General features: G+C 36.9%; 2 protein-coding genes across 2 annotated transcripts; both read left to right on the plus strand.

The window, feature by feature from the left end:
• The first annotated feature begins 15,918 nt into the window (after positions 1-15,918).
• On the plus strand, positions 15,919-29,526 carry ik (IK cytokine). The gene is made up of 20 exons (XM_028466326.1): positions 15,919-16,129; positions 17,974-18,040; positions 19,221-19,313; positions 20,937-20,996; positions 21,076-21,243; positions 21,323-21,437; positions 23,623-23,693; positions 23,774-23,820; positions 23,891-24,054; positions 24,173-24,281; positions 24,348-24,393; positions 25,361-25,496; positions 25,669-25,687; positions 25,803-25,887; positions 25,995-26,078; positions 27,198-27,255; positions 28,251-28,339; positions 29,083-29,191; positions 29,260-29,294; positions 29,376-29,526. The coding sequence occupies exons 1-20, from the start codon at positions 16,120-16,122 to the stop codon at positions 29,401-29,403; spliced, it is 1,593 nt and encodes a 530-aa protein (XP_028322127.1). The 5' UTR covers positions 15,919-16,119; the 3' UTR covers positions 29,404-29,526.
• A 2,472-nt stretch (positions 29,527-31,998) lies between these two features.
• chm (CHM Rab escort protein) lies at positions 31,999-46,858 on the plus strand. The gene is made up of 17 exons (XM_028466325.1): positions 31,999-32,064; positions 35,977-36,043; positions 36,128-36,200; positions 36,268-36,386; positions 36,470-36,540; positions 36,607-36,791; positions 36,882-37,028; positions 37,109-37,225; positions 39,104-39,215; positions 39,286-39,508; positions 39,602-39,679; positions 41,159-41,263; positions 41,381-41,444; positions 41,516-41,612; positions 42,642-42,740; positions 42,828-42,970; positions 46,544-46,858. The coding sequence occupies exons 1-17, from the start codon at positions 32,013-32,015 to the stop codon at positions 46,682-46,684; spliced, it is 1,893 nt and encodes a 630-aa protein (XP_028322126.1). The 5' UTR covers positions 31,999-32,012; the 3' UTR covers positions 46,685-46,858.
• The last annotated feature ends 19,079 nt before the right edge of the window (positions 46,859-65,937 follow it).

The raw sequence follows: 65,937 nt of genomic DNA on the forward strand, positions 1-65,937 counted from the left end.
CTCCCCAGCGGTAGCCGGAGGTTGAGAGGGTGTTCATAGTTCTCCCCAGCTGTAGCCGGAGGTCGAGAGTTGTTGTTGTGTCCATAGTTCTCCCCAGCTTTAGCCGGAGGTCGTTGTTGAGCTTTAGCCGGAGGTTGAGAGATCCCCCCCCCATAGTTCTCCCCAGCTTTAGTTGTTGAGCTTTAGCCGGAGGTTGAGAGTTCTCCCCAGCTTTATCTTTTACAAAGCCGGAGGTCGAGAGTTGTTGAGTTTGTTGAGTTAGACACGGCCGTGCGATTCCTGCCTGATCAGCAGATGAGCAGACTGTCGGTACCACACGGGCAATAATCTAAGTGTAGACTCCGCAAAGGCGGAAGTAAAAAGGAGCGTACCTCTTAGTAATCAGACGATACCAGTAAAAAGCAATTAATTAACACTAAAAGGTTGCCAAGCATGGGGGGGGCAATAAGAGCTCATTGACCCCGAGAGACGAGGTGGACTGGCTATCGCCGCTGGTGGGTTAGATGAGACCTATATTCCACTTAGACACTATGCAGCAAAACCTTGTGAATGCATGGACGTGAAAATTGAGGCATGAACGTGTGCGGTGCATGAGTGACTGAATGATGACACGTTACGTATGCCTGAGAGAACCGCGTTGTGAGTGCGAATGTGCCGTGGACGTGTCATTGAGTGATTGACCGATGAATGGCTGTTTGACTACACATGTTCCTCTGTTTCACCTTCCTTTCCTCCTGGGTTTTGATGCACTAGATCTTCTCCCTGTTTTTGCCAATTGTGTAGTGGGGTGTTCAGAAAACACTGCTGCTTGTTAAAAGAACTATGGTTTTAGGCCTTGGGCCTTCTAAAAAGTTTACCAGGTTTTAAAGGTTTTTTTCTGGGTGTTTAAAAACACCAAACGACGTTTTTATATATGATACCACTTTCAGTGGAATGACAGGCTTTGACCTTGACTGACCTTACTGTTCATGTTCAGTGTCCATGTTTTTTGACGAATCAGATCCAACTAAAGAAAAGAGATATTTTAAATTATCCAGTTAAGTCTTAATGGTTTCCTCTCTTTCTGTTTCTGAGTGTTTCCTAACAGACGAAGCCACCGCCTTCTCGACTCCGATCCTTCCTCTTTGCCGCCATGCCTGGTCACTGCTTCTTATGATGAAGGATGAGAATTAAAGGGAAGTATTGTCCATAACTGTAACTGGGAAGCAAAGGGGAAATAGAAATAGACACGTGACAATATGACATATTGTGGATGTTCTAACATAATATCTATTCCAGAGACTACAGCGACTTCCAATCCAACTGCAAAAGTGGGGACAGATCTTCAAATTTCCAAAAGGAGCGTACAGTTGACCCTGGCTTTGACCTTTATGGCTGAGGAGAAGGAGGTCGAGGAGGTTGGAGGGCACAAAGGCAGGCGGACAGAAGAGAGAGGAAAACGGAGACACATCCAAAATGATCAGATAAGTGATTTTCCAATGATATTTATCATATGGTTTTAAGAATCCAAATGTATTCTTATGTAAAAAAGGGAAGGGAGGGGCCAACGTCCCTCTGATTTTTGATTTATATTTTATCATAGGAAAATATACCTCAAACCCTCCAACCATTTTCTTCTTGTTCCAACAGCACTTAGCGTGCAAGACCATAAAACACCTTCACTGGGTTTAGACACGTTTAAGGGAAAAATTAAGTGTTCTCAACATTGGGTTGGTGGCCCAATCTGGGTCGCCTGAGATTTAAAAAAGGGTCCTCCTGAAATTCTTGATAATTGATTGAAATAAGAGATAGTTTAAAGTTGAGTAACTTCCAAGCATTTAAGGAAGCTCTCCAAACCGTGCTGGGGCTCGTCACCCCTACGAATGGGATAAATACAGAGAGCAAAAGACAATATGATTGTTCGACTCAACTTAACTTTAATTCTGTCTAACCTTAAAGGGCCAATAATCTCGCTAAACTCTGGTTCAGACACAGAATAGGAGACACTTTTGCCACCAATTGACCTTCAAAATTAAGTAAATTACATCTCAAATAATAATTATGAGGGAAAATAATGAAATAAATGAACTGACAAATTCAGCTCTATAAAAGAATTAGGCTATGTAATTAGGTGTGGAGTTTTAACATTATTCAGAATAAATAAAGGATAGAATAAGATTTCTCCTTCACAAATAAGAGATAGCAAAGAAAATAAACAAACAATTTAAATAAATAAATAACATTATTTATTTATTTGGTTAAACTCAGTTAGCTTTCTCACATCTCCATGTCTCCCAATTGTATGTATTCATCTTGAGAAGACATGTAATCACACTCCACACTTCTCCGTCTGACTTGCATGTCCTTCTCCGTCCGACTTGCATGTCCTTGTAAACAGTGGTTCTCAAATTGTTGCTTCTCACCATGTAAGTAGATGTACCACAGATAATCACTGCAACTCCAGCTATGCTTCTTCTTACTCCAGGAAAAGAGAATTGAATTAATACTTCCTGCTTTTCTTTCAGCCTCATATTTTCCCACTCGCGTGCGAATGGGCTACAGAGCTAGCATGGCTAAAAGCTCACTAACCCACACCTAACCATTGTGTGATTGTGCAGCAGCACCTTTTAGGATCTGAAAAGCTCTCAGATCCTGACCTCTGACCTGTCTCTGCCTTCCTGGCCATACTAACTATTCCTTTAGTTAGTTAACTAAACCTAACACCCCTAAACTTTTATTTTATTTTATTTTATTTTATTTTATTTTATTTTATTTTATTTTATTTTATTTTATTTTATTTTATTTTATTTTAATTTTTATTTTATTTTATTCTATTCTATTCTATTTTATTTTATTTTATTTTACTTAGTTTTGTTTTGTTTTGTTCTGTTTTGTTTCCCCCCCCCCCCCCCCTTTTTTCTGTCCAGGTACCAGCTAAAGCCTACCAGGTACCAGGTACCAGCTAAAGCCTACCAGGTACCAGGTACCAGCTAAAGCCTCAGTAGTGGGATCGCGCCTGTGTTCAGGTACCAGCCAATCCCAAGAGTTCTGTTTCGGTGTTTTTCCCCCTCTTCTGTTCAGGTACCTTCCGATCCCAAGAGAGGTTGCCAGGTGTGTGGAGACTACCCTTCCTCAGACAACAACCAATCATCTACAACGCCGACCGGAAACGAACGACCCACACGGCAGTGAAGGTCGCGGAGCAGGCAACATGGATCCAAGATGATTGCCGACACCAGCTGATGCTGAGACGGAGGCTGACCGAACAATGAAGGGGGAACCGACAAGGCCACTGAGACACACACAAGAAAACGCTCTAGAACAAGGGCCTAGCTTTGTTTATAAGCCACACCAAATGCTCATAGCTAGGTTGAGGGAGGACAACGTCACACCTAGCTGCAGGAATACAGTCATAAACCCTTCTGCTACGATTGAGGAAAATACTCAAGGTTCTTCACTCATGATGCTATTGGTTACCCCAGTTACCACTGAACTCAGCCGATGAAGACGAGTGATGTCCTTGATGCAAATGATGATTTTTGCTTATCTAGATGTAATAAAGGATGATTTTTGATGATTCATGCCATTGATAATAATGATGAAGTTTTTTTTAAGGTTTATTTCCACATTTTTCTTGATATATCTATATCCGTGACAGACAGCAAAGGTGGAATATAATAATTTTGTTTCTTGATTTGGTCGTTGAGGCGACCAAAAGTGGGGAATGTTATGGTCATTTTTATATTCATCATCATATCCTCAAATGTATGTTCATGTGTACAATTTGTCATGTTTTAATACATGACGACTCCATTACTCTTACACTTTTGAACAGCTGAATCATGATTAAACAGTACAGGTCGTATTATTCTCAGTGCAGCACAGTCTCTGCTCACATGCAGATATACACTGACGCACACACTTATCAAGGACAGATAAAAGACTGGCACCAAACCTTCTCATAACATCTTCATCATCCTCCAACATTTCCACTGTGGGCATCTGACTCCCTCCCTTTTGTCTCTCACTGTTGGGACCTTTTCTTATCTGTATAAAAAGCTTAAGCTTTGAAACTGTTGGAGCGGGGCGCGGCACTTCCTTCGGACGTCCGCCTGGACGGACGCTAATTTTGTTTCACTTTGTTCCATTTTGTACCTTTTTACTTAGCAATAGAATAAACTTTTTATATAAAATCATCAATGCTTCTCCTGGATTCCATCATTCAACCAGAGCAATGAATCATGTCTTCAAATGAGGTCAACCGTAAATTCTGCCGTAACATAAACAATATGTTTACAGTGCAAAATTAAGCTTAAATAAGAATTGTAATAAAAATATAATTAAAAAAAAAAATAGCCAAAGAATTGAAAATGTACCAAAGGCTAACTGAATGAATACACTATTACAGAGTGCAGAGCCCATGTTATAAATGTTACAGACGATCAGGATTATTTATTCATGGAAACCAAAATCTTGATCACAATTAAAATTTGATTAATTGTGCAGCCCTACTTTGTTTAAAATAAATTAAGTTCCAATTGTGGTAGATTTGGTCTACCACAATTGTGGTCTCTTGCTTTTTAAGTTTATACATGAGATGTTTACTGTATGCAAGGGACCCGTACCAAGATTTATTACCAACAATAAACGTGGGGGGTGAAAGTAACTTTTACTTTGAGTATTTAATCGAGCTACTTTCTACTTGTACGTGGGTATTTTATATATTTTTATTTATTTATTCAGTTTATTTCCGACATGGTTACATTCCCTTTTTTTCTTTTTTTTTAGTACATGCCAAAAAAGGAGACGAGAGAAGCAGTTTGCTTATCTAAGTCCCATCCCCTGTTTTGAACACAGAAAATTTACATCAAAGCTTGTCTCTCTGGTCAAACATTCTTAGGTTGTTCTGAACACAATTTCATTTTTTTTGGCCTTTTTTGTGTATATGACTTACTTGTACTTGAGTACAGTTTAAATCAGGTAACAGTACCTCTACTAGATATATCAGTGCTCTTTACACCTCTATCTAGGGCCAGTCAACCCATGTTTTTTTACAATTATTTTTGACTTTATAGTAGATATGTTTGCATTGATATAGTCCAGGAATGATCTCCAGATTCTATCAAAGATGTTGCTTCTTGAGTGCAGGAGGCCGGAGAGAAAGTCCAGTGGTATATATGATATTATATATATTATATTATGTTCTATTATAGTTTGGTGTCATCCAACAACCGAGGGGGCTTTATTGGAAATCCAGTGAAGCAGAATATTTTTTCCTGCACAAAATGTCAGAACATTGTCCAGTATTTTTCTTTCTTTCTGGTAGACATCAGTCACACGGCCACTAGTAAAACCCAAGAGGACAGAAGAATAATACATTTTATTTTTAAAGCACCTTTAAATTCAGGGAATCTCAGAGTGCTACAGGAAAACACACACATTTAAAAACATCAACAATTAAAAGCCTTTTAAAAAGGTATGTTTTCAGTTTAACTTTAAGAATCCAGTTATTGTGAAACTGGGTCAAGATTAAGCTGCATTTATCACCGTTTTACATTTACGGCAAAACAAAGAGGCAATAGTTTGACTAAAATAACATTTGGTTTAGCATTCCTGCTAAAATACTGGGTTTTAACATGTTCACTTTGTGCTAAAAACAGATCTGCACACTTGGAACAATGCAAGTAAAAAACTTATTAATTTCCAATCTTACGGTCAGGGTAACAAACAGTGTGGTCACAATAAACAGGCTCATGTAATACAGACAATCAGTCACACCTTTGCACCATTCCTGATCACATGGGAGATGTAGTTCAGAAGCAGGAGGAGGAGGAGTTTGTAGTCCTGACTGCACCAGCAATGAATAAAGTAAAGAATAGAACCATAATGAATATCCATCATAATATATACATGAAGACAATAAACTGGAGAGAAGACTAATTATATATGCAAATAAACAGTGCAAATACTTACCATTAAAGGTGCAGTCTGCAACTCTTATAAAAGTGACTTTTTGTCATATTTTCTAAAGCTGTCACTATGTAAGGACAGTTTTACATCAAACTAGTAGTTTGTGAGCAAGGCAAGAGAGCAGGGGAAAGGGAGGGATCTGAGAGTTGCGGACTGCACCTTTAAAGGATGAGGACACTGCACACACATCAGGCTGACTGTCATAAAACGCAGTACCAAAAACCTTTTAAGAAATTAATTACAATTATAACTAGAACTGCAAGCTGTTATGAAAGGGGGCAAAGCCTTCCCGCGCGACTTGGCCCCCAGGTTCCGCGGAGCCCGTGGAAGTACGTCACGAAGGATGACGGGCTGGTGGCGAGCGTCAGGACACAGGCCAACGTGCCATTCGCTGTGAGCAGGTGGATATAAAGTTTTAGAAGATGTGATTTAAAGTGTGAAAATTTCAGGCCAAAATGCGTTTGCATCAATTTTAGCACCACCTAGTGGTGCACTTTTTGGTATGGGTGATCTGTGTGCTCTTCTATGGTTACCCCGTAAATTTCACATCCCTCAACATAATACTTCAGCTGAAATAAAGGTTTGTTTATTTATATGTTAAGCAGTAATAAGCCACACCCACTTTGACCAATCACGAATAAATTTGAGATTGGCCTCAGGAGGCACCCAAGATCATACCCACCAAATTTGGTGAAAATTGGTCTTGCCATTTAAAACATACAAATATTCCATTATTGCAGCGCCCTCTAGTGGTGTAATTTATTAAAATTTTGCTTATACCCTTACAGTTACATGCCAACCAAAGATCTCAGATTTGGTGTTGTTAGCATTTATTTTGACCGAGATATGCAACAGTTATGCATTTTTATAGCTCGCTAGAAAAATTTACTCAGTAAATATTCGCGCATATTTTGAGCCAACAAAATTATTTTATCAACTTTAGAACAAGTCCAACTGAAGACGCTAAGAGCCAAGTTTCACACTGATTGGACAAAACCCCAAAGAGGAATTTGAATAAGCATCTTTTTTATATGTCGTGACTTACAAAGAGCAATGTGCTGTGGGAGTGGGCGTGGCCTATGTCAGATGATGAAACTCTTTGTAAGGAACATGTGGATATGAAGTTTATAAAGATGTGAATTAAATTGTGAAAGTTATAGGCAAAAATGTTTTTGCAATGATAGCGCCACCTAGTGGCGCAATTTTTGGTATGGGTGATCTGTGTGGTCGTCTATATCTACCCTGTAAACTTTACAGCCCTCAACATAATAATTCAGCAGAAATAATTGTTTGTTTATTTATGAGTTATGTCATTAGCCACGCCCACTTTGACCAATCGTGAATTACTTTGAGATATCGCCTCAGGAGGGACCCAACATCATACCCTCCAAATTTGGTAACAATTGGTCGTGCCAATTAAGAGATATGAATATTCGTTATTTGTAGCGCCCCCTAGTGGCCTACATCATTTAAATTTGGCACATACACTCACAGTCACATGCCAACTAAGGATCTCAGATTTGGTGTTGTTAGCATTTATTTTGACCGAGATATGCACCAGTTTGCATTTTTATAGCTAGCTAGAAAACTTTACTCGCTAATAATTTGCGCATAATTTACCCGAACAAACTCATAGGGTTAACTGGAGTTTACGTCTAACTGAAGACTCTACGTGCCAAGTTTCACGCTGATTGGACAAAACCCCAAGGAGGAGTTGGAAAAAGTAGGTTTTCCAGTCTTTGCAATTTTGCTCCGAGAAAAGTTTAGGCGGAAATGGGCGTGGCCTAGCCCAGGTGATTCAGTGCTATTCAAGAAATCTGTGGATATGAAGTTTTTAAATTTGCAACAAACGGTGTGGGAGATATTGGCCAAAACGCATTGACCTTTGTTATAGCGCCACCTGCTGGCGGACATACGTGAATTTTTGCGTCCAAGGTACACGGGGGTGGTCAGGACCCACCCCCAAAAGGCACCGCCCTACCATGCACGGTTTAGCCTGCAGCACCACTTTTACCGGGGGAAACATAATAAATATAATAATAATAATAAAAATCTTTGCAATTACAATAGGGTTCCTAGCACCGCGTATGTAAGCATACTGGCCCCGCGGGCTTGGCCCCCTAATAAATTACAAAATTATAATACAGCACTCGTCATGTCATTTTCCAGGTCAACGCTTTCACTGTTAGGATGTGATGTTGAAGTGATATCCTTATGTATAGGCTGGTGTTTTCTTTCTATGTGTACTTTGATATTGCATTTGTTCATGATAACCTTACATATTGGACATTTCTTTCTAATTATTGGCTTTCCATTCGCACCAAATTCACGTAGAGCGACGGATGCAGCAGTTGTTGTCGTGCTTTGTGGTTCCTGATCAATGGGAGGAGGTGCAGTCTGCTCTGTCGTTGGCATCGTCATGTCTGAAATGGCGGTGGATGTTTCTGATGTAGGGCCGTTGGCCAGCCCGGGAGGGGAAGGTGTTAAATCCAAGGTTGGCAACCCTGCAGTGGGTGAGACACTGACAGGGACGGTGCTGCTGTCTGTTGGAGCCAAAACATTAATGCTGTGCTTTGTCTTGCAAAATACAAGATGCTTAAGAAAGTCATTTCGACTTAAAATTGTGGAATCACAATAAATACAGTGGTAATGTAGCCGTTCACGATGTAGCCAAGGACACATCTGTGTATTGTGTACTCTAAGAAAGAAGAAAAAAGAGAGAAGTATAATTTTAATATATATTTTCACTCTAAACAATGTAGTTCACAATCAGGTCACCAAATATGGCTGTGTTAGAAATGTCACACTCCATACTATACACTACAAACTCAATAAGTATATACTGTCTACTGTATACTATAAGTATGATTAGGACTGGGTTTTTTTGATGAGTGAGTGAAGACAGGCATGGTAACAGGTGGCCAAAAATGGTCCAAAAGTGGCAAAAACGTGGCAAGAAAAGAGTGAAAAGTGACTAAAATGGGCCAAAAGCAGTAAAGAGTGACCAAAAATAAAAGAGGAACCAGATGGTATGTAATGGCAAAGGGTAGATTAAATGAGCAAAAAATGTGGGAAAAAAAGTGGAAAAATGTAGGGAAAAAGGAAACAAGTGAAGTTTATTGGGTAAAACTAAGCTTATAGGGATGAAAAGTGACCAAAAAAAGTTAAGAAAGAACAAAAATTGGATAGAAGTGTCAAAAATAACTTGCAAAAATGGTCCAAAAATAAGAAAAAAAAGAATATTTATTGTCAAACGGTAACTAATGTCTGAAAAAAGTTGTGTAAAGTGGCAAAAATGGGACAAAGGAAGTTGCTAAATGGCCAAAGGAAAAAGGTAAAATGTGGTTAAAGTTTCTCCCTTTTAAGGTTTTCTGGGGGAATAATATTTCAAATGAAGACATAAAGAGCCACATGTTGAGGATCACTGACTTAATAACAGCTTCTACATAGTGTCTCTGATAATGTAATGGGCTGGTCTGGACACAGGGCTTATTTTTGATCAGAATATGTATCTATATTCTTCATACATTATTTTTCTATTGATAGTATATAGCAGGGTTGGGGTCAATTATAATTGTAACTGTGTAATTGATAATTCATTACAGTTATGGCATAGTTGGAATTTTAAAAATCTGTTGCTGTTGTAACCATAATTGAATTGTAATTGAGTTTTGATAATTGACTTTGTAATTGTCCTAAAAACTATAACATATGTTAATTATTTAATGTATTTCAAAACCGTGGAACCATGTTACATTTCCATGACTTACACATATGTAGTTAATAAACAATTATCAAAATATGTTTCAGATCTTTTATTTCAGACAATAATTCTGATTAATTATAATTCAACATTAGTAATTGAGAACGTAATTGCAATTGACTTCCAGGGGATGAAAAATAACCATACTTTAATTGTATTTGGGGAAAAATGCCGATCACTATAAACTTAACTAAATTGTAATTGAACATAGATAATTGAAAAGGTAATTGTAACTGAATAATGTAATTGACCCCAACCCTGATATATAGCCTCTAAGATTGTATTGTCGTATTTTATCTCCTGCTGCTCTACTATTTCAGAGATTTTTGGAGACCCTCCATTGTGCTACTGGCAAAACTTCAGGTTAACTTCAAAATAAGAGCCCAATTTACAAAAGTGTTAAAAAAAAACAAAAAACTAATGGAAGACAAGAAGAGATGCTTTTATTTTGAAAAGGAAATGTATGATTTTTAGCTTGAAGCTGGTTCCAGGACCATTTTACATTCAGCTCGCAATGCATCATGGGACGGTTGAGTATGACTGGTGTGCCCACCGTGTGTACTTAAAACATTTCCCCATATAGCAGACATAGGCAACTGGGGGCCACGTGGGGCACAAAACTATAATTTTACAGGAAAAATACACAAAAGGACAACAAAATACACAAAATGTACTCCAAAAAACGCAAAATGACAGCACAAATACACATTATGACTCCAAAAAACAATAATTTTACAGAAAAAATACACAAAAGTAAGAAATGCACAAAAAAAAGCCTCACAACAAGCAAGACAACAACAAGCATACACAGAATGACAGAAAAACACAAAATTACTGTAAAAACTATTTGTTCTTTCCTGTATTAATGCTCAGATTGTTCATTATTCTAAATGCTGATATAAATGTTGATAATGTGGCCCTACGATCAAACAAACACATTTTTGTGGCCCCGCTGTAATAATAGTTGCCTACCTCTGCCATATATTATACATCCGGGTATTTCTCATCTTTTCATACTATCTAATGTGAACACACTACATACTTATTTTGACGTCAATGAGTAGTACGTTAATATGACATTTACAACACAGCCTCTGTCATTGATTCACAAGCTGATTAAAGCAGAAAAATAACACTATTAAATACTTTAGTTACTACTCATGTAAACCTCATGTACCTTTGTAAACAACAGCCCGGTGGAAATGGCCCTCCAAGTCATGTTTTAATTTGAAGGGCTTTGTGGGCGTGAAATGTTCTGGGCTGCAGAACATGCAGTGATAGTTTTTGCAGCATGTACCGCACCTCTTCATCTCTGGTAAAATATGCCCTTTCTGGACCGCTATGTGCATCTTAAAAAAGAGAAGAAAAAAAGAAAAACTTAGTTTGAGATGAAGATAAAAACAAGTCATATTTAATTATTCATGTTGCTCGTGAAAAACTTATAAAAATAAATCATTACAGTATAAGACACAGAGGCAAGCTACAATGGCCTCATGTAAAGGATTTTTAAAATCAGCGAGTGGTGAAATAACCAAAAGTTTCAGTCCAAAATGGTTTTATATCCCAAGAAAGAGTAACCTTTATACTACAAATTAAAATAGAGATATGATTTTTTCTTACATTCCCACATGCAGTTATGGACCATAGAAAATAGTAAAAAAATCAAATAAAATTCAGATTTCAAGAGACTGTCACCCAAGAACAATCCGTGTACCCTTCGTTCTTTGGTTATTTCATTTTAAAACCAAATCAAAATAACAAATAAACAGTGTTTATGTTGTTTTACTGATTTAAAACCAAAACAGAAATACAGAACAACCAAAAACCAGATTAGCAGCGTTTTTCTGTTTTTTTTAAACTTGTTCTGTTTGGGTGATAGATGGATATTTACGGGAAAATTAGAGCCAGAACTGAAGTTCCCTCCACAGGTCCTAGACGGTGCTCCGCCCACCTGAACACCGTTTCTGAACACTTTAATAAACCTTAACACTTTTCTCTGAAACACATTAGTAACATCACACACCACAGACGTGTTCACATCATTACTAATGTTGTGTTGCTTTATGTGTTTTTTTTTTTTTGTTTTTTTTTGTGCAAACATTAGTTTTCTTTCTAACATTGTAGATATAGATCATTAAGTGAAAGACACTGAGAGGTTGATCTACATTAAAAAATCTACTGACGTCTGTAGTAAAGTTCACTGAATACAAACCTGTGGATAATATAAAGGAGGAGATGAAAATTTAAATAAATCCACTTTTAAGGCACGATTATTATTTTATATTGTTATACAGTTAAATCTGTAGATAACTCATCTTTGAAGGTATTGTGGTGTAATGAGTTGTGACGCTGCTCTTAGAAGCAATGGGTCACGGGTTCACGTCCCGCTTCGGAGATTTATTTATGACATTTTTTAGGACGTTGAGATGACTCTGGCGACAATATTACATTAAAAATCAATATAAATGATGTGATATCAAGCAGCATTTACTGTCTTTATATCCAGTGTAACAGGAGGACTCTCTATGCAGACATATATTCTGCTGACACGTCTCCTCAGACACATTTTATTCATATTATTCACCACTCGTCACGTCACTGAAGCAATAAAGTGATGAAGCGACCAAAAAGTGTGACTAATTACGGGTGATTTAAGCCACTATAGTCACTGAAGACTGAACGCACCTTTATACCAGGCTCATATTCCTCAAACACGCTCATTTCACCCATTACGGTGAATAAATCACTCTATTCCGGGTGGTTGCCATGGCAGCTCGAGTATCTCTGATCCATTGATGATGGCTTTTTGTCGTGCGCGTGCACGTAAATAACCCAAGGTTTACATACTCAGGGTTGATGAACCCACTTCATACCAGCTGTAATGAATCAGATACACAGAGTTTCCCATCGCGGGGTTTGTTGACCCAGAGTTTATGGATAAACTCAGAGTTTGTTAACCCTCCTTTATGGAACACACCTCAGATGAACATTTACATTTCTTATCAAAGTAAATATTATTAATGTTGACCATCTTATTGTAAGCTTTTATTTCACTGTCAGATTCAGGACTAAAATACGATCTGAGGACATTTCATGAACATTATAATTCTCGCTCTTTAAACTCACGTGCTCATCTCCATACATTTTTTTATAATTCACAACCAGGTCGTAAACTTGTGGTCCGAGACCCGTAGCCTGTAGTGAAGAAAACAGGAGGGTCCTAAACCTAAGGTCCGCTGACCCAGCTCTGCAGACCAACATCGACGCTTCTCGTTTTTCTTCTTCTTTGTGGGATTTATTGGTAGTTTGCACTCAGTTATAGGAGCCTTACCGCCTTCCACTGGTTACAAAACTGACCAGGACTCTGATATTTCATTCAGCATCTGTTTTTTTTCCAACCTTAACGTTATTACTATACAGTGTCATCAGGCCAAAAACAACAAACAAAAAACTCTTCTAATGAACTATTACGACAGAACGGAAACAACTGACAAGTGTCAATTCTTTTTCTTTTTCTTCTTCTTTGGTGAATTTTTATGGCAGCTGACAAACAACATTTGGTGCATTACAGCCACCAGCTGATGTGGAGTGTGGATCCTAAATCTACTCAAGCTATACTGAAAACGACTAGACTATATCCTACTCATAACAACTATTTTCCTCAAACACTAAATTAAAATCTTGAACTTTGTCCGTCCTGAGCTTAATCCCAAAATGTCTAAACTAAATTTGGTTTTTATTCTTTTAATTTCCAGCTTCGAACTTCTCACATTCAAACAGTACATGTTCAACTCTCTCCAATTTCCCACAGCTACACCTACTCGTCTCATGCTTCCCTATTATAAATGATGTGTAATATGTTTTTTTTTCTCTTTCTTTTTTGGAAAAAAAAAGACATGTAATGTTATTCCTTCTTCTTTCCTGTTTCTTTCTGCTTTGATCATTTCTCCAACCCGACTTTGTATTCTGTGGTTTCACCTTCCTTCCCTCTCCTCCTCCTATTGCTTTTGCCTCCATTGCTTAATTTTCTGTTTGATGATATCCCATATTTCTGTTTTGCTGACCTCAACTATTAGATGTCACTATACCTTGTGGCCTCTTTTGCTTTTTTTTATCTGCCATCTCATTTTAATTTAATTTAATTTAATTTAATTTAATTTCCTTTTATCCCACTGTGTGCTGGTGCTCATAGAATGATTACTGATGGATTTATCATTTGATTCCTGAAAGTTATTTGCTGTATCTCTAATAGAATGTATTTCATTCATTCTGAAAAACCAGATTGTAAAGTTGTTAATGAGGAACTAGAGTCTGAACCAGGGTTGTCGTCAACTATAATTATTAAAAATTATTAAATCGGGGCTTTCGCCTTTAATTGGCCATGTAATGTTTTTTTTACATTAATGGAATTTGTCCTCTGCATTTAACCCATCCCTGAGGAGCAGTGGGCAGCCATTTTGCATTTTACGTAGTTGATAATTAATTACAATTATGGGGTAATAAAATTTGTAATTTAAAAAATATGTTGCTGTCGTAATTGTAATTAAATAATTATGAGATAGAAAGTCATAATTATGAGAAAGAAAGTCATAATTATGAGAAAGAATAATATAAACATAATTATGACTTTACTAACTCATAATTATGACTTTCTTTCTCATAATTCTGACTTTACTAACTCATAATTATGACTTTCTTTCTCATAATTCTGACTTTACTAACTCATAATTATGACTTTCTTTCTCATAATTATGACTTTACTAACTCATAATTATGACTTTTTTCTCATAATTATGACTTTACTAACTCATAATTATGACTTTCTTTCTCATAATTATGACTTTCTTTCTCATAATTATGACTTTCTAACTCATAATTATGACTTTCCTTGGTGATTTTTTTTTTTTTTTTGTGGCGGAAACGGGCTTCCATAGGCTTTAGATTGGAATGAGCAAAACTATTTTATTTTATATTATATATATTCCGCAGGTTAAAAATGTTTGTAGAGATTTCTGTGTATTCTAGTGGTTCCCAAACTGGGTTACGTGTAGTGTACCCTTAGGACAGGGGTCTGCAACCTGCGGCTCTAGAGCCTCATATGGCTCTTTGAACTCGTTTGCAATGGCTCCCTATAGCTATAAGAAACTATAAAAAGAATGAATTGTTATTTCTTATAGAGGTTATTAATGATAAATGACATCGACACCAAGTAAAATCATGATATAATATGTTTACCTAAAAATAAATCACATTGTGCAACGATAACTCTCATCAACCATAAACTTTCCTTACACCTGTGGTTAACTTTACGTTTTAAATCCCTGGTAAGATAACTAAACCAACAAAAAGACTATTCTGGAAGAAAATAGAGATTTTATTTGTGTGGGGAAATATTTAATTAACTGCTAACGTACCGGATTAATATGAATGGGTGATATGTTGCAAGAAATTAGCAATTAGTATGTGTTGACTGACATGATCATGTGTTATCAAAATCAAGTTATTTTTGTAGCCCTACAAATACATCAACAAAAAAATTATCAATCATTATTAATAAAACTATTCGATAAATTTGTAACTACATACAGAATTGTCTATAATAATGATGAATTCATGTTGGGTGTGGGATACATATGTATGTGTATATACGTATATATGCATATGTGTGTATCCATAAAATGAAGAGTCCGTCCTTAAGACTGCTCTACTGTAAAGTGTCTTGAGATACCATTGGTTATGATTTGGCGCTATACAAATAAAGATTGATTGATTGATTGATTGATTGATTGATTGATTGATTGATTGATATAATACACCAAAAGGTGAATTAGCAAAATATCAGAAATAAATGAATAAAAAGGCTAAAATTCAAGGGTAATAATGGACGAGACACAGAAAGAACGAGTCTGCAGACACTAATAAATAACGTTTAGGAAACACTGTTCTATGTCCAAATGTTTCCATTTTTGAGGATTTTGTTCACGATCCTGTGCGTGACAACCGTTCCTATGGTCACCAAGCCAATGTTTACTGTGTCCAGTACTTCGAAAGATGAAAGGGGAAAGATGAAAGGGGAATGTTATTTAAAGGACTTTCAAACCTCGGGCGTACAGTGATAACAATAAATTCGATATTTTCGCCTTCTCTCAACAACCTCTATTCGAGAATCTAAAGTGGAGTGATTCTATTCAACAGAAGAGGGCAGCATTACGCTTCTTCCAGTGTGTAGCCTGCCGGTGACCATTAAAACAACAAGAAGAAGAAGAAGAAGAGACAAACAAACAATCAACAGAAAAAACAGGAAACAAGGAGACTTTAAAGCCGAGATCGTCTGTAAACTAGTTTACAGCACCCACTGGAGCTTCGGTGTCTGATTCAACGGGTTTAAAGCTCGTTCAACCTCCAAAATGCCTGAGAGTAAGTGTTTGTTAGCTGTTAGCTGTTAGCTTCTTAAGGTTAAAACACGTTGAAAGTGAGACTGATTTACAGGTTATATTTCATAATAACACGAATGTTGTACAGCAAAAAATACATTCAATATATAGATATTGTCAGCAGTGTTTGGATTTGGAAACCCTGAAAACAGAGCCGGTATCTCAGCTCTATCCATCCCGTTGTCCCTTCACCCTAGGTCGGCTTGAAAAGCTACTGTGGGCCGCGGCCTCCAAAGGCCTCAGTGATGCGGCGATGCTAAGAGTTATTATTCACCTATTTACCTGTTTTTAATTAAAACAGTCTTCTGTCACTGTGATTTAACTAAATTATTAAATGATAATATTAATGTAAGATAGTTAACGATTATTATCCCCGTAATACATGTTATTAAGGGGTTATCAAGATCGGCTGTGTTCAATTTGATATTACCACTTCACGTGGATTAATTAATACATTTTTATTTTTTATCTGATTAATCTAATGATCTGTTTTGCGATTGACAAATTCACTTCGTACCCACTGAATTAGATTGGTGCTCATAAACATGCATTTTCTTTTCCCAGAAGCAGTAAAATAAATTATTATTATTATTATTATTATTATTATTATTATTATTATTATTATTATTATTATTATTATTATTATTATAATAATAATAATAATAATTTAAAACAGTCATGTGGAGACAAGGCCATCTATGAGGGGGATTTTTGGGGTCCATCCACATAGTCAGGAAAATGATGGTCCATTATTCTATGAATTTGTGATAATCATATTTATTTATTCATCTGAATAATATCCACTGTTATCCAGGAAGTTTATTATTATTTGCACCATAATATAGTCATCTTAAAGATGTAAATCCTTGTTTTAATCATAAATAAAATGGGTTAAAAGTGACCCAAAATGAAAGATGATGAAATGGGATTTTAAAAACCACAGAAACTGTTTAAAAGTTGCAAATTAGAGTGGCCAAAAATAGACAGAAAAAGTGGTAAAAAGAATTTAACGTGTCAATATTGGCTTATAAATGGCAGAAATTTTGGGGGATATTCTAATTTCAAAAGTAGGAACATTTAGTTTAAACTGGCAAATAATGAGCATGACAAATCACGAATATGGTTAAATTAGCAAAAATAAGCATGGAGTATGTTGAAAAGAGGTTAAAAGTGACAATAATGAGTCAACATATGCAACATTAGGTGGAAAAGTTGTGGAAAGGGTTTATAAGTGCTGAAAGTGGACAAAATGTGCAGAAAAAGCATTGCAATTAGATGGAGAAGTGTCAGAAATGGGAGTATTGTATCAAAAATGCATTAATAGGAGCAACAATATGGCAAAAAAGGAGGATGAAAATGGGTTAAAATATGGCAAGTTTGGTGTAGTTGCAGAAAAAGGGTAAAATTAAGCAAAAATGGGTTCAAATTGTAAAAAAAAAAAAAGAAATTCAGTTTCTTGAAGGCATCCGGTGACCCCCTCCCAGTGTGTTGTGACCCCAAATGAGGTCCTGACACCAAGGTTAAGAACCCACAGTAACATTCATAGCATAAAACAAACAGGTGCTAAATTTCAGTATTTACCAGCAAAAAGTGAATAATTTGAGAATATCTGCCCCATTTCCTTGCGTAGATATTATAACGCCGGCATAGATCAGTCCTTTGAAGAGATGTTCAGGGACATTAGGAAACTGATGGACAGTTAGCAACTACAACCAGCACAATGTTTAAATGATAATGATTCAACTTTGAAATGATTTGATCACATGATTTACAGCTTATCATTCCTCCATCTCACCTTTCTTCTTCTGCTTCTTCTTCTTCTTCCAGCTGAGAGTTACTCCAACCCTTTGGCTCCTGAAGGTCATGAAGTGACTGATCATCGAGCTGCAGCTCAGTGAGTCTCACACACACACACGTTTTGATTTTGAAATGTGTCGCAAAAGCGCAATGGAAACACATGAGAAACTCTGGCGATACGAAACCCCTGTTCCTGATTGATGGCGATTAAATTCTGCACAATGCGATTCAACATGATGCAAAGAAATTATCCCAAAAATTTCAATAGAAAATATAAGCTGCAATTCAGTATGGTACTAGAGACAGAGGATTTATTGTATGCTTTGTAAGCAGCAAATTTAGCAAAAAGTACACATTTTGCTTATAATCTCTACTACTACTATGCATCCACTTTATGTATTTTGGTGGCGGCGGCTGTATGGATATGACCGAGCCCCTCAGTTTGTGTAAGGTTTAACAGCACGGCATTCTTTACAAATACCTGCTTCTGGTCAAATTTACCATCTTTCTACGCCTGATTTGAATTTTTTTATGTGCGTTATAAATCTTATCTATAGCTGCTGCTCTCACTGACTTCAGTGTTGTGGTAGAAATGTGCTTCCTGTTGTCATGTTATGAGTGCGCATTGTACTGAGATTGTATATGCGCATATATGCGGAAAAAACAAAATGCGAAGCAGTGATGGTGTATTTACTGTGCCTCAGAAACACAGGATAGAACAAAATAAAATGTGAAAAAATCACCCTGCGACCCTGGAAACAGGAACAAGCGGGTCAGAAAATGGATGGATGAAAAAATCGATGCAACGATGGGTCATATCGATGCAGGCACGCAGTGACCGATTCATCTCGATTTCACCCGTAATTTGTACCGATGCAAACTGAATGAATCGATACACTCGCATTGCACACGTTTGTATCTAAATACCTATTCATATCGATTAATATCCACATGATTAGTGTGAAGAGGAGGCCGGGAGCATTATATTTACAAATTATTTGTGCTATATTAGACGTGAAACAACAAAGGAATACAGAGAGTTATAAGGAGGTTCTAAGCGTCCGTCTTCCAGCAGAGAAGTCTCGTGGGATGAGATTTCACAGGAGTTACCAGGCTCCAAAACAAGATGGAAACACGTTCAAAGAACAATTATACTTTGTCGAAACTTTAGAAATATCACTTTTATTTTGTGAAAAACAGCAATGGTACCCAGCTAGTGACTGTGTGAACGCATGAATGTTCGTTACACGCAAACACACTGTTTTCTGCTTTCTCAGATCAAAACTGACCAATGATGACTTCAGGAAGTTGCTGATGACTCCTCGGGCGACGCCCACCACAGCCCCGCCCTCAAAATCCAGGCACCATGAGTAAGTGGTCAGCATATCTGACACATGCTTCATACTACATATATGTCCTACAAATGAACTTCTACCTACAAATAATATATAAATGATAAAATATGTGTGTATCAGTCCCTGCAGGATCTTCACTTAAATTACCCTGATTTTGGGAATTTGGGGGAAATTTTGTGAAATAATTTAAGGAAAATCTGCCAGATTTTGTAAAAGAATTGAGTTATTTCAACAATTTGAGATTAAAAATGACTGCCATCATGTGATATAAGAAGTGGAAAATTGAGCTCTGCAAATATTGTGGATTTTAATTTATTTTTTGTATTTTGAGGTACTGAGATATTTACAACTGAATGAATTAGTGATTTGCCAAATGTTTCATGTTTTTTCTATCATTTTTAGTTTCTCGAGCGATCCGAATTTGATGCTCTAAAGCAGTGTTTCTCAAATGGGGGTACGTGCACCCCTAGGTGTACGTGATGGCACTACAGGGGGTACTTGAGAGAGTGTGTGTGGAAATTTAACAAATAAAGTGTCAGTCTTGGTCCCACCCCAGGCGTGAAATGACCAAAAATTATAAAAACTATAGAAATAAATCTATTCAGGAGCCACAAAATCAGAGTTTTTCAACCTTGCGGTCGGGACCCCATTTAGGGTCGCCTGAAATTTCAGAAAAATTAATAGTTTTTTTGAATTCTTCTTCTCTTTTTTTTTTAAACAACACACAATCTTAAACAACTGTATTTTTATACTTGCACTTTGTAAATCTAGTTCAACTAAAATGCAATAAACTATATTTGAGCTCAAACATGATCAAAAACTAATTGTAAAAAATGTCTTTGAGGTCGCATGAAATTTTTGATGTTAAGATCCAAAAAAGGTTGAGAACCACTGCAGTAATAATTGTTTATTTCACTTATTTACAAAATGAGATTCTTTAAAATGTGTGTTATCACTCGTTCATTCTACCATTATGATCTATAGTTGTTTTTAAATAACCCTAACCTGGACAAGGGGGGCACTTGGATTCAGAAATAAAAGAAAAGGGGGACTTGAGCCAAATAAGTTTGAGAACTGATAGTTTGATATGAAACATATTTTAGTAATTGTTAACTACTTAGGTGTAGGCTATAGAATTGTAACATGGTTTACTAGTTTTGAGTTTTAAATACATTTAATTTTTAATAAAATTTTTATGACAATCACAAAGTCAATTATCTGAACTCAATTACTATTCAATTACATACAGTAATCTGCGCACACACACAGACACACACAAACACTGCGTGCGCACACACAAAGCTCTGCAGGTGAAGCAAACGGCTCTGCGTTATGGTCAGTGACATAAATCCCTCAACATAATGAATTGATAATGAAATTCATTGCCAACACTTTTGATCGTCGTTTTTTATCGATTTTATTAATTTGTTGTTGCAGCCTTACATGAAACCTCGTCAAAGTCCAACCAATCATGATCCTTGTTTCAAATGTCAAACTTGGAGTCCCTACAGGACAAAGATCCCACACATATGCCAATGTCATAAAGAAATGGTTCAAGAATGATGTCAGCGCTTTATAATGGCTAAGTCAGCGTGAGGAACTTTGAGGTTCTCCTTTAACTCTGCTGTGTTTTCCCAGAATGCCGAGGGACTACAATGAAGATGAGGATCCAGCAGCTAGACGGAGAAAGAAGAAGAGGTGAAGTGGTGGAGTCTCAGGCCGACCTTTAATCCCTATGTGTCTTGTGGTCTTTTAATGTGTTTTTTTCTTCTCACAGTTACTACGCAAAGTTGCGTCAACAGGAAATGGAGCGTGAGCGGGAGCTGGCCGAGAAGTACCGGGATCGAGCACGGGAACGTCGAGACGGAGTAAACAAAGACTATGAGGAGACGGAGCTGATCAGCACCACGGCCAACTACAGGGCCGTTGGTCCCACTGCTGAGGCGTGAGTGGTTTTGTTACTGCAGAGACACAGTAGGACACACTGTTTCCATGGTAACACACGCCTCTCTGTCTGTCTTCAGGGACAAATCGGCTGCTGAGAAACGACGACAGCTCATCCAGGAGTCCAAGTTCTTGGGTGGAGACATGGAGCACACGCATTTAGTGAAAGGGCTGGACTTTGCTTTGCTGCAAAAGGTCAGAGGTCACACATCACACGCTCACCCAGGGGTGGGCGATATGGGAAAAATTCATATCACAATGTTTCCTAACTATTTTATCATTTCATTGAGTTCATTTAGACTTTTCAAGTTATTTACCAGTAAAACAAACCAATTCACCTACTTAAAATCATCGCCCTAAATGGGGAAAAAAGGGATAAAATGCATTAGCATTAGCAACACTTGCTACATAACAAGGCACCATATCAGTCTAGTGATTTCCATTTGTTTTTGAGCTAACACTCATATTAATTAAATCCTACTTTAAGCAATGTTTTCAAAGCCTCATTTCACACAGTTTTAACAATCATATCCTTTACAAGATAAAACATTACTGCTTTGGTTACATAAGGCCTGGGTGACCAGTATTCATATTTATATATTTCCTCTAAATGGCGATATAAACTAATTTTTTTACAATACATTCTTTTACAAGAAAAACAATAATGGGTCATGGAGAAAAATGTCACTAAATGTGATTAATTTATAGCAGATCTTACTTCTTCTCTGAATATTTATTGTATCTGTAGTGCTAATGTGAGCCTGACGAGCAAATGGTGTGATTTGCAGTGAAAAAAAACCTTTGGATGTGCTGTGTCTGAGCGCACAGACAAGACACCGCAAGGGATAAAATGTGTACTACAGACTAATGCTTTGCCATATAACGATATATATTGTAGTGCCATATAAAAACATCTACCGTACGATTTGACACTCTATGGTTTAGATCGCTAATTTAATGTGTGGTTTTGGTCCCACTCTGTGAAACGCTGCTTTTTTCGCCCAGATTGACTGGAATCATCAATTAGTCTGGTTACAAATTGTGTCACGACAGCCAATATTGACTTTTCCAAGCACAATAGAAATGGCGGCAAACGTGTCTTGCAAATGGAAGTGTTAATTTATTTTGTGCTGCTCTCGAAGGACTTTTAAAGAATAGGACTCAAACATGCCTCTACTATTATATATGATATTTGATAGAGTAGAATTCACAACAGGTAAAAGATAACAGTGGCCATTATAGTTGGTTTTTGCGCCCCCTGGTGGCACGTCCACATACACATTTACAAATCAGAACATGTGACAACAGTATGTGAATGTAGCAGTCGCAGAGTCATGAATATTCCTTCATTGAGAATTTTTGTTTTTTAAATGTATTTATTTATTTGATTGGGACAACACACATCAATGAACAATCATATACAAGTTGTACACAAATTGTAAATGTTCCAGATTATAGCAAAACTGCTTATTTACATCTGTAATCCCAAGGCATGTCACACAAGTAATACAACGTACAGTATAAAGTAATACAAAACACAATATAAAAACTACTAATTACAATTTAGTTCAAATGAGTGCAGGACTGATTTACCCTAAGATGTTGTTTAAGTTTTTTAAGAGCTATAATTCGGACATTTTATTATTTAAGAAGATTCTTAAAGGAGAAGAACCATTTATTTTGAGACTTTTTTTAAGTTTATCTTTATATATAATACAATATATGAGGAATAGCAATTTTCCGTTCATTTTATGTAATTTTAAGGCAGAAATACTATATTGAGGTATATATGTCGTTATTGGGATACAAATCTACCTATATCGCGATATAATATTTTCTCCATATCGCACAACATTACTATTACTAATAATAATAATGCATTATATCGCGCTTTATCATAGACACTCAAAGCGCTTTTATTATTATGCTTTTAGCATTATTCTTTCACTCCACACTTAGTGATGGGAAGCTACTATTGTAGCCACAGCTGCCGTGGGGCAGACTGATAGAAGCAAGTCTGCCATAGTGCGCCATCGGTCCCTCCGACCACCACCAACACTCACTCACACTACATTCATACTAGGCAATGTGGGTGAAGTGCCTTGCCCAAGGACACAAGGACAGATACCAGATACCGACTGTCCCCCACTGTGGCACCTGGAATTCTCAGTGGTCTCCCATCCACCTACTAACCTGCTTAGCTTCAGAGATCTAACGAGATGGGGCAATGACAGGCTGGTATGGCCACTATAGACAGTACTACGATCAACGTGATTTGGCAGATCATCGTCATATTTCAATCCTTCATGATTGAATATTGTCAGATCACACACCCCTACGCTCACCCAATCACACACTAACCTGTCGTTCTGTCCATCAGGTGAGAGCCGAGATCACCAGTAAGGAGAAGGAGGAGGAGGACTTGATGGAAAAAGTGCAGAAGGAGACAAAGTATGGACACAAATGGATGATGGACAAACAGAATCACAGCAATGCTAACAGTGTGTGTCTGTCTGTGTGTGTGTTTATAGGAAGGACGTAGAGCCAGAAGAAAAAATCGAGTTTAAGACTCGTCTCGGTAAGTTGGAGACACTCACACCTTTTACCGTTAGCCCCTCCCACTCATTCACCTTTGGCCCCACCCTCAGGCAGGTCCATTTACCGCACGGCTTTCCGCTCCGGGATCATGGAACGGAACGAGCTCTTCCTTCCTGGTCGCATGGCATACGTGGTGGACCTGGACGATGAGTTCACTGACACTGACATTCCCACCACACTGATACGCAGCAAGGCCGACTGTCCCAGTATGGAGGTGAGTCCCCGCCCACCTGAGGTCACATGGCCCTCAGGGACTAGTTAGTGTTGGTCAGCAACCAGAAACTGGGCTAAAGTTGTGTCTGTTTTTTTCTGACTCTGTTTTGTCCTCTCAGGCACAGACGACTCTGACCACCAACGACATTGTGATCTCTAAGTTGACTCAGATCCTGTCTTACCTGAGACAGGGAACGCGTCATAAGAAGATGAAGAAGAAGGACAGAGGTAAGACATAGCTGTGCTTCCAGCATGCACTTGTGCTCAGCCATGACTGATTGCTCTGTGTTTCAGGTAAACTGGAGGAAAAGAGAGTGCCTGGTCCTGAGGCCGACCTGAGGTCAGTGCTGAGTGTGTTTCAGACTGTTTGTCTTTCTGTTGTAAATGTACTACTCATACTAAGTCTGACGTTCACATTAGATAGTATGAAAAGATTGAGTACGTTAGAAATAGCCGGATGTATACTTTATTGGGACATGTATCAAACTTGTGGCCCGGGGCCCAAATCTGGCCCCTTGGATCATGCAATTCGGCCCGCAGGAGAAAATAAAAATAACAGAAAACATTAATCATTGTGTAAATGAAACATTGAAATATTTGCACCGGCTCAGAATTTTCCTGACGCTTATATCGCATGATTGCAGTCATTTTTAATGTTAAACTGTTGAAAAAACTCAAAATTCTTACAAAATCCTCTCATGGTCCTGTTGGGACTGATATCTGTCACTTATTGCGTTAGTATTGTCAGTTTCTTACATAATTTGTATTTTATGTATACAAGTGTAAACTAGTGCACAATAATGGTGAAATTACTTCTTTTCCCACATAAAATCTGTGGCCCACTTGAGATTAAACTGCTCCAGAATTTGGCCCCTGAATTAAAATTAGTTTGACACCCCTGCTATATGGGGACATTTTAAGAATGCACAGTGGGTATACTAGTACTCAACATACTCAACCGTCCCATGATGCATTGCGAGCGGAATTTAAAATGGTACTGGGACCAGCTTCAAGCTAAAAATCAGACATTCCCTTTTCAAAATAAAAGCATATCTTGTTGTCTTTCATTAGTTTTTTAACACTAATAGTTTTCCAGATGCATCTTGGGAAACTTGGAAGTATACTTCAGTTGAAACGCTCATCATCCTAATCATACTGATAGTAGACAGTTATTACAGTACTTATTGAGTTTGTAGTGTATAGTACATTAGTTTGACATTTACAACACAGCCTGTATTTCTGTCAGTGTCTCTGTCTTCTTCTTTGTTGGTCCCACTGTCTCAAAGACCCTCTGTCCTGTGTTCCAGTATTTTTGAGGACATTGGAGACTATGTTCCATCAATATCCAAACCTTCCAAAGACAAGGACCGACACAGAGACAAAGACGAGGACGGAAAGAGTCGAAAGCAAGCATACTTTGAGAAGCCTCGAGTGGACGAACAGGTGAGAGTCACAGGAAGTGACCAAACAGCAGCGCTCCCCAACCTTTAGTGGTCCATGGACTGGTCCCAGTCCACAGATAGGGGGTTGGAGAGCCATGCTTTAGTGGAGCTGAGTGTGTGTGTGTTGTTGTTGTGTGTTAGTGTAACTGAAGCTGATGTGTGTTTGTTTACAGATAAAGGAGGTGGAAACAGGTAAGACTTTTTTTAGCGTCGGCCGTCCTCAAGGGGCCCAGTCCTGCTGCTCACGTGTCCCTGACACCAACAACTGTGAGGAAGCCTTAAAGAGTGTGTGTGTGTGTGTGTGTAGGTCCAGGTTCAGTCAGAGAGCAGATTAAGATGATCAATGAGAAGTTTGCAGGATCAGCCAACAGCCAATGGCAGGGCCAGGAGCCATATCCTTTATCACTATTGGTCACCAGATAAAAGGGCGTGGCTTCAGTGCAGCTTGTTGTTGTTGTTGTTATGAACGTTTTCCTCGTTGGTCCTTAACTGTGTTTACTGGTCAGAGGAGGGAGTCCAGCAAAGAGCAACTGGGAGACTTCTTTGGAGGCTCAAACTCTTACGCAGAGTGTTACCCTGCAACGTAAGTAACACAACTGCTACACAACTCTTACGTACGTTCACACTCGGGATGCAACAACACAGTCAGCCCACGTTGAATACGTACCTCGGTTTTTTGGTCACGGTTTGGTTTGGTTCTGATGGCGCGGCCCGTTAAAGTGTTTCCAGTGTTTAATGTTTTCAGTAAACTTTGAAGAACAGCAAGGGATTAAGAGAAAGTTTTATTTCACAGCAAAAAGAAAAAACATACACATTATTGTGTATTGTATGATATAATATAAACTAAACTTAATAAAATACATGTAAAATAAAATAAGACTTCTAAAGGACACAGCCCATATACAAACTAGCGAAATATTAATTCAAAAATAAAATACTTTTTTTTTTACTTTCAATAAATTGACCTGTAGTTCATTAAACTTAAACTGTCCATTTATTTTGTAACATTAACATCTCCAACCACCAAAAACGGCTGCAGATCACTTTTTTTTGTGTTTCTCTGAACAAATGAAGTACTGTATGTGTGATGAAGGCACTGGGAGGGAATGTTGCTTTTTGGTTGACGGTGTTACCTGGTGGTTATTTAGAGACAATGATGTCCCTGGGCGATGGTGCCACAGATGTGAAGTCATAGTTGGAAGTGTTTCCATTTAAATAGGTGATACAATGTTTACAGACACTCTATTTTATTCACAGTTTTCTCTTCCTTCTCATTAGACTCGACAATAAAAGTGAGATGTTTCCACAGCGCTGACTTTAAAAATGTTGCTGTAAAGCAGAGTGTTTCGCTTCAAATGTTTTCATGGAAGGAGTCGCTTTATTTTGACCTAATGAGGGAATGTAAATTCAATGAAAACTCAGATCTTTATTCCACAGCTAAAGCTGCTTCATGGTGACGTGTAGGAGATACAATGGGAATCACATCAGCCAGTGCTCATAGCCACAGTGCTCAGTTTTTACTCATCCATTATGCTAGCACATTTTTTAATGATGCTCGACTACTTCATGAAGACAAATGATTAGTTTTCTGCCTGTCGTAACAAAAAGTGTCTTGTTTTATGTTAAATATTTAGGGCTGGGATTTTCTTTTTGTATTTATTTTTAATTTGAGCTTAAATGTCATTTGTATGTGTGTGTTTAGGATGGATGACCTGGCAGTGGACAGTGATGAGGAAGCAGACTACAGCAAGATGGATCAGGTAATTTCATTGGTTTTGTTGTTTTTCAAACTCTTCAAGTTGTCTTTTAGGCCAAGAATAAATTATTCACAATCAAAAAATCACGCACATCCCTTTGAAAGCAGTGTGTTGGATCAAAAAGTCCAAAGATGCAATGAAAAAAGTCTGCACAGCTGCTTGATTAGCTCCCAATTTTAATTAATTTACACCAAAAAACACCCTTCATCAGACATGAGTGCAGCATTAGGCACAACTGTTTTTATAGTGTGCTTGATTGAACAAGGCAGTCACATGTCGGCGTTAATAAATGAACATTTATATTACATGTATTTACAGTCGTCATTTATACTAACTATACACTATATATATATATATAAATGTACACTATTTACAAATATAACAATAATAAATTATTACCTGAAAACATTCAAAAGCTCTTTATTGAGAGGGAAGGGGGTTTATACACATTGAGAAATAAAATAAATTTTAGGTCTGTGAGTGTGCGTACAACAAGGAAAAGCTTTTATATAACAGTATGTGGAATAAGGTTGTGGAACAGTTTATTATTGGAAATGAAAGCGTGTTCAGATATCAAGAAATTTGAAAGAAAATGTCTTTACGTTGTATGACAATTTTGAAAGTGTGTAATATAGTTGTTTTTGTGTATTTACTGTAATCAAAATCGTATAAAGATATGACAAAACAAATTTTTAAACAGCAGCAATGGCTGGAAAACAGGATGCTGAACATTGATTAGTTGTTACTGTGATGTAGGAAAAGGGGCGGGACTATGTAATTGTTTTGTTTTGGTTTTTTCTGGAGGGAAGCCATCTGCATCAAATTTTTTGTTAATTGTAATATTGTTTTTTGTAATATTGCATTTGTTTGAAATAAAACAGTATATCATATCATCAACTACACTTCCCAGCATGCACAGCTTCTCATCCTACAAATCTCATTCTGTGCCGCTGACTGACACTCTCTACCTCCCTGTGCGCGTGTGTGTGTGTTCGTAGGGTAATAAGAAGGGTCCTTTAGGCCGCTGGGACTTTGACACTCAGGAGGAGTACTCTGATTACATGAACAACAAGGAGGCTCTACCCAAGTAAGTGTGTGTGTGTGAGTGTGTGTGTGTGTGTGTGTGTGTGTGTGTGTGTGTGCGTGCATGCGTGTGTGTGTGTTGTAATATTTCCTGAGCATCTGTAACATAAGTAATTTTCCTCTTGGATAAATAAAGTATTTCTGATTCTGAATTAAATAGTACTCAAAGTAAAAGTTACTAGTTACTTTCACCCCCAATGTTTAGCGTTGGTTATAAATCTTGTCACGGTTCCTTTGCGTACAGTAAACATCTCATGTAGAAACTTATAAAGGAAGAAACTTCATTTATTTTCCACAAATATTCTATTGATAGAAAATGTAAACATTTTCTATTTAATTTAGCAACCTTTTTTATACTACTTTATTAACTTTTATGTGTGTATGTATGTTTGAGTGTATGTATGTGAAGATATATATATATACTGTGTATCCGTTTTTATTTTATTTGAACTAGTTTTTGTATCTGAGTACTATGAGTGCAATGCCAACATTTAAAATGCATAATCATACCATCAAGCTGTACTTGTGTACCTGTATGTTCCTTAAAGTTGAAATAAAGAGTTTGAAAAATATATAATAATAATTTACTGAGACACATTTTGGTGTAGAAATGTAATGAATTACTTTACATCTTTTAAAATGTAATTAAGTACAAGTAAAATGACTGATTTAAAAAATATACAAGTACCCATAAAAGCACGTGATTACAGTAACGTGAGTACTTGTAATCCATTACTTTGTGTGCAGAGCTGCTTTCCAGTATGGCATCAAAATGTCTGAGGGCAGAAAGACTCGTCGATTTAAAGAAACCAATGAGAAGGCAGAACTGGACCGTCAGTGGAAGAAGATCAGCGCTGTGAGAGACACACGCACACACACACACACACACACACACAGTGTGAGTAACTTCTGTCTCTGTTTCAGATCATCGAGAAGAGGAAGAGGATGGAGGCTGACGGGTAACGTCCTCTGTTCTCTGTGTGTGTGCTCGTGCTGACTCAGCAGGTTTTTAACTCTTTGTTTGTTCTTCTGTTTTTCAGGGTTGACGTCAAACGACCAAAATACTAAACCACACTGTGGACTCAGTGTGAGTCCGTTAATTCATCATGTGGCTCAAAGGTCATGTGACTACAATGTTTGTTTATGTTTTGTGATTCTTGATGAACAATAAAACTTCTGCTCGAGGTTTGACTTCTGAGCTTGAATCTGTGACACGTCAGTGAATAGTTTAGATCAGTGGTTCTCAAACTTGTTTGGTTCAAGTTCCCCCTTTGTCCGACGACCACATTTCTCTCAGAAAAAACCACTATAATGATGGAATGAATGAGTGATAACACACATTTTAAAGAATCTCATTTTGTAAATAAGTGGAAAGAAACAGTATTTAGTGTCTCCTGAATAGATTTATTTCTATAGTTTTGATTATCTATGGTCATAGTCTGTCAGTGGAGGAGGTCTGATGGAAAGGAGGCGGTGATGTCGTTTGTTTGGGCTGTCTACAAATCCCGGAGCATGGAGTTTTTACAACACTTGTAAATGTCATTGAAATCCATGAGAATTATTAAACTCCCTTTTATTTTGAAACTCCTGATAAACAATGTCACATGTAGATTTGATCAGATTACTGCAGTGTGAGGATCGGACACATATTTCTCTCTCTCTTTCTCCTCATATTAACGCCAGATTTGTATGTGTGGAAAGCCTGGTTTTATTAACTCCTTATATTCCTGTATTCAGAAATGATGATCATCATCATCTGTCACCAATATGGTGCCTGCTAAAGCGTGAGGGAGGATATAATTCCCACATCTCGTCCTGCTTTAAGAGGAGACGGAGATGTTTGCAGTGAAACAGAACTATTGGCTTCTACATAATACGCAGTTTTAAATATAAATAGTTTAATGCCATATATGGAGCTGATGTGAGCGGTATCCATCCATCCACTTCTGGTATCCACGCACATTCCACCTACCTCCGTACATGACAGCTTGTTTTACTTATTATTTATTATGTAGTGGATCAAACTGGCTTTACGTTGGACATAGTGTGAAAATAGTTGGACATCACTGTGGCAACGTGGACAGAAGTCTGCGTCTGTTTTAATTAATCGAGCAGCAGCAGCTTTGGCACAACTCGGTGCGCACAGAGCAGCCCCATGACGTTGTCTCGCTCGTTGTGATGCATTTTGTGTATTTTACCTGTAAAAGGGATGTTTTTTGGAGTCATATTGTGTATTTCTACTGCCATTTTGCATTGTTTTGGAGTAATTTTTGTGTATTTCTGTTGTCGTTTGGATTGTTTGTTAGTTTGTTACTGTTTGTTTGCTGGCTCATTTTTTGTGTTTTTCTTGTCTTTTTGCATACTTTTGTGGTGATTTTCTCTAATTTTGTATATATTTTTAAACATTCTGTGTGTTGTTGTTATTTAGAGTAATTTTGTGTGTTACTGTTGTCTTTTTGTTCATTTTTGTAGTTTGTGTATTTTGGAGTATTTTCTGTTTTTTACTGTATTTTTTTATTATTATTTTTGCGATGTTGTAATTCTTTATATTTTGTAATGTATTCTTGCTTTTGTTTAGTGTATTTTGTATCTGTCATTTTGTACATTTACTTTGGGGGCCGCATGTAGCCCCCAGGCCTAGATGTCAGGCCTAGATGGACCAGGAGCCTAAATATTACACTCACGTTTCACTGACAAACAACCTCTGAATACATGAACAGCTCTGACAGATCAATGATCAATACAGGGTTTAAAAAATAATATTAATCTGATAAGTTTAAACTGTTAATGTAATATTCCAGTATATTTTTTACACAGGGAAAATATGTGGACAGGTCTACACACTGGTAACCTTGACTTCAGTCAACATGGAGAAGTTAATTTAATAAAAAGAGAGAACAAATAATAAAATACATTAGCTGGGATTTATTTTTTTATTTTTATTGTGCCTCTATTGACATTAACATGGAAATATATATATATATATAAAAAACTACAATAAAGCAAAAACAATGATGCACAAACATCTGAAACATTACTAAACACAAGGGTTTTACTTCACAAAATCTGTTTCACTAGTTATTTCTTCTTTCAAGTTAACAAACTCAGATCAATGCTATGGTTTGTCAAAATATCTACAACTGTATGCATGTATGTAATACATTAAAATAAAACTTTGATGTAATGTAAATGTAACAAGTACTTTAATGTACTTAGAAAGAGACAGAGATTCATATAGTTCAAATTCTTGTATATACCTGGCTTTATTATATTTTTATTATTATTAATGTTTTCTATTGTAATGTGTATTTATTCCTTATTTAATTAACAGTATTTTACCTAACTGTGTATGTTTTCTTTCTTTCTTTGTTTAGTTTAATAATGTAATATTTGGAGTTTTATATAGATACCTTGGATATATTTAGAAATATTTAGTGTTTTATTTAAAATGTATTTAATTTAGTGGAATATTTCTCGAGCCTTTGTGACAAAAGTAATTTCCCCCTGGGATAAATAAAGTAGGTCTGATTCTGATATTGTAAACAGACAATATTTGCAAATATATAATAATAATAAAAATTATTATTATTTTCATAAAATAATTATATTTTACAGAGGCATTTTTTTCGGCCACTCATTGGCTAATTCCGTCACGTGACTAGTGTTTCCGCATCAACATGGCCGCTGAGGATCTGCCATCGGAGTTTGACGTCGTCATTTTGGGCACAGGTAAACAATAACACACCAACAAACAAACAGCCCTGCCCGCCCCAGGTGAGCTTCACCTTCTGACTGCAACTTCCGGTCCGGCTTATTAATAAACGCCTTGTTACGTCCATCATCCAGCCCCGCCTGTTAGCTAGCGGCTAACGGACGCATTGTTTCTAATGGGAGTGGCTAGCAGCTAACAGACGGACAGCAGAAGAAGAACAGACCATACATGATGACTGACAGCAACCATAAGTGTCCCATTTATTACATTTTTAAATCATTCTGTGATAGATTAGTGTCTGTAGTTTGATTTAAATAATTATCGTCCAGTATGTATTTATTATTTAAAAGAACAGCATCAAAAACACTGCTGTTTGCCTATTTAGTAGATAATATTACATGATTAATTTGTTGTATTTTTTTAAACCTAATATATAATAATATTGTATATTATTATTATTATTATTATTATTATATACTTTTCCTGTTCATTCTAATCTGAATATTTGGATTGGAAAAGCTTTTAAAACCAAATGATCTTCATTAGAATTCTTCTTTATTTATCTGTTTTTGCTCCACGTTTCCCATCGATTGTCCTTCGCTCCAAAATCCAATAAATATCATCTAACTGTTTTTAATAATAAAACAATAAATTATTATCAGGCACACAGAGACAAGCTACAATGGCTTAATGTAAAGGATTTTCAATATCCGTGAGTGGTGAAATAACCCAAAGTTGGGGTCCAAAATAAAAATAAAGAAGTTGCATAAAGAAAAATTGTTTTATTTCTCAAGAAAGAGTAACATTTACACCAGACATAGGCAACTGGTGGCCCGGGGGCCACATGTGGCCCTCGGTCTAATGTTGTGCGGCCTGGCAAAACAAAATTGTAATTCATGAACTTGGAAGGTTTATGAAGCCCAACATACACAAAACTCCAGAAACAAAGAAAATCACAGCAAAATGTCAACAAAAGTACACAAAATGATAACAAAGACACACTAAACAACCACTTAAACGCAAACTGACGACAAAAATAACAACATATACAAAAGGACTTCAAAGACACACAAAATGCCAACAAAAATACACAAAAAGACAACAATAACACACAAAAAATATCACAAAAACACATTACTCGAAAAACACAAAAAGTCAGGGCTCGAGACTGCGACCAAAATGGTCGCATATGCGAGTATTTTTTCAGTTTGCGCGAGTGAAAATTGTATCTGGTTGCATCTGTGCGAGTGTGTATGGGTGACATTATTTTGGACTGAGCAGCTGAACGAAGCCAGACGTAACGAACCCTTCACTGAGTGCGCGCTCACATTGAGATCAGCAGTAAAAAGGAAGAACGCGCCGAACGCAGCGATAGAGCGTACGCGCTCCTCACAATCATCATGGAGGGACCAGAACTGATGGACTATGATGTCAGAACAGATGTTCAGCTGTGGTTCTCCCAGAGCAGGGGTCTGCAACCTGCGTTTCTGGGGCCTAATGTGGCCCTTTGACTCTTTTGCAATGGCTCCCTATAGCTTTAAAAAAAAACTATTGAAATAAAGTTATTTTTTACAGAGGCTATTAATGATTAATGACAAATAAAATCAAGATATAACAATTTGTTACCCTAAAATAAATCATGTTGTGCAATGACTCAGCACATTCCTACTTCACCTCCTGCAACATCTACAGACCATCAACTTTCCTGTGACTAACCTTAAGTTTTAAATCCCTGGTAAGAAACTAAACCAACACAAACACTATTCTGGAAGAAAATACAGATTTTATTTGTGTGGGAACAGATTCATTTAACCACCAATGTACAGGTTAAATATACATGTTTTATGTGTGGCAAGAAATTAGCATTTTTCATGTGTTGATCACATGATCATGTGTTATTAAGTTCAAGTTACTTTTTGTAGCATTTCAAATACATTAAATAAAAAAATCTTCTTTATACAACATTGTGTTCATATAAACTGAGATGTGTAAGAATTTGAAGATGAAGATACTGTTTTATTTCTTCATGTCAATTTATTTTATTTTAAACTGTTTTAAAATAAAACCTTATTTTATATAATTTTAACTGTATATAATTTAATACACTGTATTGTCTTCATAGAGAAGGTATTTTTGGCTCCAGGAGGACTTTTATCCAGGTGAGATGAGGTTAGGTGGTTCCTTGTAGAGTAAAGGTTGCAGACCCCTGACCAGGGGAAGAGGGTTAGGAGACCCCACTCTCAGAGCTGGACCCTCTGAATTTAATTCCATGGGGTGAAGCAATGCAGATGTTTAGTTGGTTATGCTACTGTTAAGTTAATTCAAGTACAGTATTTCTGCAAAATAAAAAAAAACAGAATACATTTAACCTGTTGTTATATGTTGCTGTTATTTCATTTTTTTATGTTATGTCTTCTTTTAAAATTATATAAAATAAATGACTTGTTTTTTCAGCCACTGCTTGTTGCAGAAAAACTTAATATTGACACTAAAACATTAAAACATTTAGCAAATATATCTGAAATCATTGTCAATCTTTACTTCATACAAAACTACGGTATGCCAGTTAAGTCAACTATTCATTAGCATGTGTGGCTATGCTGTACACCCCCCCCCCCCACCCCATCCCTGTTCAAAAAAAGGGTGCGACCAAATTTTGTGCTACCACTGGAAAAGTTAGTGTAGAGCCCTGAAAAGTTAATACAAATTTGCCGTATTGACAATAAAGTAGACAAAATGAATTCAAAAACACAGAAAATGTCTAAAAACTAAAAAATAACCAAGAAAACCCACACAAAACGACGACAAAGACAAAACTTATTGTTCTTTCTTGTATTAATGCTCAGATTGGACATTATTCTTAATGCTGACATACATGTTGATAATGTGGCCCTCGGATCAGGCGATCACATTTATTTTTCCTCTGTTTTATACTATAAATTAAAACAGACTTACATTCCCCTATGCAGTTATTGGCCAATGAATGTAGTATTTTTTTTTTTCATATTTCCAGAGTGTGTCACCAAAGAACCAATGCATAAATGTGACAAATCATTAGTGATGTGAACAGTCTATGTTCATAGCTCTAAGCTGATCACATTACAGGGAGCTGAGACATATGTTCAGTTGTTTACTGAAGAACCAAACATGTTCCAGACCCAAACACACTAACTTTTTTCCAATTTTGAGGAGCTGGCATATCCACCAGATAGGATGTATAGCAAAACATTTAGTATATTCTGAGAGAGTAGGTGGAGCTGTATTACTATACTAAATTTCAGTTTCATATGTGATGTCGTTCCTGAGATACTGGAAGCTGAAAATAGAAGAAAAATAAGGACGCACAGAAATCGACACATACCCTCCCTCACTAAATTATCCATATCTCAAAAAGTATTTATCTGATAAAACTAAATATTTACAGTGTGTCTATTGAATAATCACAGAACTTTTTATATCCTCCCTATAATAAAGTATTTCTTACCCTTCCTTAGGAAGAGCTGGTGATGGTCACAATTATGCAATTAAATAAATGCATTTATTTAATTGCAATAACAAAACATGTATTGCTGTCTTAAAAACATTGCACTTCTTGTAGTGTTGACTTTCCACAGCATGTGCAGACAACTTAAAAAAAAAAAGGATAATCACGGAACAATTGGTTAAAAATTGCAGAAAGTGTGTGAGCCATTTGTTGAATGATTGCTTTTTAATCAATAATTCATTGTAAATGATACCAAATTGCTTAACATGTGTTTTTATAGCAAGCGTGAATATCTTATAGTCATATTTGATCATATTGTCTGTAAGATCAATCAATACTGTTCACAGTGATCCATAAGGATTAGCAGTTTTTTATGATTTCTTCTTCTACTGTGTGTGTGTGTGTGTGTGTGTGTGTGTGTGTGTGTGTGTGTGTGTGTGTGTAGGATTGGTCGAGTCAGTGGTTGCTGCTGCTTGTTCCAGAGTCGGACAGAGAGTGCTTCACCTTGACAGGTGAGAACCAATCAGGTTTACCAGTAGTTATTATTGATTAATAATTGACCCAGTAAGTGTGGTGTTGTTTCCCTGTTTCCCCAGGAGGAGTTATTATGCTGCAAACTGGGCCAGTTTCACCTTTAATGGGCTGCTCTCATGGATTCAGCAGCAGCAGGTGAGCGCACACATGATTGGCTCATCAGTCAAGTGTGTTGTTACACTTTACGTGTGGGTGTTGGTAGGACGACACACAACCAGAGGAGACCCAGGATTGGTGCGATCTTTTGGAGGAAGGGGAGGAGCTAATTCAGCTGTCCAGCCAATCCTCAATCAGAAATCTGCAGGTGTTTACCTACACAAGGTAAAGCTACAATCATTCATTCATTCTTGAAATTATTTTCACCAACAAATGTCCTACAAAAACCAAGCTGATGATGTTTGCAGTAAAGAAGACGAGGTTGAGGAGGCCTCAGCAGATTCTGTTAACACCACAGAAGAAGAGCAGCACGGACCAGGTGAGACCAGGTGTGCGGTTGGTTCAGAACGATTGAGGTTTAACAGCTTCACATTATTTCCTGCAGCTTCTCAAGACGATGACTCGAACCAAGAGAACCTGGAGAACCACGAGAACCAAGAAGAGAACAAGGAAAATCAGGTGAACCATGAGAACCAAGAAGAGAACAAGGAAAATCAGGTGAACCAAGAGAACCAGGAAGAGAACCAGGAGAACCACGAGAATCAGGAGGTGAACCACGAGAGCCAAGAGGTGAGTAGGACTCATCATAGCCTTCAGCACATGGAAATCCCTGCTGAGGGCTTCTGCTCTCTAAATATATCCCCTATCTTCCAATCACAGGCCACCATCACAGAGGGGGCGGAGCCAGAGGCAGAACAGCCGCAGAGCCCTGCAATTCCGAGTCAATCAGAGCCCAGCAGGAAGAAGATCAGCTTTGCTCAGCTGGAAAAGGAGGGGCGTCGGTTCAACATTGACCTGGTCTCTAAGGTAACGCCAAAACACCGGTCACGTGACTCGTATTATTCGCTATGTTGGGATATCAGGTGACACCACTGCTTCTCCTCCAGCTCATGTATTCTCGCGGCTCATTGGTTGAACTGCTCATCAAATCAAACGTCAGTCGCTACGCTGAGTTTAAGAAAGTGTCCAGGATTCTGACGTATCGCAACGGTGAGGTGGAGCAGGTCAGTTTACCACAGAGTTTACCTTGTGTTTACCAGTGTGTTTACAGTGTTTACAATGTGTTTACATATTTACTAGAGTGTTTACAATGTGTTTACAGTGTGTTTACATATTTACTAGAGTGTTTACAGTGTGTTTACATATTTACTAGGGTGTTTACAGTGTGTTTACATATTTACTAGGGTGTTTACAGTGTGTTTACATATTTACTAGGGTGTTTACAGTGTGTTTACATATTTACTAGGGTGTTTACAGTGTGTTTACATATTTACTAGGGTGTTTACAATGTGTTTACAGTGTGTTTACATATTTACTAGGGTGTTTACAATGTGTTTACAGTGTGTTTACATATTTACAAGGGGGTATTTCATCAAACCTAGTTCAGGGTTAAGTCCAGGTTTAACCTGAGAGTCCGGCTCCGTTAAGCCGGGTTCTAACTGGAACGGCGTTTTCATCAAAGAGAAAACACCGTTTCCACAGTAACACAGTCCGTGGGTCCCAACCAGGTTTAAGCAGCAGGCTTGGCTTAAGCTGCAGACGCACTCTCATCATTATTAAAGAAGTCATTTAGTTATGCTAGTTAACAAGTTTCTTTTCACTAAAACTACTGAGTAGAAGTCTCAAAGTAACCATGACAACATAATGATGGCATTGTAACAACTGCAAGTGAGAACATTAAGGATAAAACACCCTGAGTTACTGACAATGCACAAAAATAAGAACATTTATCCTACTGTGTCAGTTTAAACACTGATCTGAACAGATTATATGAAAATAAAATGTCTGTGCATACATGAATATTGCAGTCATTACACACTGCCAATTATTCAAATATATAATAAAAAAAATTAAATAAAAAAATCACGACATCGTGAAATTGATTTTTTTCACAGTTTCCATGTGTTTAAACCATCAGTAATAAGGATGTGTGCTTATCCATGGCCTTTGTTTACCGCATTGTACAAATGTCCATTTATTGATCAGCGATTGATAATGAGAAAGCTTTGAATACAGAGAGGGAGGGGCTGTTGCTGTTCAGGGACAGTCACATGGCAGAGTGAAGGCTCCCCAATGACTAAAATACACTATAATGTTTAGTGCTGAGTTCAACAAACTATTAATCAAACACTAAACATGTCTCATAAATTACATATCATTTGATTGTGAGTTACAGCATATATTTTATTAAATGCTGACAGGTGTTAAAAACGTATCAAAGTCACATGATCAGTGTGTGATCACATGCAAGTTGTTTTCTGTGATACATTGACTAAATAACACCTTCTTTAACCCTTTACTACTTTTAAGATGTTCAAACCACAGAAACCTTTTTATAGTGTGTCCGTTCTTTATTCACACTGCTTAGTAACAGAGTGTTTACAGTGTATTTACAGTGTGTTTACAGGGTGTTTACAGAGTGTTTACATATTTATCAGGGTGTTTACAATGTGTTTACAGAGTGTTTAGTGTGTTAACATGTTTACAGTGTTTTTACAGTGTGTTTACTGAGTGTTTATAGAATGTTTACAGTGTGTTTACATATTTATCAGGGTGTTTACAGTGTTTCTACATTGTGTTTACATGTTTAAACATGGAAATAATGACACAAAAATAAACCCTCACCGACTTATTTTGGGACAGAATCATGCATTTCCACATTATTTCTCCCTGTAAGACGGACAATCTAAGTTTATCAAAATCAGACGTCTAATGTGTTTGTTAAATTTCATGCTACGTAATCTTGTGTAATTTCGAGTGCTTTTGGCGCTCTTTGACAAATTAGGATCAATAGTTAACACTGTTAACTGTATTAAGGATGTTAAGGCACAAATGTTTTTACCTGTTTGTTTATTTGTGGGCGTGTCCCTGGATGTTTACAGGTGCCGTGCACCAGAGCAGATGTGTTTGCCAGTCGACAGCTTTCTGTGGTGGAAAAGAGGAAGTTGATGCGTTTCCTCACTTCCTGCATAGAGGAGAAAGATGACCAATCAGGTGCACACCCTATACGTTTTCACCTGCTGAGGAAGCCCCTCCTCTTTCTGACCTAAACGTTGTCCTTTAGCCTACAACGGTCGGCCATATTTGGAGTTCTTGCGGGATCAAAAGCTCGGTGAAAACCTGCAGCACTTCCTTCTTTACTCCATCGCCATGGTAACTGAGGACACGCCCACCGAGGTAGGGCTGGCATCCACTCGTAACTTTCTGCGCTGCCTGGGTCGCTATGGCAACACGCCCTTCCTGTTTCCACTCTACGGCCTCGGAGAAATCCCCCAGTGTTTCTGTAGGTGAGGCCACGCCCACCTGTGACATGTGACCATCATGTGAGCGTCATGTGACTGTCATGTGACGGCCATGACTGAAGCCTGTTTGTGTTTCAGGATGTGTGCTGTGTTTGGTGGGATTTACTGTCTCAGACACTCTCTGCGCTGCCTGCTGCTCGACACCGCCACCAACAGGTAATCGCAAGTGTCCTGTCACCATGGTAACCATTTCACTGAACTGACTGCTGTTACTTTGATTTCACTTTGCTTTCACTGAGCAAAAAGTGGCCATCATTGTTCTGTCTTTTCCAGCTGTGTTAATGACAAAAAGGGCATAAAAACATGAAATATATTTAAAAAAAAAACTTTTGATTTATGGTTAGGTCTGAAGAAAAAATGCATATTTAGTTTTTTTCTCATTGAAAAAAATGGCAGAAAGGGTATAAAAATATAAAAGAAATACAGAAATATAATGAAAACTTTACAATATGGTTAGGTCTGGAGATGTTGAAAAGATTTGGTGGAAAAATGATATACAACATTTTTATGACAGTTTTATGAAGGATACCGTTTTTGGTACCTAAGCTCAAAGAGTGTAACTTTTTTAAAGGTGCCCCGAGGGTTAATGATGTTGATAAACACTAAGATTAAGACAATAAAAGGCTAAAAACAATGCTTTGTTAATACAAAACATAAGGAAATGTGTATTTGTTTTTGTTAACGAGGCGACGTAGCCACAGTGAGTCCCTTCAAAATGTGAGCACAGTTTTGGGGTAATGGGGTTGAAAGACTGTGAAATCACTTTAAATCTACTGTATTTTGTCATCGTAATGATTGTTGTAATTATTTTTATTTACAAATGACATCCACGTTAACAAAATATACAGGAACTGAATAAAAACAAAACACAATAATAACAGTGACAGTCAAGAACTAAACAAAAAACTAAATATGTTAAGGTTTCATTTATTCAGACAGATTTTTTCAGGAAATGTACTTTGAGATTTCTGGCCTGATGTTTTCCAGAGAAGACCATCGGTCATGTGTATTTATCTTTGTGAGTTTGAATCCTGGAAAGTAAATCAAATTTTAGATGGAGCTCATTGGTGACTAGAGCTCCTGAGGGGCCCTCACATGGTCTATGAGGGCCACCTGGTGCCCGCGAGCGCCGTGTTGGTGACCCCTGGTCTAAAGTAACTAAAGTTTGCCTGAAAGGCAGAACAAAATCTTTACTTTTATTCATTATTTTCTTCCAACCAAACTTAGTCTGACAAAACACAAGAGATGGAAAATCTAAATCCTGACCCACAATCAAATCCTCTGATGAAATCTGAAACATTTTTGTAAAAAAATAATGCTCACTGGTCACATTAGCAACATTTTTTCCCCCCCAAAAAAACAGTTTTTTCAAAGTGTTATTGAGTATGTGTAATAAATTATTACACGGGAAGCTATTGATTTTTTACAAGGTTAGTGATGACGTGACTGTGTCGCCATGACAACACACCTGTACTGCAGTGTCATTGTGCACTTCCGTTGTTTGGTGGAGAGAGATTTATTTGATTTATACGCTCCCCCTTCTAATGTGTGGGTTAGCGTTAGGGCGTGGGGAGTGCTTGGGGATTGGACCATATGGGAACCATAGCTTCAGGCTCCGCCCCCTTTTTCATTCAGGTGTAAAGCTGTGATTGACAGTCGAGGACAGCGAATCAGCTGCAGTCACGTATTGTTGGAGGAGAACTACGTACATGAGAGAAAGAATGTGGCCACGCCCCCAAGGTCAGACCCACCAATCAAATGTGATCACTTTTCAATGACGGACCTCAATCAGTGTGTGTGTGTGTGTGTGTGTGTGTGTGTGTGTGTGTGTGTGTGCGTGTGCGTGTGTGTGTGCAGGTTCCTCAGCAGAGCTGTTCTCATCACAGACTCGTCTCTTCATGGTAGTGACTCGGAGCAAGAGGTCGTTTACACACTTTGTTTACATGTTGACATGTTGACAACACTCTGAGCTCACTGACTCTGTTTGGGCAGGTTTCCATGGTGACAATCCCTCCAATCACAGAGGGAGCTCCAGCTGTGAAAATGGTTGAACTCAGTTCGTCTACAATGACCTGCATGTCAGGAACATGTGAGTCAAACACACGCACGTTCACACACACGCACACACACACACACACACACACACACACACACACACACACACACACACACACACACACACACACACACAGTTATTATGCCACTTGAAAAATATTGTCATATATCGTTACCGTTTTGATGCTTTTTTTTGTATGAATGAGGGACAAAGTCTAGATATATTCTTTAAATTCACACAGAAAGTTTACAATAAGTGAGAAGATTTGTTGAATTTACACTTGTGTATGTAGAATTTACCATAAATAAAATCTACTTTGTTTTTCTTATGTTCAATGTAAATAATAATACATTTACAATTAAATTGAATATTATTAATTCTGCACTGTACGTAATTTTCCATTTGAGCCCAGAAACCTATTGAATGAAATAATGTGTTAGAGATTCTGGTTCGTGATTGCAAAAACTGCATTTATTGTCTGTGTCTAAACATTTTGAGAAATACAGATTTATTGGATAAATATTTTGCAGGATTTTAATGTGATTTTCTTGAATCCTGTTGTTAACACAAAATTAGTAAGGCAATGTTCAAGCGTTCGGCCAATCAATGTTTGTAAAAAAGTTTCCCCAAAAGGCCGTCGCTTGAGGAAATATTTTCCTCTTTTCATAAAATGTATCTCGTATATGTTTGTTTGTGCACTTTCGGTTCATGATATTTAAACCATTTATCATTAGAAGGGATTCTACTCTTAGTTTCTTGAAACTCAAGATGAGTTTTCATTAGTTCTTTCATTAGTTCTCATTATTCAATAGCTGTGTTTACCATATTCAATTATTTGCTAGTAATAAGGAAACATTTGATGAAAAGGAAGCACTCGTAGCTTAGTAATGCCCCTTTAGAGTCAAAGAGATCACTTATATAAATAATACCTCCATCAACCCAGTTTTGTCTAAATATAGATTTCCTTCTGATCGTAATGTTTACGTGGGATGACGTGATGTCATGTTGGACTCCAGCCTGACATCCAATCAGATCTCTGAAAGGTGTTTCCTCTCTGGACAGATCTGGTCCACCTCAACTGTTCTTCTGTAAGCTCCGCCTACCAGGACCTGTCGCCGTTGATAACCACGATGTTCAGCACGCCAGAGTCACATGACCAAGGTAACATATCACTCAGAGACTTCCTGTGGAGTTGGGTCAGCTCTGCTCAGTGTGTGTGTGTGTGTGTGTGTGTGTGTGTGTGTGTAGGCCGTCCGTCTGTCCTCTGGTGTCTTTACTTCAACATGGAGGATGGTTCAGCGATGGAGGTTGAAGGTCATGACCTTCCAAGTAACGTCTACGTTTGTTCCGGACCAGATGGAGAGTTAGGACATGAACACGCCATTACACAGGTTAGTCACACACACGCATGCACGCACGCACACACACACTAACAATTGTAACTGATTGAAACTGTATTTGCAAGGTGAATACGTATTTGGCAATTTGAAAAAATTGGCAAAAATGACAACGAGTATCTGGATTTGTTGACAAGTTATATGTGAAACTGTATTTCTTGTGAAGTCATGAACTTTGACCTCTATTAATGTTGCTAGTGGGAGGTTATACAGTTTAGGAAAATGAAATAAAATACAAATTCCCCTTGATGTTTAAAAATGTAAGCATCAAAATTCTGTGATAATTATTTCTAGAGATTTAGCCAAATATAAGCCACACATTTCTTGCAATCTAGCAAATGTTGCATTTTTAGATGATGAAACATAAGAATTACTGTAATCTTTAACAATTCTTGAGAAAAGAATGTGGATGCATGTGTAACAAAACAACATAGTAACAATTTTAGTTGTTCATGTGGAAGACATCTATTTTATGTATTTTGTTGTTGAGTAATGGCTAGGGATGTAACGATTAATCGTAAGGCAGTTAAAAATCGATTCATAGGTATCAAGGTTCACATCGATGCTGTGAAAATTGAATCGCAGTACTTTTTTTAAGTATCCAGAAGTCATGGCGGCGGGCGAAATCTGCTACTACTTTCTTTCTGGCCACCTTCTACTCTTAAACATATTCATAAATGATTCCTTACCCCTTTAGCACCAAAAGAATATCTGTAATATTACGTGAATATCTGTAAAAGTCACGTTTTTCTATTAACCCTGTCTGCTAGCATAGCATCTCTTCTTCACTACACTTAGCTGCATGCCAACCGACCACTGGGTTACCATCGCCCTCTGCTGGTTCAAACAAATATCTGACGCAAATACAGTGCAGACTGTTTTTTTTTTTTTTTTTAAGGTCCAATTGTTAAGTCACAAAATACATTTTTAGTTGCACTTTTAAAAAAAAATAAAAAAACTATTATGCAGTTTTGTATTGTTTACTATGGAACCAGAATTTAAATGAATAGGCTTCTTCATTTGTATTATTTATTTCATTCAAGATTTATTTTTAGTTAAATTGCCTTGTTTGAATAGTTCATCAAGGGATTCTTTTGACAATGAAAAATAAAAGGAAAATAGTATAGTATTTTCTAGTTTGTTTTCCCCCAAAAAAACAAAGGAATATTTTTCAGTCATTTAAGTACAGTCCCATTTAGTAAAATGAATCGTGAATCGAATCGTATCGTGAACCCAGTATCGTGAATCGAATCGTATCGGGAGTTGAGTACATCGCTAGTAATGGCCCTTTATGTTGTACTTTTTACTAATTATATTGAAAATAATAATGCAGGAGAAACAGAAGACTGACCTGGACATGAATATGACCTTGGCGAAGGTCAAGGTCACACATTGAAAGATAATGTCGTTCAATGGTACCAGTCTGAGGCTGCACTGTATCTCAACTAGTGGCCAAGTTATAGGGGAAAAAAGTTTTTTTGTTTTTGTTTTGTGACGTCATGAACTTTGACCCCTACCGATCTTTTTCCTGGTAGCTCGTACAGCTTCGGCCCAATGAAATAAAACACTCCACTTGAGATGAGCTTTTCATAAATGTATGCATCGAACTGGTAGGATAAATATTTGCAGAGATATGGAAAATTTTGGTTTTCGATACTTGACGTTACCTTGACCTTGTCCAATCAGAGACTAATTTTGAAATAGTAGTAAAACACAATGTTAAATGTTTTAAATGTCATACATCAAATGATCAACATTCATGTCAGCATTTAGAATAACATAAGGCTACGTTCACACTGTGAGCCTTAATGCTCAATTCTGATTTTTTTCTTAGATCTGATTTTTGTTTGTCTGTTTACATAACCATTTACTGTAAATGTCACCTGTATCAGACTTCAGTGTAAACAGTTTGCGGCTCCGAACTGACCCGCATGCGCATTATCGCGTTTGTCTCCAAGTTTTCATGCAGTGGATTTTTTGTGTATTGTTTTTTTCTGGAGTTCTGTCATTTTGAATGTTTTTAGAGCCATTTAGTATATTTTTCTTTCATTTTGTGTGTGCTTGTTGTTGATTTGTGTATGTTTCTTGTCATTCTGTGTATTTTTGGAATCATATTTATATATTTTATAAATGTATTGTGTATATATATATAAACCTGTGAGAATACCACAACAGGCTACATGAAAAATAATGTTTTCTGATGCTGTTAATGATGAAATCTTGATCAATGAGCTTTATTTACAACATCTCAAAAAAAGGGAAACAACATAGAACTGAAAACTAGACAATTAGCCTGAAGTTCATGCTCATTCTAAGCAAAAACTCACAAGTGAATTTACAACAAATGTCCTTAAAAAACTTTTACAATCAAAGTAACTGTAAAAAACAGCGGAATCACAAAGAGAATCAACAATACTGTACATGCTACACACATTGTTTTTATTTCTAAAAATAGAAATAAACAGCACAGATGAAATGTACATGAAAATGACTTTAAGTTTTATAAGAACAAGAAGAGTTTTTTTTTTAACAAAATAACAAACATCAGGACACGAGATATTTGGAAAGTGTTTGTTTTTTAGTAACATACACTGTAACACCAAGCAGGCTTGGGCTAAATTACATTTTTCAATTACAATTACGTCTTCAATTATCCATGTCCAATTACAACTCAGTTATGATTACAGTGACCTGCGTTTTTTCCAATTACAATAAAAATTACATTTACTATTTTTCCCTTGAATGTCAATTACATTCTCAATTACTAAAATTATAATTTTAACAAAAAAAAAAAAATTCCCAATTTTTACTATAGCGTAATCTCAGAGAATTATTCCCAATTTTTCAAATTTGATGTCGTACGATAGCCTTATCTCAGAGAATTATTCCCAAATGTTGCCATTTTATGCCATATCGGACCAGCAGATATTTAGCATTTTATGCAATTCATGTGATTGGCTGTAATGTCCTAATTCGCTGATCCGATCAATGACGTCATTGTTTTGATTAAACTTTCTGTAGATGCTCTCATTGCATTGCTTTATCGTCTCATTTACACCAAAGAGTTGTTTGCTTTACGTGACACAGCTTTATTTCACTCACATTTGTGCATCAAGGTGAAAATGTGACTTCTTCCCCAGTCTACTGGCTCTGAAAGCGAGGGCAGCATCTGCTGTTGATCGTGTAAAGCCAAGCCTTATCTCAGAAAAAATGGCAATTTTTTCCATTTGTATGCTTTACTATAGCCTTACCGCTGAAATAATGGTTTTAACATTGTTATTATTTTTCATGCTTTACTGCTTATTCAACCCAGTTTACTTGAACTCATCATATTTTCACTAGTTTTTAGGTTCTTATGATAGGCTTATCTCAGAAAAGAAAAAAATATTTTATTTTCACATTTTCATGCCAATTATCAATTTCAATTACAATTAAAATTAGATCTTAATTGTGATGAATTATCTTCTACAATTGACCCCAACCAATCATCCACTGCATTTAGAAAGCAAACACGATCATAAATTGTTTATTACGACTCTGTCAGTAACCATGGTTTCCTATCTGTAGGCGGAGCTTATCTTCCATAAAATACTCCCTGAAGAAGACTTCTGTCCTCCAGCTCCAAACCCTGAGGATATTCTGTACGACGGAGGTTCTGCTCCATCGTCTGGGCCGGAGGAGGAACCGTCTCTTCAACTGGAGGTGTAGCCTCACCATCCACTGCAGTGCATTATGGGAACTTTGTTTGTTGTGCCTCATTAAAGATTCAACAGGAAGTGACAGAGAGGGGCTGGACTCTGATTGGAACACTGTTTTTTTGTTTTTTTAACAATGTAGTGTCTGAGTATTCATCACTAATAAAAACTTTGTTTGTTCCTCTGACACATTTTCTATATTTGGTTCAATGATATGAAACATAAATATTGTCTAACTGCATTTATTTTAGTAAAAAAAAAAAAAAAGTTTAAATGCATAAAAAAAATACCAAATATCTAGTAACTTAGTATATATGCACTCACATTAAATATTCAAAATATTATATGGTGCAACTGTCTGGCCTAGACTGCCGTTTATAAAAGAAACTTTAAAACTACTTTAAATCTATTCAAACTTACTTAGTTCTATTATAGTCCTGTGTAAGGTTTCAAATTATTTCTTTTTTCATTTCCATCATCATATTAATGCAAACCTTGCTCAATGAGTCCCATTTTCTGGAATATCATGCTGTGAAAATCCTGATATGACAATGAGCCATGAATATTGGTCAAGGGCTCATTGTTCTCAAACCTTAACGTATGAATCATAATTTTTTAGATTATTAAATAACACTTATGCTCTTCATATCGTTAAATAAATAATTGTTTTCATGCCTTACCTCCATTTTGAGGCGTTTTAATTTTTTTGCCCTTTTTCAAGCCTTACTATAACCTTACTTCTGTTTTGAGGTGTTTGAAATTATTTCACCCTTTTTTTAATGCCTTACTATAGCCTTACCTCTGTTTTGAAGCGTTTAAAAATTCTTTGCCCTTTTTTATGCCTTACTTGAGCCTTACCTCCATTTTGAGGCGTTTGAAATTATTTCACCGTTTTTATGCCTTACTATATAGCCTCACCTCTGTTTTGAGACGTTTTTATTTTTTCGCCCCTTTTCATGCCTTACTATAGCCATACCTCCGTTTTGAGGCGTTTTTGGAATATTTTGCCCTTTTTCGTGCCATACTATAGCTTTACCTCTGTTTTGAAGCGTTTGAAATTTTTTTGGCCTTTTTTATGCCTTAATATAGCCTTGCCTCCATTTTGAGGCGTTTTTATTTTTTCGCCTTTTATTATGCCTTACTATAGCTTGACCTTCGTTTTGAGGCGTTTGAAATTTCTTTGACCTCTTTTATGCATTTTTAAGCGTTAGAAAATGTTTTGCCCTTTATTACGCCTTACCATAGCCTTACCTCCGTTTTGAAGCGCTTGAAAATTCTTTGCCCTTTTTTACGCCTTACTATAGCTCTACCTCCATTTTGAGGCGTTTTAAATAATTTCACCATTTTCATGCCTTTCTATAGTCTTACCTCCATTTTGAAGCGTTTGAAATTTTTTTGCCCTTTTTCACCCCTTCCTATAGCCTTACCTTTGTTTTGAGGCGTTTGAAATTATTTCGCCCGTTTTTATGCCTTACTATAGTCTTACCTCCATTTTGAACCGTTTGAAATATTTTCGCCTTTTTTATGCTTTACTATAGCCTTGCCTCTGTTTGAGGCGTTTTTTCATTTTTTTCGCTTGTTTTTATGCCTTACTATAGCCTTACCTCCCTTTTGAAGCATTTGAAATTTCTTTGCCCTTTTTCATGCCTTACCATAACCTTACTTCCTTTTTGAGGTGTTTGAAAATATTTCACATTTTTTTTAATGCCTTACTATAGCCTTACCTCTGTTTTGAAGCGTTTGAAAATTCTTTGCCCTTTTCTATGCCTTACTATGGCCTTACCACCGTTTTGAAAAGTTCGAAAAAAATTTTGCCCTTTTTATGCCCTACTATAGCCTTACCTTCGTTTTGGGCTCTTTATTATGCCTTGCTATAGCTTTACCTCCTTTTTGAGGCTTTTGAATATATTTTGCCCATTTTTATGCTTTACTATAGCCTTACGTCCGTTTTGACGCGTTTGAAATTATTTCACCCTTTTTTATGCCTTAATATAGCCTTACCTCGTTTTGAAGCGTTTGAAAATTTTTCCCTTTTTTTGCCTTACTATAGCCCCTCCGTTTTGAGGCGTTTTTGTTTTTTCGCCCATTTTTATTCCTTATTATAACCTTACCTCCGTTTGAGGTGTTTAAAATCATTTTGCCCTTTTTTTTGCCTTACTATAGCCTTACCTCGTTTAGAAGCGTTTGAAACTTCTTTGTCCTTTTTTATGCCTGAGGATTGCCTTGCCTTCGTTTCAAGGCCTTTTTATTTTTTTCGCCCTTTTTTATGCCTCCATTTGAGGCGTTTTTTATTTTTCTTCCCTTTTTTATGCCTTACTATAACCTTTCCTCCGTTTTGAAGCATTTGAAATTATTTCACCCTTTTCTATGCCTTAGGATAGCCTTGCCTTCGTTTCAAAGCCTTTTTATTTTTTCGCCCATTTCTATTCCTTATTATAACCTTACCTCCGTTTTGAGTTGTTTGAAATTATTTCGCCCTTTCTTTTGCCTTACTATAGCCTTACCTCGTTTTGAAGCGTTTGAAACTTCTTTGTCCTTTTTTATGCTTTAATATAGCCTTACCTTTGATTTGAGGTGTTTTAAATTTCTTTGCCTTTTTTTATGACCTACTATAGCCTTACCTTCGTGTTGGGGCATTTGAAAATGTTTCGCCCTTTATTATGCCTTACTATAGCCTTACCTCTGTTTTGAGGCATTTTTATTTTTTTGCCCTTTTTCATGCCTTACTATTGCCTTTCCATCTTTTTGGGGCATTTGATAATTCTTTGCCCTTTATTATGCCTTACGATAGCCTTACCTCCTTTTTGAGGCATTTAAATTACTTCTCCCGTTTTGATGCTTTACTATAACCTTACCTCCGTTTTGAGGCGTTTAAAAGATTTTTACCCCTTTTTATGCCTTGCTATAGCCTTACCTCCATTTTGAAGCATTTTTATTTTTTCGCCTCTTTTTTATGCCTTGCCTCCGTTTTGATGTGTTTTTATTTTTTTGCCCCTTTTCATGCCTTACTAGCCTTATCTCCGTTTTGAGGCGTTTTTGGAATATTTCGCCCTTTTTCGTGCCATACTATAGCTTTACCTCTGTTTTGAAGCGTTTGAAAATTTTTTGGCCTTTTTTATGCCTTAATATAGCCTTGCCTCCGTTTTGAGGCGTTTTTATTTTTTTGCCTTTTATTATGCCTTACTATAGCTTTACCTTCGTTTTTAGGCGTTTGAAATTTCTTTGACCTCTTTTATGCATTTTTAAGCGTTAGAAAATGTTTTGCCCTTTATTACGCCTTACCATAGCCTTACCTCTGTTTTGAAGCGCTTGAAAATTCTTTGCCCTTTTTTACGCCTTACTAGAGCTTTACCTCCATTTTGAGGCGTTTGAAATTAATTCACCGTTTTTATGCCTTACTATAGCCTTGCCTCCGTTTGAGGCATTTTTATTTATTTGGCGCGTTTTTATACCTTACTATAGCCTTACCTACGTTTTGAAGCGTTTGAAAATTATTTTCCCTTTTTTACGCCTTACTAGAGCTTTACCTCCATTTTGAGGCGTTTGAAATTATTTCACCGTTTTTGTACCTTACTATAGCCTTACCTCCGTTTTGAAGCATTTGAAAATTCTTTGCCCTTTTTTATGCCTTACTATAGCTTTACCTCCATTTTGAGGCGTTTTAAATAATTTCACCATTTTCATGCCTTTTTCTTCCCTCCGTTTTGAAGCGTTCAAAATTATTTTGCCCTTTTTTATGCCTTAATATAGCCTTGCCTTCATTTAGAGGCCTTTTTATTTTTTCGCCCTTTTTTAAGCCTTACTATAACCTTACCTTCGTGAACCGTTTGAAATGTTTTCGCCTTTTTTATGCTTTACTATAGCCTTGCCTCCGTTTGAGGCATTTTTATTTTTTTCGCTCGCTTTTATGCCTTACTATAGCCTTACCTCCCTTTTGAAGCATTTGAAATTTCTTTGCCCTTTTTCATGCCTTACCATAACCTTACTTCCTTTTTGAGGTGTTTGAAAATATTTCACCCTTTTTTTAATGCCTTATTATTTATTTAAATAAGTGTCGTACTTGCAGGAAAGGTGGTGGAGTTGCTGCCATTTTTAAATCAATATTTCAGTGCAAAGAAATAATATTTGGGGATTTTATCTCCTTTGAATATATGTCATTCTTACTGAAGGGTGATTCAAGAGTTCTGTTTTTAGTCGTTTATAGACCCCCAAAATATTCTGGAGAATTCATGGATGAGTTTGCTGAACTAACATGGACAATACTGCCAAAGAACTGTATGCTTTAATGGATACTTTTGGTCTTACACAACATGTGACTGGTCCGACACACACTCAAGGTCACACTTTGGATCTGGTTATCTCTAAAGGTGTTGATATCTCTGCTGTTGATGTAAGAGACTTAGCTCTATCTGATCATTTCTGTGTCTTTTTTGACCTAGAGACTGTAACATCTGTTCCCCCTAGTTATGTGTGTTTAAAGAAAAGGTGCATAAATGACAACACAAGTGCACAGTTTATGGAAGCCATAGCAATGACACCAACATTGAGTGCTGAGACAGTTGATGATCTTCTGGATGAGTATAATAGAAACGTCTGTAATGTCATAGATGTGGTGGCTCCAATCAAAACTAAGAGAAAACCAAACACACAGAAAACACCTTGGAGGAGGACTGAGATAATGCAGAATTTGAAATCTGACTGTAGAAGAGCTGAGCGTAAATGGAGATCAACAAAACTCCAAATTCATCTAGAACTGTACAAAATAAGTCTGCGAAAATTCAATGATGGCTTGTTCAAAGCAAGGCAGCAATACTTTTCTGAAATTATTGCCAAAAATGTCAACAACTCTCGCACGTTGTTTTCTGTAATTGAAAAGCTCACAACCCCCCCAGATCAGATAGCCCCTGAATTACTGTCAGCTGGAAAATGCAATGAATTTGCTGTATATTTCAATGAAAAAATACAATCAATAAGGTCAAACATCAGAACAAACCAGCAAAATCACAAAAAGCTTGAACAGCTTCAACCACTGAGGGATGAGTCAACTGCAATGTTAGAGTTTATTACAGTGAACCCAAAAACAATAGAGGAGACTGTTCAGCAGCTGAATCCATCAACGTGTTGCCTTGACACAATACCCTCAAACTTCTTTAAAACTGTTGTAAAGTCAATTGTCACTGATTTGTGTCAGATAATTAACTGCTCATTCCAATCAGGCACCGTACCAAAATCCCTGAAAGTAGCTGCTGTGAAACCTCTGTTAAAAAAGAGAACACTGGATGCCTCTATACTGGCTAACTATAGACCAATCAGCAACCTTCCATTCATGGCCAAGATCATTGAGAAGGTGGTCTTCAACCAACTGAGTCAATTCTTAACATTCAACAAAATATTTGATAAATTTCAGTCAGGTTTTCGTTCTCATCACAGCACTGAAACTGCTCTTATCAAAGTGATCAATGACATAAGGTTGAACACTGATTCAGGAAAAGTATCTGTTCTCATTCTGTTGGATCTAAGTGCTGCATTTGACACTGTAGATCATACAATTTTGTTGCACAGATTGCAAACATGGGTTGGACTAAATGGAAAAGTAATGCAATTGTTTAAGTCATACTTGGAGGAGCGAAGCTATTTTGTAAGCATTGGAAACTTTGAATCTGACAGATTACCAATGTCCTGTGGGGTTCCTCAGGGATCTGTTCTTGGACCCCTTCTGTTTAGCCTTTACATGCTTCCTTTAGGACAAATTTTACAGAACTGTAAGGTTGATTATCAGAGCTATGCAGATGACACACAACTATATCTATCACTGAACCCAGATGACCATGGTCCCAGTGAGGTGTTGTGTGACTGTTTAGAAAAAATAAACTGCTGGATGAGTGAAAATTTCCTTCAACTAAACCATGACAAGACGGAGGTGATTGTCTTTGGTAACAAGGAAAAGAGGACTGGTGTCAGCAATTATCTTGAGTCTCGATCTTTAAAAGCTAAAGACCAAGTCAAAAACCTTGGTGTTCTGATTGACTCAGATCTTACATTCAGCAGTCAGATCAAATCTATCACAAAAACAGCCTTCTACCACCTAAAGAACATCTCCAGAGTGAAAGGATAGCCTTGCCTTCTTTTCAAGGCTTTTTATTTTTTCGCCCTTTTATGTGCCTTACTATACCCTTACCTTCGTTTTGTGACATTTGAAAATTTTTCCTCTTTTTTTGCCTTACTATAGCCCCTCCGTTTTGAGGCGTTTTTGTTTTTTCGCCCATTTTTATTCCTTATTATAACCTTACCTCCGTTTTGAGGTGTTTGAAAGTATTTCACCCTTTTTTTAATGCCTTACTATAGCCTTACCTCGTTTTGAAGTGTTTTAAACTTCTTTGTCCTTTTTTATGCCTTACTATTGCCTTACCTCTGATTTGAGGCGTTTGAATATATTTCGCCCGTTTTTATGCTTAACTAAAACCTTACCTCCGTTTTGAGGCGTTTAAAAAATTTTTGCCCTTTTTTATGCCTTGCTATAGCCTTTCCTCCGTTTGAGGCGTTTTTTTTTTTTTCACACGTTTTTATGCCTTACTAAAGCCTTACCTCCCTTCTGAAGCGTTTGAAATGTCTTTGCCCTTTTTCATGCCTTACCAGAACCATACTTCCTTTTTGAGGTGTTTGAAAAAATTTCACCATTTTTTTAATGCCTTACTATAGCCTTACCTCGTTTTGAAGCGTTTGAAAAATTTTCCCTTTTTTTGCCTTACTATAGCCTTACCTCCGTTTTGAGGCGTTTAAAAATTTTTTGCCCTTTTTTATGCCTTGCTATAGCCTTACCTCCGTTTTGACGCGTTTTTTATTTTTCTTCCCTTTTCTATGCCTGAGGATTGCCTTGCCTTCGTTTCAAGGCCTTTTTATTTTTTTCGCCTTTTTTATGCCTCCATTTGAGGCGTTTTTTATTTTTCTTCCCTTTTTTATGCCTTACTATAACCTTTTCTCCGTTTGAGGCATTTTTATTTTTTCACACGTTTTTATGCCTAACTATAGCCTTACCTCCCTTCTGAAGCGTTTGAAATGTCTTTGCCCTTTTTCATGCCTTACCAGAACCTTACTTCCTTTTTGAGGGGTTTGAAATTGTCACCCTTTTTTTAATGCCTTACTATAGTCTTACCTCTGTTTTGAAGCGTTTTAAAATTCTTTGCCCTCTTTTACGCCTAACTATAGCCTTACCTCCGTTTTGAGGCGTTTTTTATTTTTCGCCCCTTTTTTATGCCTTGCTATAGCCTAACCTCCATTTGAGGCGTTTTTTCTTTTTCGCCCCTTTTTTATGCCTTACTACAACCTTACCTCCGTTTTGAGGCGTTTCAAATGTTTTTGCCCTTTTTATGCCTTGCTATAGCCTTACCTCCGTTTTGAAGCGTTTTTTATTTTTTCTTGCATTTTTATACCTTGCTTGAGCCTATTTATATTCTGTTCTATGCCTTAGGATAGCCTTACCTTCGTTTTGTGGCATTTGAAAATTTTTCGCCTTTTTTCATGCCTTACCTCTGTTTTGAGGCATTTGAAATTTCTTTGCCCTTTTTCTATGCCTTACTTTAACCATACCTCCGTTTTGAGGCGTTTGAAATTATTTTGCCCTTTATTATGCCTTACTATAGCCTTACCTTTGTTTTGGGGCATTTGAAAATTCTTTGCCCTTTTTTATGCCTTACTATAAAAGGCCTTACTATAAAAAGGCGGCTCTGTTAGGAGGCGTTTGAAAATTTTCACCCTTTTTAAATGCCTTATTTTAACCTTACCTCCGTTTTGAGGCGTTTTTATGTTTTTGCCCTTTTTTGTGGCTTACCTCCATTTTGAAGCGTTTGAAATTTGTTGCCCTTTTTTATGCCTTACCATAGCCCAACCTCCGTTTTGAGGCGTTTTTATTTTTTCGCCCATTTTTAGTCCTTATTATAACCATACCTCCGTTTTGAGGTGTTTGAGATTATTTTGCCCTTTTTTTTTGCCTTACTATAGCCTTACCTTGTTTTGAAACGTTTGAAACTTCTTTGTCCTTTTTTATGCCTTACTATAGCTTTAACTCCTTTTTGAGGCGTTTGAAATTTCTTTGCCTCTTTTTATGCCTTGCTATAGCCTAACCTCCATTTGAGGCGTTTTTTAGTTTTCACCCCTTTTTTATGCCTTACTATAGCCTTACCTCCGTTTGAGGCGTTTTTATTTTTTTCGCGCATTTTCATACCTTACTATAGCCTTAACTCCATTTTGAGGCGTTTTTATTTTTTTGTCCTTTTTTATGCCTTACTATAACCTTACTTCTGTTTTGACGCATTTGAAAATATTTTGCCCTTTTCTATGCCTTTCTATAGCCGTATATATCTGTTTTGAGGAGTTTTAAAATTTTTCCCCTTTTCTATGCCTTACCTACGTTTTGGGGCATTTGAAAATGTTTCGCCCTTTATTATGCCTATCTATAGCTTTACCTCCTTTTTAAAGCATTTGAATACATTTCGCCCATTTTCAAGCTTTACTATAACCTCACCTCCGTTTTGAGGCGTTTAAAAAATGTTTGCCCTTTTTTATGCCTTAGGATAGCCTTGCCTTCGTTTCAAGGCCTTTTTATTTTTTCGCCCTTGTTTGTGCCTTACTATAGCCTTACCTTCATTTTGTGGCATTTGAAAATTTTTCCCCTTTTTTTTATTACTATATAAGCCTTACCTCGTTTTGAAGCGTTTGAAATTTTTTCGCCCTTTTTTATGCCTTGCTATAGCTTTACCTCCATTTGAGGCGTTTTTTTATTTTTCTTCCCTTTTAATGCCTTACTATAACCTTACCTCCGTTTTGACACGTTTGAAATTATTTCGCCTTTTTTTTAGCCTTAATTTTTATTTTATTTTATTTATTCAGTTTATTTCCGACATGGTTACATTCACTTCTTTTTTTTTTTCATTTTTTTTTTTTCTTTTTTGTACATGCCGAAAAAGGAGACGAGAGAAGCAGTTTGCTTATCCGGGTCCCGTCCCCTGTTTTACCATCGCAAATTTACATGGGTTTACATGGCTCTCTGGTCAAACATTCTTGAGTTGAACAGTCCTTTTTTGTGTATTCTCATCTGTGTTGTCCTCCTCCTCTCTATCATTGTTCGTGTTGGCCTTGTTCCCTGCCAGACGTTGTTAGCATTCCTCCAGTTCAAGAACAGTTCCTCTTTCGAAGGTGTTTGGAAGGTTTTTTCCCTTTTCATCCATAATGTCACCACTCGGGAATGTCTCTTTTGGACACACAAGTTTGCAGCTTGTATTGTCTCTACATCAAGGCTAATTCAGCTGTTGTCAGCTCTATTGGCAGTGTTGTATTCTCCACTGTCAGATCCAACTTGTATAAACACATTATTATATCCTAGTTCACAAGCAAGGTAGTATTTTAATGTATTATATCTTAGTTCATAAGCGTGTTTCTAACTGCTGTTGTTAGTTCTAATGGCAGTGTTGTTTTTTCCACTGTTAGATTTAACTTGCATAAACACATTATTATATCTTAGTTCAAAGGCAAGGTAGTAATTTCATTGTACAAGAAAACGTGTTTCTAACTGCACATATGACAATAAACACTTTGAATTTAAATTTAATGTAATCCTTAATCACCCCACCACCTAGCAATTGAAATGAATAAATGACAGACCTTTTTTACTCTTGGTTTTCACATTTAATTCAGTCTCCGTAAAATAATCACAGTCTGAGTTTTGTTTCCAGTGTTTATAGAGATCTGGGTCCATATCCATGATTACCATCAGTAATGTTGTTGTTTAGGTGGATCCTTCGTATTTTCCCAAGTCTTCCATCGTTTTGATGAGAAATGGTTTTCCGTCCTCTTCTTCCAGAATATATATCCTGCAGTTTTTTGACCACGTCTTCACAATTTTCCCTCCTTTTTTTATTTGGCGTGCCTTCCATGCAATGCTTGCATTTTGTTTCGTCAGGTTTTCATTGATGTACACCTTCGTTCCTTTGAGTTTATTTCCTTGCCTCAGGAGTTGTCCTTTGAATTTCATATTTGTGAAGGTTATTTTTACAGCTCTGTTATCATCTTTCTTTGGCAGGAGATGGCAGGAGTTGATGTTGTCAGGGTTCAGGACAATGTCCTTCGACTTCAGGTAGTCAATGACCTGTTGTTCAATCGATTTTGTTTCTTCGTCACTCGCATAGCTCCTGGGTTTTATCTTTAGGCCTGTGATGATGACATCTTTCTCTCTTTCCTTTTGTTCCAGCTGTTCAACCCTCGCGTTCAACAATTTTATCTCTTCAGCATTTCTTTCATTCTTTTCTTTCAGTACCTTTGCTTCGCTTTGTAGTCTTTCCAGTGAGTTTTCCAGCGTCTTTTCCAACGACTTTATCTCGGCAGATAGGTTTCGTAGACCCTCGCATATCATCTCCTTGACCTCTTCCAAACCCGAATTGGGTTCTGAAGGGCCTCCCTGCGGTTTTTTCACCATTTTCCTTCAGTCTTGGGCCCAATGTTTCAGGCTGTTCAGCTGTAGCCAACTGTAGCCAAGGTCGTGTTATCGGAGCAAACGAAAACACGTCTGCTCTCTCCAAAGACCAGAGAGAAGTGTCTTACTGTAGCCTTACCTTCATTTTGGGGCATTTGAAAATTCTTTGCCCTTTTTTATGCCTTACTATAGCCTTACCTCCGTTTTGAGGCATTTGAAAATTTTTCCCCTTTTTTTGCCTTATTATAACCTTACCTCCGTTTTGAGGTGTTTGAAGTTATTTCGCCCTTTTTTTTGCCTTACTATAGCCTTACCTCATTTTGAAGCGTTTGAAACTTCTTTGTCCTTTTTTATGCCTTACTATTGCCTTACCTCCGTTTGAGGCGTTTGAAATTATTTCGTCCTTTTTTTGCCTTACTATCCTTACCTCGTTTTGAAGCGTTTGAAACTTCTTTGTCTTTTTTTTGCCTTACTATAGTCTTACTTCTGTTTTGAAGCGTTTGAAAATTCTTTGCCCTTTTGTATGCGTTACTATGGCCATACCTTCATTTTGGGGCATTTGAAAATGTTTCGCCCTTTTTTATGCCTTACTATAGCCTTACCTCCGTTTTGATGCGTTTGAAATTATTTCGCCCTTTTCTATGCCTTAGGATAGCTGTGCCTTCGTTTCAAGGCTTTTTTATTTTTTCACCCTTTTTTGTGCCTTATTATAGCCTTACCTTTGTTTTGTGGCGTTTTAATTTTTTCGCCCATTTTTATTCCTTTTTTTAACCTTACCTCCGTTTTGAGGTGTTTTGAAACTTCTTTGTCCTTTTTTATGCCTTACTATTGCCTTACCTCTGATTTCAAGCATTTGAATATATTTCACCTGTTTTTATGCTTTACTATAACCTGACCTCCGTTTTGAGGCGTTTAAAAAAATTTTGCCCTTTTTTATGACATGCTATAGCCTTACCTCTGTTTTGACGAGTTTTTTATTTTTCTTCCCTTTTCTATGCCTGAGGATAGCCTTGCCTTCGTTTCTAGGCCTTTTCATTTTTTCGCCCTTTTTTATGCCTTGCTATAGCCTTACCTACATTTTGAAGCGTTAGAAAATTCTCTGCCCTTTTTTACACCTTACTAGAGCTTTACCTCCTTTTTGAGGCGTTTGAATACATTTCGCCCATTTTTTATGCTTTACTATAACCTTACCTCCGTTTTGAAGCATTTGAAAATTCTTTGCCCTTTTTACGCCTTACTATAGCCTTTTTATTTTTTCGCCCATTTCTATTTCTTATTATAACCTTACCTCCGTTTTGAGTTGTTTGAAATTATTTCGCCCTTTCTTTTGCCTTACTATAGCCTTACCTTGTTTTGAGGCATTTAAATTACTTCTCCCGTTTTGATGCTTTACTATAACCTTACATCCGTTTTGAGGCGTTTAAAAGATTTTTGCCCCTTTTTATGCCTTGCTATAGCCTTACATCCGTTTTGAAGCATTTTTATTTTTTCGCCTCTTTTTTATGCCTTGCCTCCGTTTTGATGTGTTTTTATTTTTTTGCACTTTTTTATGCCTTACTATAGCCTTACCTTTATTTTGTGGCATTTGAAAATGTTTCGCCTTTTTTATGCCCTGCTATAGCCTTACGTACGTTTTGACGCGTTTGAAATTATTTCGCCCTTTTCTAGGGCTTTTTCTTTTTTTGCCCTTTTTCATGCCTTACCATAACCTTACTTCCTCTTTGAGGCGTTTGAATATATTTCGCCCATTTTTTATGCTTTACTATAGCCTTACCTCTGTTTTGAAGCGTATAAAAAATTTTCCCTTTTTTTTGCCTTACTGTAGCCTTACGTCCGTTTTGAAGCGTTTGAAAATTTTTTGCCATTTTTTATGCCTTACCTCCGTTTTAGGGCATTTGAAAATGTTTTGCCATTTATTATGCCTGACTATAGCTTTACCTCCTTTTTGAGGCATTTGAATATATTTTGCCCGTTTTTATGCTTTACTATAACTTTACCTCTGTTTTGAGGCGTTTAAAAAAATTTTGTGCTTTTTTTAATGCCTTGCTATAGCCTTATGTCCGTTTTGACGCGTTTTTTGTTTTTCTTCCCTTTTTTATTCCTTACTATAACCTTATCACCATTTTGAACAGTTTGAAATGTTTTCGCCCTTTTTTATGCCTTACTATAACCATACCTCCGTTTTGAGGCGTTTAAAATTATTTCGCCCTTTTATATGCCTTACTAGAGCCTTACCTCTGTTTTGAGGCATTTGAAATTTCTTTGCCCTTTTTAATGCCTTACTATACCCTTACCTCCGTTGTGAGGCGTTTCAAATTTTTACGCCCGTTTATATGCCTTACTATAGCCTTTCCTTCCTTTATAGGCGTTTAAATTTTTTTTGCCCTTTTTATGCCTTGCTATAGCCCTACCTCCGTTTTGAAGCGTTTGAAAATGTTTCCCTTTTTTTGCCTTACTGTAGCCTTACGTCCGTTTTGACGCGTTTGAAATTATTTCGCCCTTTTCTATGCCTTAGGATAGCCTTGCCTTCGTTTCAAGGCCTTTTTATTTTTTCGCCCTTTTTATGCCTTGCTATAGGTTTACCTCCATTTTGAAACGTTTGAAATGTTTTCCCCCGTTTTATGCCTTATTATAACCTTACCTCCATTTTGAATCGTTTGAAATGTTTCGCCCTTTTTCATGCCTTACTATAACCATACCTCTGTTTTGAAGTGTATGAAAATTTTTCCCTTTTTTTTGCCTTACTGTCGCCTTACGTCCGTTTTGAAGCGTTTGAAAATTTTTCCCATTTTTTATGCCTTACTATATCCTTACCTTAATTTTGGGGCATTTGAAAATTCTTTGCCCTTTTTTATGCCTTACTATAGGTTTACCTCCATTTTGAAACGTTTGAAATGTTTTCCCCCGTTTTATGCCTTATTATAACCTTACCTCCGTTTTGAAGCGTTCGAAACTTCTTTGTCCTTTTTGATGCCTTACTTGAGCCTTACCTCCCTTTTGAAGCGTTTGAAATTTCTTTGCCATTTTTTATGCCTTACTATAGCCTTAACTCCTTTTTGAGGCATTTGAATATATTTTGCCCGTTTTTTTGCTTTACTATAACCTTACCTCCGTTTTGAGGCGTTTAAAAAAATTTTGCCCTTTTTTATGCCTTGCTATAGCCTTTCCTCCGTTTGAGGCGTTTTTATTTTTTTCGCGCATTTTTTTTTACCATACTATAGCCTTACTTCCATTTTGAGGCGTTTGAAAATTCTTTGCCCTTTTTGACGCCTTACTTGAGCCTTACCTCCATTTTGAGGCGTTTTTATTTTTTCGCCTCATTTTTATGCCTTGCCTCCGTTTTGATGTGTTTTTATTTTTTTGCCCTTTTTTATGCCTTACTATAGCCTTACCTCCGTTTTGTGGCATTTTAAAATTTTTCACCTTTTTTTATGCCTTGCTATAGCCGAACCTCCATTCGGGCCTTTTTTTTTTTTCGCCCCTTTTTTATGCCTTACGATAGCCTTACCTCCGTTTTGAAGCGTTCGAAAATATTTTGCCCTTTTTTATGCCTTAGGATAGCCTTGCCTTCGTTTTGGGGCGTTTAATAAAATTTTGCCCTTTTTTAATGCCTTGCTATAGCCTTACGTCCGTTTTGACGCGTTTGAAATTATTTCGCCCTTTTCTATGCCTTAGGATAGCCTTGCCTTCGTTTTGGGGCATTTGAAAATCATTGCCCTTTTTATGCCTTACTATAGCCTTACCTCCGTTTTGGGGCATTTGAAAATGTTTCGCCATTTATTATGCCTGAATATAGCTTTACCCCCTTTTTGAGGCATTTGAATATATTTCGTCCGTCTTTATGCTTTATATAACCTTACCTCCATTTTGAGGCGTTTAAATTTTTTTTGCCCTTTTCTATGCCTTAGGATAGCCTTGCCTTCGTTTCAAGGCCTTTTTTTTCGCCCTTTTTTTGCCTTACTATAGCCTTACTTCGTTTTGAAGTGTTTGAAACTTCTTTGTCCTTTTTTATGCCTTACTATTGCCTTACCTCTGATTTGAGGCGTTTAAAATTTCTTTGCCTTTTTTTATGCCTTGCTATAGCCTTACTTCCATTTTGAGGCGTTTGAATATATTTCGCCCATTTTTATGCTTTACTATAGCCTTGCCTCCGTTTTGAAACGTATGAAAATTTTTCCCTTTTTTTTTGCCTTACTGTAGCCGTACGTCCGTTTTGAAGCATTTGAAAATTTTTCCCCTTTTTAATGCCTTACTATAGCCTTACCTTCATTTTGGGGCATTTGAAAATTCTTTGCCCTTTTTAATGCTGTTACTATAGGTTGATCTCCATTTTGAACTCTTTGAAATGTTTTACCCCTTTTTATGCCTTATTATAACCTTACCTTTGTTTTGAAGCGTTTGAAACTTCTTTGTCCTTTTTGACGCCATACTTGAGCCTCACCTCCATTTTGAGGCATTTTTTTTTTTTTTTCGCTCTTTTTTTATGCCTTGCCTTCGTTTTGATGTGTTTTTAATTTTTTGCCCTTTTTTATGCATTATTATAGCCCTACCTCAATTTTGAGGTGTTTATAATTTCTATGCCCTTATTTATGCCTTACTATAGCCTTACCTCCCTTTTGAAGCGTTTGAAATTTCTTTGCTATTTTTTATGCTTGACAATAACCATACTTCCGTTTTGAGGGGTTTGAAATTGTCACCCTTTTTTTTAATGCCTTACTATAGTCTTACCTCTGTTTTGAAGCGTTTTAAAATTCTTTGCCCTCTTTTACGACTAACAATAGCCTTACCTCCGTTTTGAGGAATTTTTTATTTTTCGCCCCTTTTTAATGCCTTACCTCCGTTTGGAGATTTTTGAAGTTATTTCGCCCTTTTTTTTGCCTTACTATAGCCTTACCTCGTTTTGAAGCATTTGAATCTTCTTTGTCTTTTTTTTGCCTTACGATTTCCTGACCTCTGGTTTGAGGCGTTTGAAATTTTTTCCCGTTTTTTATGCCTTACTATAGCCTTACCTTCATATTGGGGCATTTGAAAATTCTTTGCCCTCTTTTTTGCCTTACTATAGCCTTACCTCCGTTTTGAGGCGTTTGAAAATTTTTCCCCTTTTTTTTGCCTTATTATAACCTTACCTCCGTTTTGAGGTGTTTGAAGTCATTTCGCCTTTTTTTTGCCTTACCTCGTTTTGAAGCGTTTGAAACTTCTTTGTCCTTTTTTATGCCTTACTATTGCCTTACCTCTGATTTGAGGCGTTATTTTTTTTTCGCGCATTTTTATACCATACTATAGCCTTAGCTCTGTTTTAGGCGTTTGAAAATTTTCACCCTTTTTTGTGCCTTACTATAATCTTGCCTCCGTTTTGAAGCGTTTGAAAAATTTTCCCCTTTTTTTATGCCTTGCTATAGCCTTACCTCCGTTTGAGGCGTTTTTATTTTTTTCGTGCATTTTAATGCCTTACTATAACCTTACTTCCGTTTTGAGGTGTTTGAAATTTTTTCACCCTTTTTTAATGCCTTACTAGAGCCTAACCTCCATTTTGAAGCGTTTGAAATTTCTTTGCCATTTTTTATGCCTTACAATAACCTTACTCCCGTTTTGAGGGGTTTGAAATTGTCACCCTTTTTTAATGCCTTACTAGAGCCTAACCTCCATTTTGAGGCGTTTTTATTTTTTCGCCCCTTTTTAATGCCTTGCCTCTGTTTTGATGTGTTTTTATTTTTTTGCCCTTTTTTATGCCTTACTAAAGCCTTACCTCCCTTCTGAAGCGTTTGAAATGTCTTTGCCCTTTTTCATGCCTTACCAGAACCTTACTTCCTTTTTGAGGTGTTTGAAAAAATTTCACCATTTTTTTAATGCCTTACTATAGCCTTACCTCGTTTTGAAGCGTTTGAAAATTTTTCCCTTTTTTTGCCTTACTATAGCCTTACCTCCGTTTTGAGGCATTTAAAAAAATTTTGCCGTTTTTTATGCCTTGCTATAGCCTTACCTCCGTTTTGACGCGTTTTTTATTTTTCTTCCCTTTTCTATGCCTGAGGATTGCCTTGCCTTCGTTTCAAGGCCATTTTATTTTTTTCGCCCTTTTTTATGCCTCCATTTGAGGCGTTTTTTATTTTTCTTCCCTTTTTTATGCCTTACTATAACCTTTTCTCCGTTTGAGGCGTTTTTATTTTTTCACACGTTTTTATGCCTTACTATAGCCTTACCTCCCTTCTGAAGCGTTTGAAATGTCTTTGCCCTTTTTCATGCCTTACCATAGCCCGACCTCCGTTTTGAGGCGTTTTTATGTTTTTGCCCTTTTTTGTGGCTTACCTCCATTTTGAAGCGTTTGAAATTTGTTGCCCTTTTTTATGCCTTACCATAGCCCAACCTCCGTTTTGAGGCGTTTTTATGTTTTTGCCCTTTTTTGTGGCTTACCTCCATTTTGAAGCGTTTGAAATTTGTTGCCCTTTTTTATGCCTTACCATAGCCCAACCTCCGTTTTGAGGCGTTTTTATTTTTTCGCCCATTTTTAGTCCTTATTATAACCATACCTCCGTTTTGAGGTGTTTGAGATTATTTTGCCCTTTTTTTTTGCCTTACTATAGCCTTACCTTGTTTTGAAACGTTTGAAACTTCTTTGTCCTTTTTTATGCCTTACTATAGCTTTAACTCCTTTTTGAGGCGTTTGAAATTTCTTTGCCTCTTTTTATGCCTTGCTATAGCCTAACCTCCATTTGAGGCATTTTTTAGTTTTCACCCCTTTTTTATGCCTTACTATAGCCTTACCTCCCTTCTGAAGCGTTTGAAATGTCTTTGCCCTTTTTCATGCCTTACCAGAACCTTACTTCCTTTTTGAGGTGTTTGAAAAAATTTCACCATTTTTTTAATGCCTTACTATAGCCTTACCTCGTTTTGAAGCGTTTGAAAATTTTTCCCTTTTTTTGCCTTACTATAGCCTTACCTCCGTTTTGAGGCATTTAAAAAAATTTTGCCGTTTTTTATGCCTTGCTATAGCCTTACCTCCGTTTTGACGCGTTTTTTATTTTTCTTCCCTTTTCTATGCCTGAGGATTGCCTTGCCTTCGTTTCAAGGCCATTTTATTTTTTTCGCCCTTTTTTATGCCTCCATTTGAGGCGTTTTTTATTTTTCTTCCCTTTTTTATGCCTTACTATAACCTTTTCTCCGTTTGAGGCGTTTTTATTTTTTCACACGTTTTTATGCCTTACTATAGCCTTACCTCCCTTCTGAAGCGTTTGAAATGTCTTTGCCCTTTTTCATGCCTTACCATAGCCCGACCTCCGTTTTGAGGCGTTTTTATGTTTTTGCCCTTTTTTGTGGCTTACCTCCATTTTGAAGCGTTTGAAATTTGTTGCCCTTTTTTATGCCTTACCATAGCCCAACCTCCGTTTTGAGGCGTTTTTATGTTTTTGCCCTTTTTTGTGGCTTACCTCCATTTTGAAGCGTTTGAAATTTGTTGCCCTTTTTTATGCCTTACCATAGCCCAACCTCCGTTTTGAGGCGTTTTTATTTTTTCGCCCATTTTTAGTCCTTATTATAACCATACCTCCGTTTTGAGGTGTTTGAGATTATTTTGCCCTTTTTTTTGCCTTACTATAGCCTTACCTTGTTTTGAAACGTTTGAAACTTCTTTGTCCTTTTTTATGCCTTACTATAGCTTTAACTCCTTTTTGAGGCGTTTGAAATTTCTTTGCCTCTTTTTATGCCTTGCTATAGCCTAACCTCCATTTGAGGCATTTTTTAGTTTTCACCCCTTTTTTATGCCTTACTATAGCCTTACCTCCGTTTGAGGCGTTTTTATTTTTTTCGCGCATTTTCATACCTTACTATAGCCTTAACTCCATTTTGAGGCGTTTTTATTTTTTTGTCCTTTTTTATGCCTTACTATAACCTTACTTCTGTTTTGACGCATTTGAAAATGTTTCGCCCTTTATTATGCCTAACTATACCTTTACCTCCTTTTTAAAGCATTTGAATACATTTCGCCCATTTTCATGCTTTACTATAACCTCACCTCCGTTTTGAGGCGTTTAAAAAGTGTTTGCCCTTTTTTATGCCTTGTTATAGCCTTACCTCCATTTTGACACGTTTGAAATTATTTCGCCCTTTTCTATGCCTTAGGATAGCCTTGCCTTCGTTTCAAGGCCTTTTTATTTTTTCGCCCTTATTTGTGCCTTACTATAGCCTTACCTTCATTTTGTGGCATTTGAAAATTTTTCCCTTTTTTTTTATTACTATATAAGCCTTACCTCGTTTTGAAGCGTTTGAAATTTTTTTGCCCTTTTTTATGCCTTGCTATAGCTTTACCTCCAATTGAGGCGTTTTTTTATTTTTCTTCCCTTTTAATGCCTTACTATAACCTTACCTCCGTTTGAGGCGTTTTTATTTTTTCACACGTTTTTATGCCTTACTATAGCCTTACCTCCCTTCTGAAGCGTTTGAAATGTCTTTGCCCTTTTTCATGCCTTACCAGAACCTTACTTCCTTTTTGAGGGGTTTGAAATTGTCACCCTTTTTTTAATGCCTTACTATAGTCTTACCTCTGTTTTGAAGCGTTTTAAAATTCTTTGCCCTCTTTTACGCCTAACTATAGCCTTACCTCCGTTTTGAGGCGTTTTTTATTTTTCGCCCTTTTTTTATGCCTTGCTATAGCCTAACCTCCATTTGAGGCGTTTTTTCTTTTTCGCCCCTTTTTTATGCCTTACTACAACCTTACCTCCGTTTTGAGGCGTTTCAAATGTTTTTGCCCTTTTTATGCCTTGCTATAGCCTTACCTCCGTTTTGAAGCGTTTTTTATTTTTTCTTGCATT

Source organism: Gouania willdenowi, chromosome 14 (genome assembly GCF_900634775.1).
Source record: "Gouania willdenowi chromosome 14, fGouWil2.1, whole genome shotgun sequence".
Classification (NCBI taxonomy): Eukaryota; Metazoa; Chordata; class Actinopteri; order Blenniiformes; family Gobiesocidae; genus Gouania; species Gouania willdenowi.

What these genes read in the sequence shown, in the direction of transcription:
- ik (XM_028466326.1), top strand. An exon ending in ACTTTGCTTTGCTGCAAAAG is followed by an intron (nt 21,438 to 23,622) that starts GTCAGAGGTCAC and finishes TCTGTCCATCAG; the next exon opens with GTGAGAGCCGAGATCACCAG. An exon ending in CCGACTGTCCCAGTATGGAG is followed by an intron (nt 24,055 to 24,172) that starts GTGAGTCCCCGC and finishes TTGTCCTCTCAG; the next exon opens with GCACAGACGACTCTGACCAC.
- chm (XM_028466325.1), top strand. Translation starts at nt 32,013, where the DNA reads ATGGCCGCTGAGGATCTGCCATCGGAGTTTGACGTCGTCATTTTGGGC. An exon ending in CATGGATTCAGCAGCAGCAG is followed by an intron (nt 36,201 to 36,267) that starts GTGAGCGCACAC and finishes GGGTGTTGGTAG; the next exon opens with GACGACACACAACCAGAGGA. An exon ending in AATGTGGCCACGCCCCCAAG is followed by an intron (nt 41,264 to 41,380) that starts GTCAGACCCACC and finishes GTGTGTGTGCAG; the next exon opens with GTTCCTCAGCAGAGCTGTTC.